At 49.1% G+C, this 70,928-nt stretch overlaps 3 protein-coding genes and 1 long non-coding RNA gene across 11 annotated transcripts; 1 reads left to right on the top strand and 3 right to left on the bottom strand.

Moving 5' to 3' along the window:
* Nucleotides 1-15,290: 15,290 nt before the first annotated feature.
* LOC109740112 (ethylene-responsive transcription factor ERF084-like) lies at nt 15,291-15,749 on the bottom strand. Its single transcript, XM_020299145.1, has 2 exons — nt 15,591-15,749; nt 15,291-15,506 (listed from the first exon to the last, which is right to left on the bottom strand). Exons 1-2 carry the CDS (start codon nt 15,747-15,749, stop codon nt 15,291-15,293), a joined length of 375 nt encoding a protein of 124 aa, XP_020154734.1.
* Nucleotides 15,750-18,766: 3,017 nt separating this feature from the next.
* Nucleotides 18,767-19,324, bottom strand: LOC141042879 (uncharacterized). Its single transcript, XM_073511786.1, has one exon. It carries the CDS (start codon nt 19,322-19,324, stop codon nt 18,767-18,769), a length of 558 nt encoding a protein of 185 aa, XP_073367887.1.
* A 6,434-nt stretch (nt 19,325-25,758) lies between these two features.
* LOC109740111 (uncharacterized) lies at nt 25,759-57,143 on the top strand. Of its 8 annotated transcripts, none has more exons than XM_073510371.1 (16): nt 25,759-25,985; nt 26,211-26,390; nt 27,392-27,805; nt 28,555-28,938; nt 30,201-30,386; nt 30,754-30,820; nt 31,087-31,178; nt 31,987-32,172; nt 39,489-39,743; nt 51,836-52,195; nt 53,327-53,749; nt 54,226-54,420; nt 54,558-54,806; nt 55,507-55,596; nt 55,757-55,801; nt 55,882-57,143. In XM_073510371.1, exons 2-16 carry the CDS (start codon nt 26,250-26,252, stop codon nt 56,821-56,823), a joined length of 4,029 nt encoding a protein of 1,342 aa, XP_073366472.1. In that variant the 5' UTR covers nt 25,759-25,985; nt 26,211-26,249; the 3' UTR covers nt 56,824-57,143. The 8 variants fall into 8 exon arrangements, with proteins under 8 accessions (XP_073366472.1, XP_045090716.1, XP_073366475.1 ...); XM_045234781.2 differs by having other exon boundaries at nt 54,498-54,806; XM_020299141.4 differs by having other exon boundaries at nt 25,776-25,985; nt 31,081-31,178.
* Nucleotides 57,144-57,155: 12 nt separating this feature from the next.
* On the bottom strand, nt 57,156-58,817 carry LOC141042364 (uncharacterized). The gene is made up of 2 exons (XR_012204850.1): nt 58,068-58,817; nt 57,156-57,993 (listed from the first exon to the last, which is right to left on the bottom strand). It is a non-coding gene; the product is annotated as an uncharacterized lncRNA (long non-coding RNA).
* Nucleotides 58,818-70,928: the final 12,111 nt, after the last annotated feature.

Raw genomic sequence — 70,928 nt, 5'->3', positions numbered from 1 at the left:
TTAAAAAGTATGAACCAATTGCTTGGCTAAAACCGGGGTTGTACATGATATGAATATTTTATGTGGGGAAGATGGAGCATAGCCAGACTATATGATTTTGTAGGGATAACTTGCTTTGGCTATGTTATTTTGATAAGACATAATTGCTTGGTTAGCATGCTTGAAGTATTATTGTTTTTATGTCAACATTAAACGTTTATCTTGAATCGTATTAAATCTGAACATTCGTGCCACAATAAGAAGAATTACATTGAAATTATTCTAACTAGCATTCCACATCAAAAATTCTGTTTTATCATTTACCTACTCGAGGACGAGCAGGAATTAAGCTTGGGGATGCTTGATACGTCTCCAACGTATCTATAATTTTTTATTGTTCCATGCTATATTATATTCTGTTTTGGACATTATTGGGCTTTATATACACTTTTATATTATTTTGGGACTAACCTATTAACCGGAGGCCCAGCCCAGAATTTCTATTTTTTGCCTATTTCAGAGTTTCGCAGAAAAAGAATATCAAACGGAGTCTAAATGGAATGAAACCTTCGGGAACGTGATTTTTGGAACGAACGTGATCCAGAGGACTTGGACCCTAGGTCAAGAAAGAAACCAGGAAGGCACGAGGTAGGGGGCGCGCCTACCCCCCCCCCCCCCCAGGCGTGCCCTCCACCCTCGTGGGGCCCATGTTGCTCCACCGACGTACTTCTTCCTCTTATATATACCTACGTACCCCCAAACTACCAGATACGGAGCCAAAAACCTAATTCCACCGCCGCAACCTTCTGTACCCGTGAGATCCCATCTTGGGGCCTTTTCCGAAGCTCCGCCGGAGGGGGCATCGATCACGGAGGGCTTCTACATCAACACCATAGCCTCTCCGATGATGTGTGAGTAGTTTACCTCAGACCTTCGGGTCCATAGTTATTAGCTAGATGGCTTCTTCTCTCTCTTTGGATCTCAATACAATGTTCTCCCCCTCTCTTGTGGAGATCTATTCGATGTAATCTTCTTTTGCGGTGTGTTTGTTGAGACCGATGAATTGTGAGTTTATGATCAAGTTTATCTATGAACAATATTTGAATCTTCTCTGAATTCTTTTATGTATGATTGGTTATCTTTGCAAGTCTCTTCGAATTATCAGTTTGGTTTGGCCTACTAGATTGATCTTTCTTGCAATGGGAGAAGTGCTTAGCTTTGGGTTCAATCTTGCGGTGTCCTTTCTCAGTGACAGTAGGGGCAGCAAGGCACGTATTGTATTGTTGCCATCGAGGATAACAAGATGGGGTTTATATCATATTGCATGAGTTTATCCCTCTACATCATGTCATCTTACTTAAAGCGTTACTCTGTTCTTTTGAACTTAATACTCTAGATGCATGCTGGATAGTGGTCGATGTGTGGAGTAATAGTAGTAGATGCAGGCAGGAGTCGGTCTACTTGTCGCGGACGTGATGCCTATATACATGATCATACCTAGATATTCTCATAACTATGCTCAGTTCTGTCAATTGATCAACAGTAATTTGTTTACCCACCGTAATACTTATGCTCTCGAGAGAAGCCACTAGTGAAACCTATGGCCCCGGGGTCTATTTTCCATCATATTAATCTTCCAACACTTAGTTATTATTATTGCCTTTTATTTTACTTTGCATCTTTATCATAAAAATACCAAAAATATTATCTTATCATATCTATCAGATCTCACTTTCGTAAGTGACCGTGAAGGGATTGACAACCCCTTTATTGCGTTGGTTGCGAGGATTTTATTTGTTTATGTAGGTGCGAGGGACTCGTGCGTGGCCTCCTACTGGATTGATACCTTGGTTCTCAAAAACTGAGGGAAATACTTACGCTGCTTTACTGCATCACCCTTTCCTCTTCAAGGGAAAACCAACGCAGTGCTCAAGAGGTAGCAGTGCCACGCGGAAGGCCATCGAGCAAAGGTCGGTGAGGAGGGTGTTGATGGCATCCTGATCCTGGGGGCGGCTAAGCGGTCGCCAGAGCTCCAAGTAACCACACATTTTGAAGATTGCGTTAGTCGCACGTCGAAGAGGCACTTTCTGAATAACAAGCTTGTTGTGAATGGTCCAAAGCGTCCAGGCGAGGACCCCGATGTACAGCCATCTAATATGGTAGTGGCGAGGGGCGGAGGCGTGGATCTCCACAAATAGGTCAGGGAAGTTGGTGTTGCACCACTGTCCATTGACCGTCTCACGGAAGCAGGACCACAGGAACTGGGCTGTGGTGCAAGAGAAGAAGATGTGATTAGCATCCTCCACCGTGCCACACAAGGGACATATCCCGTCGCCTGGTCCATTGCGCTTGAGGACCTCTACCCTACAGGGAAGGCGTCCCCGGATCCACTGCCACAGGAAGATCCTGATCTTCAAAGGCAGGCGAATTTCCCATATAAGGCTAAAGGGCTCAGAAGCCGACGAGGGGGCGATGGTCGGGTATAGGGTAGTGGAGTAGCGGCCGGAGGACTCCAGTCGCCAAGAGATGGAGTCAGGGGCGCCCTCGACATCCATCGGAAGAAGGGCGATGTCCTGGAGGAGGGAGTCCCAAGCGGCCACCTCAAGGGGGCCGAAGGGGCGCTGGAAAGCGAGACGCCCTAAGTCAATAAGGGTCGTTGTCGGTGTCAAAACCGGCAGATCTCGGGTAGGGGGTCCCGAACTGTGCGTCTAAGGTCGATGGTAACAGGAGACAGGGGACACAATGTTTTACCCAGGTTCGGGCCCTCTCTATGGAGGTAATACCCTACTACATGCTTGATTGATCTTGATGAATATGAGTATTACAAGAGTTGATCTACCACGAGATCGAGATGGCTAAACCCTAAAAGCCTAGCCTGTATGACTATGGTAATGAGTATATCCTTTCCAGACTAAGTCCTCCGGTTTATATAGACACCGGGGAGATCTAGGGTTACACAAGGTCGGTTACAAAGAAAGGAATCTACATATTCGGTCGCCAAGCTTGCCTTCCACGCCAAGGAGAGTCCTATCCGGACACGGGTGCAGTCTTAGGTCTTCGCATCTTCACAGCCCATCAGTCCGGCCCATGGCTAACAGGCCGGACGCCCGAGGACCCCTTAGTCCAGGACTCCCTCAGTAGCCCCTGAACCTGGCTTCAATGACAAGGTATCTGGCGCGTAGGTTCGTCTTCGGCATTGCAAGGCGGGTTCCTCCTTCCGAACTCCAAAATAGTCTTCGGACGTCTCGTGTCCGGACATGTAACACACACCACACGCAACCGCAGAGAGAATATAATTTTACAAGAGTCCAATCTGCTGACAACTTTCTGTAGCATGACATCACATCTGTTCGGTCATAATTTCGAACCATTTTTCGTCTGCCGCTCCACGTTTCGACACGCGGTTACCATTGGCACGTCTTGTCAAAGCAGAGATCGTGTCCCCTTATTACGGGATTCTTATCAATACGGGCATGGGTAACCCAACCGTGCCGTTTACACAGCCCTTGGGAATAGGCGAGTTTTAAGGCGAGTGGGGAGGCATTTGACATTCGCAGCCTTTATAAGGGGATAAGGATTCGTCCTCATTCACCCACGCCTTCTCCTTCCTCTGCCCATCCATTCTTGAGCTCCAGCGCCCAAGCTCTAGCTTTCCCCGCCCGAGAAAGCACTCCAACCATGTCCGGATCCGGAGCTGGAGGCAAGTGGATGGCCTCCTCCGTTAAGAAGAAAGATATCAAGGAGCTCCGAGAGGCCGGATACCTGGCCAAGGAGATCGTTTACCGACTTCCGGCCAAGGGACAGATCGTCCCTACCCCCGAGCCCCATGAGAGGGTGGTGTTCCTCGCGCATTTCGTCCATGGGCTGGGATTCCCTCTCCACCCGTTTGTCCGCGGACTGATGTTTTACTATGGGCTGGACTTCCATGATCTAGCCCCCAACTTTATCCTCAACATCTCGGCATTTATAGTCGTGTGCAGGCCTTTCTTCGCATCCCACCTCACTTCGGCCTATGACTGAAGACCTTCAATGTGAAGCCGAAGGTGGTGAGCGGTCAACAAGCAGAGTGCGGAGGCGCCATGGTGGGCAAGATGCCCAATGTCACTTGGCCCGAAGGCTCCTTCATGGAGACGGTGAAGGGGTGGCAGTCAAGATGGTTTTACATCACCGAGCCGTGCGATACCAACTGGGCGGCGGCCCCCGAATTCTGATCCAGAGTTCCGATGCGGCTCACCTCCTGGCAAGAGAAGGGCCTAACCTGGGGTTCTTCGAACGAGCTGACTGGGCTCCAGACGTGTGTCCAGAACATGATAACCAAGAGAATCAAACTTGTCAACGTGATCCAGGTTATGCTCATTCACCGGATCCTTCCGTGCCAACGCCGGACTTGCTATTTGTGGGAGTTCGATCCGGCCAAGCACAAGACGCTGCTAGAGCTCTTCGGCATGATGCACGAAGACATCTGGAAAGTGCTCTTCAAGGCCAGCGAGACACCACCGCCTACAACGGAGGATCGCGGGCTTAGCTTAAAATGTCAGGCTAATTCGGTAAGTTCCTTCATGTTTTCAAGGTATATCCTTTACTGGCATATTTTGAGCAAGGAGTCTAAGCCTTCCTATCAATTTTTTAGTCCTGGATCGACATAGCGGGGCGGATTAATTGTCCAGCTCCGCTACCAGAAGAAGAAGAAACCCCACTTCTGACGAAGATGCTGTTTCCGGCACCTTATGATGTGCCGGAGAAGAAGGCTAAGAAAACGGCCAAAGGGACCAGGAGCGGTCTTCGCCGAAAAGGTGCCTCGGACATGTCGTCCGAAGACGAGACTCACTCTTCGGTCGCCGAAGACGATGAGGAGGAGGAGGAAGAAAGTGACTCCCCCCATGAGAGGGGAAGGAAGAAAAGGGGCCTCCTCAAACTGGAGGCGAAGGCGCCCAAGAAGGGGAAGGGCTCCCTTGCGCATAACTCCGCGTGGGATGTCGATAGCAGTCCGGAGCGAATCCCCCGGACCAAGCCTCAGGCCGCCTCGTAAGTACCAAAAACCTTATGCACGTCCAAATGCCTGGCCTTTCCACTTTGTAATATTAATATGTTTAAATTATGCCATTCCAGTCCGGCCCGCGACAGCTCCCCACGATCTTCGACAGAGGGTTCGCTAGATTCAAAGGAGATGGCTAGCATGTCATCGCCGCCCGCTCACTCTGTCTCGGCCAAGGGTGATGACGAGGTGGTGTCCCAAAGGACCTTCCCAGACTGGGGGGAGGTTCCGGAGATCGTCGGGGTGGCGCCCAAGGATGACTCCTCGGCCGCCAGACACATGGGGGAATAAGCCCCCATGGGGACTGGTGATGGGGGCCAAGTTCCATTCGGCCCCCAGCCGGATACCATTCCGGAGACCTACACGGCTCCGGAGTCCAGCGAACGGCCTTCCCTAAAAGGAGGAGGTGTGCCTGTTCCGCCGGTGACCTCTGTCCAACCAGAGGCATCGGATAATCTGCTAGAAGCGCTGCGAGGCGCTTCCATTGTGGATGAACACCGTGTCCTTATGGGTACGATGATCGAGAAGGTTCAGTCCGCCAAAAGCGGACTAACCGAAGCCTGCACTAGCCTTTTAACAGGCTTTGAGGTAAGTAATGTAATTGTAGAAAGAATATCGCAGTGTAGACAGTAGCCCCTGATGCTCTGTTCGGTTTTTCGGAAAGAAAAAGCCAAACAGAGGATCAAAATAATTTTCGCAGGAGTCTAACATAAGATGTCTATGTGAATAAACAGGCGTCGCTGCTGGCTGCTGCCGCTCATATTGCGGAGGTCTCCGGCCTGAAGCAGAGCCTGGAGCGGGCCGAAGAAGAGCTCGGCCTCATGAAGAAGCAGCTGGAGGACAGCCAAGGTATGCAGTAACCTGCGCGTATATTTAGGAAGGATGAATATTTCATGCTGACTAAAGTGTCATGAACTTTATTAGGGGCCATGACCAAGGTGGCGGCCCTCAAGAAGGCGTTAGCCGAGGCCGAGGACAAAGCAGCCAAGGAGCGCGCCGCGCGCGAGAAGCACGAGGCCCAGGTCAGCGAGGTCCAGCAAGAGCTCCAGGACGCCGTCAAGAATTACGAGTCCTTGGAGTGTGATTCTAAGACGCAAGTGTCCGAACTTGCGAAGGCCCTCCAGAGCGCACAAGAGGCTTGAGCCGAGGCCCAGAGCACCCTTCAAGAAATCCAGGCGGCCAAGAAGATCGCGGCGGGTAAGGCTTTCATTACGCAAAGCAAGTCTGTGAAGGAAACGTTCCTTTTACTTACCCGAATTTGGAGCTCTCTAGGGGAATTTACGGATTTGCCGCACAGCGTATCAGATGCTGCCGAGTTCTATCGAGCCGAAGAAGGGAGTTCTACGGAGAAGCTGTTCTGGTCTCAATATCTTGGACCAGAACATCCGGTGCCCTTCAGTGACCAGTTGAAATAGCTGGTCGAGCTGCACAAGGCGGCCGAGCTAGCCATGAAGGACCTGATAGTTTGACTATGGCCTGTCGCGCCGATACCCAGCAGCTACTTCGGACTTGTGAAGCGGCTTGTTAGTGCCTGCCCACGGCTTGAGGTCATAAAGCGGTCGGTCTGTATTGAAGGTGCATGGATGGCCTTTGCCCGCGTCAAGATGCATTGGGCGAAGATGGATGCCAAGAAGCTGATGACCGAGGGGCCGCCTGAGGGCAAGGAGCACCGTCGTCCCAAGCTATATTTTGATGGTGTCCTGGAGGGATCCCGCCTTGTGGCGGAGCAATGTGCGAAGGATGTTATATTCCCATGAAAACATTCATATTATCCTGTCCTGTAATATGAAACAATGATGTTATGTAATATAATGCTTGTGACTTTAAAATTTTACCTCCTGTGCGGCCATTTATGAAATCTGAGGGTTTGTCAGTCGTCGGCTTCTGCCCCCACGTAGATAGTACGGGGGTATTCGGGATAAATCTAAACACTCTTTACTCCACCTTCTGGTCCTTAAAGGAGGTGTTTAGCGCAACGAACGAGGCAATCAGACTATACGGCCTTTATCGCCCTCACTTAGCCATAGGAGTTTCACAATGAGAATTTTGGCAAAGCCCCTGGTATTCAGAAGGCCGAACTTGGGGCGTTATACGCACCTGATCGGATAAAAACTGATTCCTCGCATAAAGTGGAAAAAATCTCTAAGGATTTGAAACCTCTCGAACAGCTGACCAGCTCTCGCTGCATCATGACAGTCAGTTTTCGGCTTTCTCTACTGAGGTGCTCGTCCGGAAGAACCGGGACACAATCGCAGTAGTTCTCCCTTTACTACCCTAGCGGATATAGTGGAACGTAAGGTAGTAAGCACAAGAGCCGGGCAACCCAACTATTGACCAAAGACATGATTCGGAGCCGATGCATATAATGTTATAAGTTCGGGGTGCCGAACTGTACTGAAAAAGGTGTTCGGACTTTATTGCTGTACTGCGAGGCGTGAAAGCCCCTGGTGAAATAAAACATACCAAAGTGTACGGGTGCAATGAGTAATAAATACAAAGGTAAGGAAAAGAAAAATCAAGTAATAAGCTGACGCTACCATTTATTTTCCATTGTAATTTGACTAATATGTCGAGGCGTACTTGTACAAGTAATGCGATAAGCAAGTAAGGCTATTTAACATGCCATGACCAAGAGCGAGCTGTGTGCGGCTATGTAAAACAGGTATAGCAAACGTTAGTAGAGACCACCTGGGTATTCCCTTGTACGTCAAAGCTCCTTGCCTCCTTGGTGTGTCCGTGCCGTGATCGGTCCGATGATCAGGTTATCAGAAAGAGCCTCGAGAAGAGAAAAACCCGAAATGAAGAGGAAAAGTCAAGGTGTGTGAATCCAAGGTCGGTCGAGCCGCACTGTGGATCACAAGCTAGCTATGCCTCCGTCGATGCCCATGGGATTTTGAGTGCGTAGTTATGTACGCGCGGTACGAATGCCGCTGTTTGATCGGGACTGGGACGGAGGCCGAATTGCTAATTAAGCTCTTGACGAGCCGTGCTGTCTTGCTGTAGAATAGTCCGTACTCTTTTAATGGTGTCCGGAGGCTTGGTCGCCGAATTAAGGTTCTGCTGGAAAAGGCCGCGCTATATTTCTGCTGCTAAGGCCGTGGTATGCTCCTCGGTACGGAGGGAGCGTTTCGTATTTCCATTGATTGTTATGACGCCACGTGGTCCGGGCATCTTGAGCTTGAGATAAGCGTAGTGAGGTACCGCATTGAATCAAGCAAATGTGGTTTGTCCGAGCAGTGCGTGATAGCCGCTACGAAAGGGGACGATATCGAAGATTAACTCCTCGCTTCGGAAGTTCTCCGGAGATCCGAAGACGACCTCTAGTGGGATTGAGCCCGTACAGCGGGCCTCTACGCCTGGTATGACTCCTTTAAAGGTAGTCCTTGTGGGTTTAATCCGTGATGGGTTGATGCCCATTTTGCGTACTGTGTCCTGATAGAGCAGATTGAGGCTGCTGCCACCGTCCATGAGGACTCGCGTCAGGTGGAATCCATCAATGATTGGGTCTAGGACTAGTGCGGCTGATCCGCCATGCCGGATACTGGTCGGATGATCCCGGCGGTCGAAAGTGATCGGGCACGATGACCATGGATTGAATTTTGGGGCGACTGGCTCTATCGCATAGACGTCCCTGAGTGTGCGCTTGCGCTCCCTCTTGGGGATGTGTGTACCATATATCATGTTCACCGTTTTGACCTGGGGGGGGATTTCTTCTGTCCCCCTGTAGTTGGCTGCAGGGGCTCCTCATTGTCGTCCTCGCTTTGTGATCCCTTTTCCTTGTTCTCGGCATTTAACTTGTCGGCTTGCTTAAAAACCCAGCAATCTCTGTTGGTGTGGTTGGCTGGTTTGTGTGGGGTGCCATGGATTTGACACAGACGGTCGAGTATGCGGTCCATGCTAGATGGTCCCTGATTGTTTCTTTGATACGACTTTTTCCGCAGACCGGGCTTGGAGCCGCTGAATCCGTCATTTACAGCAGTGTCATCGGCATTATCGCCATTGCTTCGGCATTTGTGTCTGCTGCATCGGATCTTGTTGTTGATGTTTTAGGCCTCGGAGGGGCCTGCCTCGCTGGCCGTATTTTTACTACGAGCTAGCCAGCTGTCCTCACCCGCACAAAAGCGGGTCATGAGTGCCGTGAGGGCTGCCATAGATTTCGGCTTTTCTTGGCCGAGGTGGCGAGCGAGCCATTCGTCGCGGATGCTATGTTTAAAGGCCGCTAGGGCTTCGGCATCCGGACAGTCGACGATCTGGTTCTTTTTGGTTAGGAACCTAGTCCAAAATTTCCTGGCTGACTCTCCAGGTTGTTGGACTATGTGGCTTAAGTCATCGGCGTCTGGTGGCCGGTCATATGTACCTTGGAACTTGTTGAGGAAGGCTTCTTCCAAGTCCTCCCAGCTGCCGATAAAGTTTTCAGGCAGGCTGTTTAACCAATGCCGAGCTGGCCCTTTGAGTTTTAGTGGGAGGTATGTGATGGCGTGAAGATCATCCCCGCGGGCCATGTGTAGTGGAGAATGAAATCCTAGATCCATACCGCGGGATCGTTGTTCCCTCGTATGATTCAATGTTAACAGGTTTGAACCCTTCGGGGAATTCGTGATCCATTACTTCATCGATGAAGCAAAGAGGATGTGCGGCGCCTCTATATCGGGCCGCGTCGCGACGTAGCTCCGACGGAGTCCGTCTGCAGTTGTCGGCTCGGGCGTGACTAGGTTTGTCACGTCCGAATAGGTAGCCATCATCACGTGTCGAGGAACGTCCTTACGATCCGTAGATCGATCGGGTATATCCTGCTCTACTATCCAGGGTTTGCCGAAGGTCGTATGTATGACCCCGAACTATTTTGTCTCTGTTTTTTCGTGGCGTCGGGGCGGGCTGCTGTTCGGTTTGAGTTGCCGCTCTATCCCGAGCACGCGGTGGTCGGTTCGCCGCACTGTCCCGACCGCGTAGTGTTCGGTCGGCCGCATTACGCGAGGGAAGTATGGGCTCCGGTGCCTCTTCATCGAACTGAGGTAGCAACCTTCGCTTCGGGTAACTCTTGGCTGGGCGTCTGAGGCTGTATTCTTCGGCTGCCAGGACGTCAGTCCATCTGTTGACGAGCAGATCTTGGTCAGCTTGAAGCTGTTGTTGTTTCTTTTTCAGGCTCCTTGAAGTGGCTATTAGCTGGCGCTTGACGCGCTCCTGCTCGAGAGGTTCCTCAGGTACGATGAAATCTTCATTGCCGAGGCTTTCCACATCCTCGGAGAGCGGACGGTAACTACCGTCCTCCGAGTCGTTGGGCCTGGCCTGTTCGTCGGGGCTAGCTTGCCCATTTTCTTGCTCCTCCTGTTCGGATTTTACCTCAGCAAGGTCTTCGTTGTTTTCGGCATCGTCCGGAGTATTATTTTCACCGGTGCCAGCATTGCTGTCTTTTGAGCGACGTGACTTAGAGCGGCACCGAGGACGCCGGTGTTTTTGCTGTGTCTTAGGAGGTTTATTCTCGACTGGATTTTCTTTGTCATCGTCATTGGTTTGTTCGGGGGTATCCACCATTTACACATGATACGTCCATTTTGCATCATGCTTTTATATCGATATTTATTGCATTATGGGATGTTATTACACATTATGTCACAATACTTATGCATATTCTCTCTTAATTTACAAGGTTTACATAAAGAGGGAGAATGCCGGCAGCTGGAATTCTAGGCTGGAAAAGGAGCAAATATTATAGACCTATTCTGCACAACTCCAAAAGTACTGAAACTCCATGGAAGTTATTTTTGGAAATAATAAAAAATACTGAGCGAAGAAAATACCATAGGGGACCCACACCTTGGGACGAGGGTGGGGGCGCGCCCTACCCCCCTGAGCGCGCCCCCTGCCTCGTGGGCCCCCTGGTGGCCCTCCGGTGCCCATCTTCTGCTATATGAAGTCTTTCGTCCGAGAAAAAATCATAAGCAAGCTTTCGGGACGAGACTCCGCCGCCACGAGGTGGAACCTTGGCCGAACCAATCTAGGGCTCTGGCGGAGCTATTCTGCTGGGGACACTTCCCTCCGGGAGGGAGAAATCATCGCCATCGTCATCACCAACGCTCCTCTCATCGGGAGGGGGCCAATCTCCATCAACATCTTCACCAGCACCATCTCCTCTCAAACCCTAGTTCATCTCTTGTATCCAATTCTTGTCTCTAAGTCTGAGATTGGTACTTGTAGGCTGCTAGTAGTGTTGATTACTCCTTGTAGTTGATGCTAGTTGGTTTATTTGGTGGAAGATCATATGTTCAGATCCATTATGCATATTAATACCCCTCTGATTATGAACATGAATATGCTTTGTGAGTAGTTACGTTTGTTCCTGAGGACATGGGAGAAGTCTTGCTATAAGTAGTCATGTGAATTTGGTATTCGTTCGATATTTTGATGAGATGTATGTTGTCTCTCCTCTAGTGGTGTTATGTGAACGTCGACTACATGACACTTCACCATTGTTTGGGCCTAGAGGAAGGCATTGGGAAGTAATAAGTAGATGATGGGTTGCTAGAGTGACAGAAGCTTAAACCCTAGTTTATGCGTTGCTTCGTAAGGGGCTCATTTTGATCCATATGTTCCATGCTATGGTTAGGTTTACCTTAATACTTCTTTTGTAGTTGCGGATGCTTGCAATAGGAGTTAATCATAAGTGGGATGCTTGTCCAAGTAAGGACAGCACCCAAGCACCGTTCCACCCACATATCAAATTATCAAAGTACCGAACGCGAATCATATGAACGTGATGAAAACTAGCTTGACGATAATTCCCATGTGTCCTCGGGAGCGCTTTTCTCTATATAAGAGTTTGTCCAGGCTTGTCCTTTGCTACAAAAAGGATTGGGCCACCTTGCTGCACTTTATTTACTTTTGTTACTTGTTGCTCGTTACAAATGATCTTATCACAAAACTATCTGTTACCTATAATTTCAGTGCTTGCAGAGAATACCTTGCTGAAAACCGCTTATCATTTCCTTCTGCTCCTTGTTGGGTTCGACACTCTTACTTATCGAAAGGACTATGATAGATCCCCTATACTTGTGGGTCATCAACACATCGTACGAAGATGTGGCCGTCCAGCGTCCAGTATATGGCGGATTTTGGTCTTGCTCTTCCTCAGCATCGTCGTCCATACCGTCGATGTCTTCGGAGCCGTAATCGAGCGTGTCGGTTAAATACTCAACCGTGGCTATGAAGTGGGTGGCGGGTGGGAAGCAAAATTCTCCATTGTCAGCCTCTAGTTCGTACGAACATAGTTCGGCTATGAGTCCCCCTCCAAGGACAAGTTCTTTAATGAATTCAGCACATCGCCCAAGGGCGAGTGCTGGAAGATGTCTGCGGTGCTAAACTCGAGGATCGTTAAGCGATCAAGTTCGACATCCGCGGGCTCACATGGTTCGGAACTTATACCCGGAGAAGAGTTCGGAGTCCCGGAAACACAAATATTGTGTGAGGTTAAGTCCATGTGCGGCTCCAACGCCGGGGAATCTGTGGCCTCCGCGGTGGGGTTGAGCCTCCAATCCTTGGACAGCGCTGTATGCTCCGGATCTAAGGCCAGAGCTCTTACAGGAGCTATCTCCTGGATATGGTTTGATGACAGATTTAAGTCATGTTCATCAAGGTGACCAGGAGTGGTTGCCGCGGTCTCGAATCCGGTGAAGATCAAATCTCCACGGACGTCCGCGACGTAGTTCAAGCTCCCAAATCTGACCTGATGGCCAGGGGCGTAGCTATCGATCTGCTCTAGATGGCCAAACGAGTTGGCCCGCAATACGAAGCCGCTGAGTACGAAGATCTATCCGGGGAGAAAGGTTTCTCCTTGGACAGCGTCATTGTTGACAATTGAAGGGGCCATCGAAACCTTTTGGGGACAGCACAGTGGAACTCTCAATGAAAGCACCAATGTCGGTGTCAAAACCAGCAGATCTCGGGTAGGGGGTCCCGAACTGTGCGTCTAAGGTCGATGGTAACAGGAGACAGGGGACACAATGTTTTACCCAGGTTCAGGCCCTCTTTATGGAGGTAATACCCTACTTCCTGCTTGATTTATCTTGATGAATATGAGTATTACAAGAGTTGATCTACCACAAGATCGAGATGGCTAAACCCTAAAAGCCTAGCCTGTATGACTATGGTAATGAGTATATCCTTTCCGGACTAAGTCCTCCGGTTTATATAGACACCGGGGAGATCTAGGGTTACACAAGGTTGGTTACAAAGAAAGGAATCTACATATTCGGTCGCCAAGCTTGCCTTCCATGCCAAGGAGAGTCCTATCCGGACACGGGTGCAGTCTTCGGTCTTTGCATCTTCACAGGCCATCAGTCCAGCCCATGGCTAACAGGCCGGACACCCGAGGACCCCTTAGTCCAGGACTCCCTCAGCCATCTCGACAGAGACCCGAGGGTCGACCGCAATGGCAAATAGATCCAGGAATCGAGCGGCCAGGGGGGGTCCCCTACCCAACGATCGAACCAGAACAGGGCCGAGGACCCGGAGCCAACCGAGATGGACGTGCCGATGCGTAGCACGGGTAGGAGCTGAATCACGGCCTACCAGAACTGGGAGCCACCAGATCGCTGACAGAAAGATAGAGGTTGGCCCCAAAGGTACTTATTGTGGATTATGGTAAGCCAGAGTCCTCCCTTCCCATTGGCGATTCGCCAGAGCCATCGGGTCAGGAGAGCAATGTTCATGCACCGAGAAGACAAGATCCCAAGACCACCCTCATCCTTGGGTTTGCAAATGTCGGGCCAGCTCACCATATAGCATTTCTGCTTATCACCCTCGCCTTCTACAGCCTTCATGAAACGCTCCATCAGGAGATCGTTGTCACAATAGACACCAGTGGCTTTGTTAACGGGATGCCAAAGCTCTTGGAGCCAACTCTTGGCTAGCTAGGGCGATATCGAGGGAAATGTCATCCGCTTCCTGGTGGACTTCCATTGCAGTAGGGGACTGTCTGGACTCACAAGGGTCAACATCATCTTCATGAGCTTCATTTCTTGGGTTTGGTTCAGTCGGCCCAGTTAGAACAACTTCTTTAGCCGCAATGGGATTTCTTTCTCCTCTGTTGCGAACACAGTGGTTTTTGTGCAATAGCATTGGATTTCATTTCTAGAGGAGGAAGCGGCATGCATCTGGTTGACATCACATCTGACTCAAGTGCCTTTTGAGGTTTCTCTTTCACACACCATGTTGAGTGGCTGGCGTAGCTAAAGCCGAGGCAACTCTGTGGAGTCAAGAAAGGGAAGTTAGAAATTTACTCAACACAGAAATTAAAATACCCAATGAATTTCACTTACTACGGGCAACATGCATGGGTTTCTTCAAGCGAGGTATTACGGTGGGTTTCTTTGGCTTGGTAGGGGGTCCTGGGCAGGGGCCTTTTCCTTTGGAGGAGCTGGATCGATTTGGGCTCTCTTGGAAGCTCGACTCACACGCTCTTCGTCAGCCGGATTGTGTCGCGTCTTGCGTCGATTTTTCGGGTCAAGTTTAGCTGACAGTGAGGGAGTTTACTAAGCTTCATCGTTTTCGAAGTCCGGTTCTCCTTCTTCGCATTGGTTTCGAGACCCTTACCCAGTACCACTTTTGGATGCAAATTGTGGAGAAGAAATATGTCGTGCGATTGTTGTTGGAGCAGTGATGCTTTATTTTAGGGCTGTTGTTGGAGCAGCGGTGCTCAATTTTAGGGTTGTCGTTGGAGATGAATATTTTTTATGTCAAAAAAATGAATGTTTATGTCATAAATTATATTTCAAGCATATTTTGTGTGTGTGTTCTATTATAGGGTTGTAAGAACATCTCCAATAAAAGATGCAAATTTGGAGATATAAAGTAGGAGATGTAAAAAATTACATCTTCAAAAAGTATTTTTTACATCTCCAAAAAAGAGGCAACTCCATCAGACAATGTGTATTGAAGATGTAAAACAACGACTCCAATAGAAGATGCAAATGGGGATGTAAAACTATACTTTAACTAGTAATTCATTTGAAATATATAAATTCAAACATAGCAAATTCAACTACTACTTCATTTCAATCATAATAATTAAACATAGTTCTAGTTAAAAACATAAATTAAGCGACCACTTCAACTAATTCGAGCTACTACATTCAGCAAGTTACTACAACTACTAGTTTGAACTACTACTTGAACTACATCGAAGATAAAGCTACTCCTCGTCATCGGAGCTCTTGAACCGCTCCTAGAACTAATCCTTGTCTGGGTCGTCGCACCCCTCGTCCTCCTCCCCCGAGTCACCCTAGTCCTCCTCTGAAGACTCGACAGGGACCACCATTGAGGGGGCGGCCTCCTCCTCCTCCTCCTTTTGCTCGGCATCGTGCTTCCAGAAGTACTCCTGCTCGGCCTGAACATACTCCAAATTTGCCATCGCTGCCTCGTCACTATCGCGAGGACCAATAACAATGGCCGGCCTCTTGTTCGCCTTCTTCTTCGGTATCTCCTCCATCCGAATGCCCTACGGCACAAACATCTTCGTATTCGTCCGGGTCTTGATCTCCGAGAAGTTGAGGTCTGTCTTGGGCCTTCTGGCACGCCGTACTGCCACGTCGTAGGCACGCGCGGCCTCGTGGGCGGTGGGGTAGCTGCCAAGCCAGAAGCGGTGGCCGACGTCAGTAAACTTCATGCTGAAGTGGCCGGATGGCTTCGCTCGCACGCCGAAGAACCCCGTCTTGCCCTTCATGAGCTTCTTCGGCGGCATGGCGTGCGGCGACGGGGTGGACGACGCGGGAACGACGAGGTCTGGCGGCAGCAGTGTCGGAGGGGTCGAATCGACGGCGTGTGGAGGTGGGCGGAGGAGCGGCAGCGTCGGGCGGCGGGATGGAGGGGGCGGGGTGACTCGGGCGGCGACGACAAGCGGAGACACGACGGCCGGGGGCTGGCGGAGGGATGGCGACAGCCAGGGGCCGGCCGACAGAGGAGCGGTGGTGGGGCCCAATTGGGCGGCGATGGGTGGCGGAAATTAGCGGCGTCAGGCGGCGACCGACGGCGGAGGTACGTCGGAGCCGACAGCGGGGGCGGCGATGGTGCCGAATCTGGGCGACTGAAGCGGGGGCGTGGCGGGCGGCTGCAGCAGCGGTGCGGCAGGAGGTGGGAGGAAGAAGGGAAGGAAGGAAAAGAAACGACAGTTGGCGCGCGACTGCGTTTTTACACCTCCAGTGGGTGGAGATGCAAATTTGCATGGCAAGGTGTTGGAGATATAATTTTTTTCATCTATGTCATATGTTAGAGAAGGGGTTTTGGGCCTCGAAAATGTGAAAATATATTATTTTTGCATCTACACCATCTATTGAAATGCTCTAATTGCAGATGGTTTTTTTTCGAGGGTACGCCAAAGGCGTACCATAGCTTTATAGAAGAGAGAAAGTTATGTACAAGAGATTAGACGGTAGGTAGATGGCCCTCAAATGACGCCTCCACCGTACCCTCCACTCATCCAAACTCTACCTTACTACTCACACCACATAGTTACTCCGGTGGCTCCTGCTCTAGACCACATTTCTAATTCTTGCCATATCAGGTCCACGGTTCCTCCTACATTCCTTAAGTCATTCCTCCCAAAGACCCTCCCATTGCGTTGCTTCCAAATGTTCTAGCAGATCGACGTGACCACCGAGTCAAAACCCTTCCGCTGCCTCTTCGGTATATGCTTCCTCGTAGCATTCCCCCAGTCACCAATTGTGGAATGGTGTGTCAGGCAAAGATCTGGGTTAATGTTCATTATACAAAAGCAAAGGTACCACACCTGCCTTGCAAACACACACTGCATAGTAATGTGGTCAACAGTGTCCTCCTCCTGCTCGCAAAGATAGCATGGCGACCTTTGGTCCTGTACACCATGTTGAAATCGTCTGTCCGTCGTCCAGAGTCTGTATTGCACCGCCAGCCACATGAATAGCTTGCACATGAGTGGTGCCCAACACTTCCATATGGCAGCATAAGCCCGAAACCGGATCCCTCCCATGCAAAGCATCTTGTAAGCCGAAGACGCTGTGTACACTCCTTTGCGGTTCCAAGTCCAGATTGGTTTGTCTTTGGTCCCAGGCTCCAGCTGTAGATCAATCAGTATCTCCCACAAGCGAATGAATTGAGCCAGCCCTTCCGTGCATAGCTGACCTACAATGTCATCCGTCCAGCCATGCATCCACAGTGCATCCTTCACACGCCTTCTATTAACAATTTATGTTCTGACTCGTTTATATACCAGCGGTGCTAGCTCGCCGATCGTAGCCCCGCTGATCCATCTATCCTTCCAGAACAGAACTTTCGTTCCCTCGCCTACCTGTCACTTCACAAGACTAGCAGATGCTGCACTTGCTTGTTTGTCCGGGTCCAGTTCAAACCTTGCCATGATCTCGTGTCATCTGTCCTTGGTAGCCACTCCCACCTCATCCTAAGTGCGATCCCTTGCTTGCACAGGTCGATCACTCCCAACCCTCCAAGCTCTTTTGGTCGACATACACGCTTCCAAGACACCAAGCACCGACCGACATGGATTTCCTCTGATCCAACCCAGAAGAAGGCTCTACAGCCCTTGTCCACCCGCTCCAAAGCCCATTTTGGAGCCTCAGCAACAAGCAGATGGTGGGTCGGTCGTGCCCTCATAACCTGATTAACCAAAATCAATCTTCCTGGCCTAGTCACAAACCCTCTTTGCCATCCCGGGACAATACGAAGTGCAGCATCCACCACCAGCTGCCACTCCGATCTCTTTAGCTACTTGATGCTAAGCTGTAAACCCAGGTATTTGCACGGGAAAGTCTCCATCTTCCATGGCAAAGCCTCCTTCACAAGCTGTTCATCGGCGGCCTCCGCTCTGATCATAATAGTCACAGATTTGTTGTAATTGATTCTCAGCCCCGAAGCTTCTCCAAAAATCCCAAGCACTTCCTTAACAAAGAACAGATCTGACACGGTAGGCTTGATGAAGAACACAACATCGTCTGCGTAAAGAGATAGACGCTGCATTGGGTTACAACCATTCATGCTGCTCAGCACCTCCGATTCATGTGCTTTCATCACAATTTCTGTTAACACATCCATGGCAATGACGAATAGGAGGGGCGATATAGAATCTCCTTGCCTCAGCCCTTTGCATGCATGAATTTTGGCCCGGCTCATCCATTCACCACCACTCTTGAACTTGCTGAGGTAAGTAAAGTACCGATCCACGCTATCCAGCGCTTCGTGAACCCTTTTGCTCTTAGAATCTCAAAAAGGAAAGGCCAAGATAGCGAATCAAAAGCCCTAGAGATATCTAGCTTTAGTAGTACACCTTTGGCCTTCCTTTTGTGCAATCTTCGGGCCATTTGCCGGACCAACAGAAAGTTGTCATGTATGTTTCGGCCCTTTATGAACGCAGATTGATTTATACGCACCAGCTCCCCCATTCTCGGCCTTAATCTTGTTGCTAGCAGCTTGGATGCGTGTTTTGGCATGCTATGAACTGGGCTGATTGGCCTGAAGTCGTTGATGCCGCAAGCTTAAGGTGATTTAGGGATGAGTGTTATGATAGCCTGGTTTAGCCGCCCAAAACCAATACCGTTGCCCAGAAAAAACTTGTGCAAAGCTGCAATCAAATCTCTTTTAATGATCTCCCAAGCCTTTTGGAAAAACAGGCCAATAAAGCCATCTGGGCCCGGGGCTTTGTCCGACGGCATCTCCTTCACCACATCCCAAATTTCCTCTTCCGAGAATATGTACTCCTGATCAGCAAGATTAACAGCCTAAATGCCGGGCCTCATCTCTCCCCAGCAAATCTCTATAGGCGTCGAAGAAAGCCTCCTCTTTGCCCTGCTGATCTGCGATGATCTGTCCTCCCTCTTGAAGAGCTGGTATGAAGTTCTTCATCCTCCTACCGTTGGCTACCAAATGGAAAAGCTGTGAATTTGCGTCCCCTTCCTGCAGACAGGTAATCCTTGACCTTTGACGCGCAATCGTTCTCTCCATAGAAGCAAGGCCCAACACCACGTGCTTAAGTTTGCTCCTCAGTCCACGCTCCTCCTCTGACAACAGCCGGCTCTCTTGCACGCAATCAAACTGCATGATGACAAGGTTTGCAACTGCAATCTGGAGCTTGATGTTTCCCACTTTTTTCTGTCCCCATGCATCAAGTGCTCTCGCAATGTTCCTCAGCAACACATCAAGCCTGTGAAAAGGGTCCGTGATGTCGCTATCACAAACCCAAGCCTCCTTCACAACATCCAAAAAACCGTCGAGCTTCGTCCAGAACTTCTCAAACCTGAACCTTCTCTTGTAATGCAAGCGTCCTTCCATCGCCAGATACAGGGGGCAGTGGTCAGAAATCGAGGTATAGAGGGCTTGCAGTAGGCACTCCGGATGGTCCAACTCCCAGTCAATGGAAACAAAGGCTCTGTCAATTTTGCACTACTAGGGAAAACCCTAGTAGTAGCACTTGTTTTTAAGCTAGCAGTAGCGCTTGTACAAGCGCTACCACTAAGGCGCTACAGCTAACTAGTAGTAGTAGCACTGGAAAGGGAGCGCTACTGCTATACCTAGTTAGAAGTAGCGCTTTTGTTGGGTAAGCGCTACTGATAGTACTAAGTAGCAGTAGTGCTTCTTCTGAAAAGCGCTGCTGCTAACTTTTCCTGTATTTTTAAAAATACAGCTTATTTTCGTTGTGGTTTTATATATAGTACTTTCATCATATGATTTTATAACCATGATTAGTTATTATATATAATAGTGGGTGAAATGAACGTGGAGTAGATTCAAGTGGAGGCAACATGTGGTGCATGTCGAAAGTACTACTAATCCAAACTTGATCTAGTTTGGATTAGTATTACTTTCGATGTGCACCACATGTTGCCTCCACTTGAATCTAATCCATGTTCATTTCACCTACTGATATATATAATAACTCATCATGCTCATATAACAACTTAGCATCATGCATCATCAATCATAATAATAAATAACTCATCATTGGTATCCTAATAACAAGCATACTCATCATCATCGATCATACAACTTCTACTCGATACCACATCATCATCATAGTCATCTAAACAATCCTACTTAGTTGTTCTTAGCACATGATCATGAGTATCAGCTAGGACCTACTACCTTCTCCTAGGTAAAATAGCATAAAACAAGATAGCCCCTGACTCTCCATTATGAAGAATGGAGATTATCCTGTCTCCAATTCTTGCCTTTCGCATAATCTTGCTTCCAAGAACCTCCCTACGACTGACCATACATTTTTTCCATTCTTTGATTATCATGTCTTCACTGGTTTTAGAAATCCGATATGGACATGTCTGACTCGTAGGATGACCTGGCTGTATGTTCAAAACATCAAGGCGACCATTCTGATACATCAGATGAGGCACACAATCCTTCAGGATTTTCTGTTGAAAAACATAGTAATAACTTCGTAGTTAGCAATGTACTTAAGTTTTAAAAGAATTTATGCAAAAGATGCACGGATGTCGTAATAGTAAAAAATCTTACCATGGCATCTCCATGGATGTTACCGTGGTTCAGCACGTGCACTAGTGGCACGTATTCACCATAATGTGGAGGAGTTTGATAATAGATATTGTAATTCTCAAGATCAGTACAAAATGCGATCAAATGATTTTTCTCCTGATAAGTTAACTCAGAGCCATCGGTATAGTAGGTTCTGTCTACCATCTTCCGCACATTGTATGAAGAATGAAAATAAGCTGTCAATGGAAATAAGCTATCAACTATTTTGAAATAAACAATATAAATTAGTTAATAACTATGTTTGAGAAACTCACATAGCGGTAGAATTGGAAGCGTATCAACAAGGACCCAAATGTCCATATTGTCTTGGTCGATGTCAGGATCACCAAGATCCATGGTGACAAGCATACCCTCATAAAAACCATACATCGTGCAAAGTGCTTCCCAATTTGTGCAACCAAAATGGGTTACGCTCTCAGAATTGTACAAATTTACTTCAAAATCCATACCATGATGGGTCCTTAGGTGAATTTTCTTTGTTTCGAAATTTTCATGGTCTTCAAAATCCATCCTCTCCAAGACATAGCGTCTTGCATGGCATGGGATAAGCTACTCGAATTGTAAAAGATGAAAATTACACGTTGAAATAGTTGAAGTCATGCTTAATTATGAAAAAACACTTGTCGTTGTTGCGTACCGTTTCAACATCGAAGGTCTCCTGGAGCTTAATGCTGAAGCGCCGACCTTCGTCCAGGTGAGGCCTGTCGCACTGACCCCGGTCGTCACCGCACTAGTCTCACTCCCCCGGAAGACTTTCGTCATCCCACGACGACATTTCCTATGTTCATAATTCAAAAGATTAAACTTGTACAATTCAATATATGTACTAAAAACTAAATTAGATCATTATTATTCATCACGGGTTGACTATCGGTTTGCCGAGTCTTTTTCTTGAAAACTCGCCGCCCGCATGGTGTATACATTTGACCGCTGGTGATGATCGCTCCTCCTTTCATCCCCGAGTGCATTACACCAAAATGTCTAGCACACGGGAACGAAGGAGAAGCGACCCCCACGACAACAGTCGGGATTTTTCATCCTCTCATATGTGGTGGAGACTCTCACTCACTGATTCCTCTCTGTCATTTGCGACCGTCGGTGATGGTCGTTACTCCTCCTTCCCCTAGTGCATAACAAAGGTCTAGCACCCGGAGAAGAAGGAGAAACGACCCCCACGACAACAGTCGGGCTTCTTCGTCCTCTCTCATATATGGTGGATACACTCCCTCACTGATTTTTCGACCTTCAGTGATGGAGCCTCGACAGACTTAAAGTCAACCCAAAATGTTGTTTAACTATTTTTCTAGAAAATCTAGGCCACTCGATATTTCCTACATATTCTAGCACAAGTCATGCCAGAATTCACGGAAAAATCCGGCAAGACCTTTGCTAAAAAAGGACATATCGAGCGCCTGAAATTTGCCGGAACGGAAATTAATCAACACTCCGGCAAAACATAGGCCACTATAGGAGGTGTAACCTCCAAACATGGCCGGCCACTTGGGCAAGCACATATCCTATTTGAGCAACACAAGATATACATGTTTATATCTACATCATATGAGCATTCAAACTTGATGGAGTAGTTTTCCAATTTGAGCATTAAATAAGCAAAACCAAATCGTAAAATAAATTAGTATTCAAATTAGCATTCATTCAATAAGCAAAACTAAATCATCTCTTTCGTCCATACATCGTCGAATAACATCACTAATACAGCTAAAACCCTAGCGAACGATGGGTATCGGCACGGGCGGTAGACACCCGAAGAGAAGGAACCATCACAGGATCATAGCTCCAGTGAGATCCCTGAAGAATCTGCCAGGTATTGGAGAACCTGCCCTCCAATGCAACCATGTAGCGACGGACATGCTCGTCCTCCTCGCTGACACGGTGACGTACCACCTCCGCGGGGTCCTCAAGCCTCCGCACCGTCACTGGCCCACACGACCGCCACCAAAGAAGGTTCGGGTCAACGACGGGCTGGCTCCTCACCAAGCTGCGCCCTCCTGAAGGTAGCCCCTCTCAATACCAGCCCGGCGAAGCCCAGTCCCGGACATGGCCCCTCTGATCAAGCAGGCTCCTCCGCCGAGTCGACGACGAGGATGCGGGATAGGCATCGTCGACATCGATGCGAGAATAATTGCTTTAACTAAAAAAATAACAACAAATGTGACACCTAAAACACCTAAATTCTATTAACTACACCTAATTAAAAACCAACATTTTGAACATGATTCGATCATAACTAGGGTTCATACTACATTATTCTAAGATTAAACACCTAAAATACCTAAATTAAATTAACAACATGGGGTGGCTGGTCTCACCTCGATCGAGGTCGGAGGGGGTCGGTGACGGGGACGACGGCGGGATGATGCAGGGGCTCCTTGATTTCCGCAAAAACAAAATATAAACAAAAACATTATTATCGTCATCTTAGGACTTAGTGAAACTCCATAAGCTACATTTAATTATTCTATTCAAATTTACTTATAATTTCCTATTCTTTTCAAATTTACTTATTCAAATTTTCTAAAAATTTCCTATTCTATTCAAAAGACCTACATTTACTTATTTTTTTCAATTTCATATTTTATTCTATTCAAATTTACTTATTCAAAATTTCTAAAAATTTCCTATTCTATTCAAAATACCTACATTTACTTATTCTTTTCAAATTACTTATTCAAGTTATCTAAAAACAAAATATACTAAAAACCTACATTTACTAAAAACAAAAACCTACATTTAACAAAAACTAAAACCTATTTACAGAAAGGGGGAGGAGGAGGTGGGAGGAGGAGGAGGGAGGAGGAGGGGAAGGAGGAGGGAGGAGGAGAAGAGAGCAGGAGAGGGAGGAGGAGGAGGGGGCCGCCGGAGAGGGAGGAGGAGGATCGGAGGGGCCGCCGGCGGAGAGGGAGGAGAGAGGAGGGCCGTGGGAAGAGGGAGAAAGGAGGGCGGCGAGAGGAGGAGGAGGGAGGGAGGGAAGGGCGGCGAGAGGAGGAGGGAGATACCTTGGGGGAGTCGGCGGCCACGGCGGGCGACGGCGATGACGACGTGCGGCGAGTGAGTGTGTGAGGGAGAGTGAGGGACGCGCGCAGGGCGCCAGGTGTGGATAAGGTAAGCATAGTCGTAGCGATTTTTAGAAGTAAGCGCTACTGCTCCTCGTCAGAAGACAACGCTATTGCTATGTACAATAGCAGTAGCGCTTTTTAAATACCAGCGCTACTAGTATACCTACACTGCCATGCAACCGTTGGCAACTATAGTAGTAGCGTTCTTTATAACACAAGCGCTACTGCTAAATGAATAGTAGCAGCGCTCTTTAGTGACAAGCGCTACCATTATATTAGCAGCAGTGCTTCCTTATAAAAAAGCGCTACTACTAAGCTCCTGTGTATAAGCATTTCCCTAGTAGTGTTGGTTAGAGTAGGTACCTCCCGTTCGCTGCTCCAAGTGAATCTGCGGCCATGGAGAAAATGCTCTTTGAGTGCATTATCGTCCACGAAGCGCTTGAACCTGCTCATCATCCTTCGGTCTAGTAGTGCGTTGCTCTTGTCCTGTGCGTATAGAATCATGTTGAAGTCTCCAATGACAAGCCAAGGTCCCGTACAGAGCTGTCGTCTAGCCGTAAGTTCCTCCAAAAAGATAATTTTCTCCGCGTCCTCCTGAGGTCCATACACCACTATTAGCCACCGAGCCGACCCTTCTAAGGGGGTGACGTAACCCGTGGTAAAGTTTGTGTCATTGACAAAATTTGTCAACTGCACTTTAGTGGAGTCCTAAGCAACAAAAATTCCTCCATGGGTGTTTGAGGCAGGAAGGTAAAAGAAACCATCATACGCCGCCCCAAGATACTGCATTATCATATATTGATCGACCACCTCTAGCTTAGTCTCTACATGATGGCAGTATGAATCGAGTCTACAAACTCCCTAAGCGCTTTCCTTTTAGCAGGGCTATTTAGACGCGACGAGCAAAGGGAAGGGGAGGCCGCCGCAGCAGTAAGAGCAACTCTAGCAGACCCCGCATCCGGCGCAAACCCGCATAATTCCGGCGATTATACGGGCTCGGCCCATTTTTCTGGCCAGACCAGAGTCTGCATCGGTGTCCGGCCCGTAAATATTTTTGCCGCAGCCCGCAAACGCTACCCCCGAGCTAGTATAACTACGGGTTTGCGGGGCAGATGCGGGTCGAAACCCTATCCCCCCGCAGCCGCGTTTGCCCTCAGTTCCCCACCGCGCCGCTCGATTTGTCGCCGCCGGCGAGCCCTGGACCGCCATGGACGACTCGGGGGATGAGGCGGAGCGCCGCTGCCGCGCCAGATCTGACGGCGCGCGCAAGCGGGGGGTGCGTCGGTGACTCAACTGCGGTACCCGGCTGCCGCCGGCCTTCAACCGTCGCGAGCTCGAGGACTTCGATCTCGAGCTCGCCCGTCGCCGCCACACCTCCTCCGGCAACTGGTCCGCGGGGAGCTCATCCGGCCACTGGTCCGCGGGGTGCTCATCCGCGGGCGCATCGAGCTCGCGGCTCGTTCCGGTGAAGAGGGAGCCGGAGGAGGTGGTGAAGAGGGAGCCAGAGGAGGCCGTGCCCGATGCACCGCTGCGCCGAGGCGTCATCGGGCCCGAGGACTACCCGCCCCCGGGGCAGGAGGAGCTCCTCGAGCGCATCGTCCTCGAGCGGTCGGTGAGGGAGCAGGAGGAGATGGAAGAGCGCATCCGGGCGAGCTCGAGTACGAGCGGCTCTTCCTCGAGACGGGCGTCACGTCATCGCAGGCGCACACATCGAAGGAGGCTGACCTGCGCGTGATGAAGGCGGAGCACGCGAAGCTCTACATCAAGGTCGACTCCGACTCCAACTGATCGCCGCCGGTGGGCAGCTACCGCAGGAGCTCCAGTGAGCTCAATTTTGTTGTAGTGGTGCGGTAGTGTAGGCCCTGTCTAGCATCTCTGACCTTTAATATGTATGTATGTGGAGTGTACGAACTTATTATGCGATGAAGAACCATCTATGCGAGCGAGCTCCGGCGAGCTGCTGCTTAAATTTCTAGCGCGAAACAACTTTAAAAAAAATATATATTACGGGTTTGTTTGCTGTTTCTATTCTGCCGCCGCAGTTTTCAGCCTGCATAAGCGCCCCCGTACGACCTGCAAACACAGTTTATAGTTCGGCAAACTGCGGGCTCCGCTAAAGTTGGTCTAAACACTCCCACCAACAAGTGGTGCCGGATTTTTGTCAGTCTCCTCTCTTCCTCACGCTTGTCTATACCCAACATTATACAGGCACAGCCTTCCTCCTCTCGTCTCTTCGCCTCGCTTGTAGCACCAGCAGTTTGTGTTTCGCATCCCCCTCTACCTCCGACCCCTCCTGAATTCCGACCTGAATCCAGCTCCCCCCACGGCGTCGGCGTCGCCTTCTTCAGGTACTGCTCGGGAATCGGAGCCATGTTTCTCCGCGGCTTTGACCGCGTTATTTCCCCCAAAATTTGAACTTTCTTGGTGCTTGCTTTTTTTTTCCTTCTTTTTTTGGGAATCGGAGCTCGAATCTTTCTGATCGGTCTGTTGGATTGGGAACTAATTGCAAGTGCAGCTTCTTTTCTCAGTAATTTTTTTTTCTGTTCTGAGGATGTTGGTTGGCATGGATGCAGGAATATTTGGTTTCTTGACCGAAACCCTGGCGGTGGAAGATGGATGCCAACAAGGACAAAGGGAATGACAAGATGCATTTGAGGGATTGGTCGTCCCAGGAGGCTCTGCGCACATACAAGAGACGCCGTCAGCCAGAGCCTGAGCCTGAGCCCAAGCCCGTGGATGTGCCGGAGCAGCAGGTGTAATCTTCAACTGAAATCTGTGTATTACATGGTGCTGAGTTAGAAAGAGACTTCAGTTGTAATGTGGCATAGTTAGGGCTTTACGCTAGCCAAAGATTTTATTTTGGCCTGTTAGAATGGATTAGTGGCATCAACTTGGTAGTTGCATGACTGCGAGAGGGCATCAGTGATAGGGTGCATATTACCAAAGCCTTATGAATTTTCCAGGATTACCACTTGACCTCGGTAATCAAATGGGTGAAGAATTGATGAGTAAGTATAAGAGCTTGTTTATCAGTGGTCTATTATATGCTTTTGGTCTCCATGACTGCAAATTTCTGGTTACAGAGTATCTTATGCTCGCCAAGCAATTTGCTGGGGGCAACATTTAGCTTTTGCCTTTTGCAATCTGGAAATTACTTTGCTAATGGTAAAAGAGTGTCACATTTGATTTTGCCGTGTCAAAAGCTTGAGTGGTTGTTTCTCGGAAAAAAGAAAAGAAAAACATTGAGTAGTATCTTTGCCAATCTGTTTTGTCGGTCAAACAGAGTAGCATGGAGGAACTTTTCCTTTCTCCAGCTAGTATTGAAACCTGTGAAAATGAAATAACAGAACATGCAAAACCTGGCGTATCTTGTCGGATACCCTATGTTATATGGTTACATGCTGGATACATGTCCACCAAGTATCGGGAGAGTTAATATTAAACTAATACAAATCACCAGCGTCAAGCCACCACTGTGTATTAGCATTTATAAAAATGTAAGTACCCCCCTGTCCAATTCGTCACATATCCGTGTTGGTGTTGCATAGATTAAAACTATACCTTTTACTTTGCCAGCTTTTAATTTTGTTTCTATCTTTTTCTTCAGTAAGTGACATTCTTGCTGACCTATTAAACTCTATTTCAGGGCCTTCATTTATTCTGACTTGAATGAGCTACTTATATTTGCATATATAATGCAAAGTTGATCTTACTACTTCTGTATCATTGTTCAAGAGATCATAACTTTTTGCAGGTTAATGATACTTTCTGGAAAAGTAGGGATATTGGATGGAAGCACGGGATAATGATTGATGAAAACAGACAACACTGGAAGTGTATGTATTGTCACCTGACTAGGTATGGTGGTGGTGTGTCTAGACTCAAACGGCATCTTGCTGGTGATTTGGATGTCAAAATGTGCCCAAAGGTTCCAGCAGATGTTGCTGAAAATATTAGGGAGCATTTGCAGAAGAAAAGAGAGAGACGAAAGACGCGAGCTGCACAGAATGGTGTCAACAGTGTGACCAGGAGCTCTGCTGATGATACCAAGGCTGAGAAGGATCCTTTACCTGTTGACTTAGAGGTGCCAACTCGAATAGACACTTACATTCTTGAAGAAGGCACTAACCTGACAAATGCGGATCATCAGGAGCCTACCATTTTTAGGGTATGCAAAGGGATAAGTGTACTTTCCCCTTAATTTATTTTCTGTTCAGAGTGACACCTACTATTTGTTTAGCTAATTTAGCATAAAGGAGTAATAGAATGGTTCTGTTTATGATGAACACATGTTTCATCTGGAGTTATAAAGAATCACATTATTGGATAGTTGATTCGCTGGGATGCTTACTTTAGGTTCATGCACCTGTGGACCTGGAATGGGTATGTTATAACACCTAACTGATTTCAGCTCAAATCCGCAGTGGTACCTCAGAAAATCTAGAATTAACCAAAGGCAATTAAACTTAACAAGACACCATAAAGCCATCCGTAAAAATAAAAATGTCAAACTACCACTGTGAGATTGTGAAATTTCTGGATTTAGTACCCTTGAAGACTAGCGCTCACTGCTGAGTGTGATTTGAAATAAAAAATCACCCATGCACTGTCAAAACAGACAAGTTTGTGAAAATATGTTCGGCGAGAACATTCTTCCTCTTTCATCTTTTAAGAACAGTGCACAAACTGTCATATGTTTGTACATTGTTTTGCTTGTGCACATGCTATAGCATCTCTTTACATCTATGATATTCCCAAGCTCATTTGAAATGCACAAATCAAAATAAGTACAAACCCAACCATGAGCACAAAATCCTTGTCCTGATTATTTGTATTTACATCTCATCAATTTTTGTGTGCATCTGCTGAGCGCTACCAGTAACCTTGTACTGATCCATGTTTTACATTGTTTTGCAGCCTCCCTTGTTGCTACGAGGGGTAAGGGATATTGGGTGGGAGCATGCGGTGGATCTTGATGGAAATAAAAAACGGTGGCAGTGCAAGTGGTGTGATTTATGTCGAAGTGGTGGGGTAACTACATTGAAGGCTCATCTTACTGACAGCAGCTGCCCAAAAATTCCAATGGAAATGTCAAAGCAAGTGTTGCACTTCGTTGAAGAGAAAAGAGCAGCACGACAACTTTTTAATAGGGACCCATGGCCCCCTTACAAGAAAATTGATGGGGTTAGTCTTTTTTGCTCAGAAGGGAAAGAGGAGGGGACTGTATCATATAAGAATGGTCAGCAACCTTCAAATAATGGTATGCATATGCAAACATCAGGGAATTGCACTATTGACGAGGTATACGAACCCAATAATTTAATTCCTGCTGATTCATTTAATTTATGTTACACCTTGCTCCCTCCGTTCTCAAATCGTTATGACTTTGAATGTCGGGTGTACCTTTTAAACTTTGGTCATCAACAAGTCTTCTCACCTTGAATGCTATCATCATATTTGTTAGAAATTACATCCATAATTATGTGTTTATAATTTTGCTAATATATATTTAGAAAAACTAGTGGACAAAGTTGTGTATTGGAGAATGTAGACTGTCTTTGTGTGTGAACTCGGAAACAAGTAAAGAGGATGGAGACAGTAAAAGCTTATCAAGTTATGCAACTGGTACTTTGCACAGTGACCTTTTCATGAAAAGGAAATAAAAGAAAAGGGAACATAACAAGACACGGTCTAGAAATTGATTCATTTTAATAAATGACATTAAGTAGTAAGATTCCTTTGCAAATCAATGTCATTTCATGTTTACCCTAGTAGCGGGTTGTCCTGAGTCAAGGTCCAAGATCCATGAGTGTGAATTACTTCTGAGGGCATTGATGGTGTTATATAGCCCAGGGCCATCATCCCGGGCCGTGGGCCCTTTAGAAGGAAGGACCCTGAGTACTTGGAGCGCAAGACAAGGAAGCCGGGTCCTAGGAGGATTCCTCCACCTCCTTAGATCGGCTAGGATTCTTGTAACCCTAGGCCCCAGGCATCCTGTATAAGTCGGGGCTGGGCTAGTTGATAGGGCATCCAATCTCATACCTACCATCACCCCTTGATTCACCATTGTACCCTGTACACCCATGTATACCAATCTAACATGAGCAGGAGTAGGGGCTTTACCTCCACTGTGAGGGTCTGAACCTAGGTAATCCGGTCTCCTGTTTCCCCTCTGCTCTTTCTGGCTAGTTACAACACTCCATCGAAGGGTCTGCTGGGTTCTACTCCGTCAGGCACCTATAAGTTAGCATGTTGCAATTTAAAATTTGGCATGTGGACTATCTAACCGCTCACTATGTCTTTCAGTGTTAACTTTCGACTCGTGTGAACTTTACATCTGAAAGTTGTAAAATTGACAAGCAGAAAAAGGAGTGCCAAAACAATGAAATCTACTTTCAGAAAACATGCACACAAAGTTCACATGGGTTCGGTTTAAAATAGAAAAGGGGGTTTACACCAGATACGCCATCTTTTTGTTTTTTTATAACTTATCTTAGTTCTTTTGAGAAACTATCATAGCATTTGAACTTACTGACCTATTTTGGTTTGTTTTCTTTGAGAAGTTGGCAGCTCGAAGCAACCAGTGTGGTACAGAACATAGTGGCCAACCAGTTGAGGATTATGAACAGTCAAAGAAAGGCAGTGATTGCGCAGAGGAGCAGTTGCCAATCGAGAATGGCAAGCACCATGTACTAAATAATGAGCACCACATTGTTGACAAGAACAATGGGAATCCACAAAACAGAGAGGTAGTTCTCCTTAAAAAAACCGACACAATAATAGGGATTTTGAAGTTTGTCGGAATTTGTGTCGAATGGTGTATAGGGCTACATTTGGACTGGTATTAGTGGAGGGTTTTGTGTTGGAGTCGAACACTTATAACCTGTGCCTAATATATAAAGGCACCGGGTAGCCTATGTCGATTTAGTACACATGGAGGAGAACCTGAGTAAGGGCTGCCAGAGTGTAGGCACCACCGAACCCCATTATTAAACATCACCTCGCCATACTTTCTGCAATGATTCAATCGCTAAAATCCTAACAGACTTTTGGTGATACTACTTATAGATTTCTTATAATGAGTAAGACGTTAATAGACTTCTAAATTTCTTGCAGAAGTTGAACTTAGAGTGTGATAACTCAATACAAGGTGCCGTAACTACATTGAAGGCTCATCTTACTGGTAAGAGCTGCCTGAAAACCTGGGATGTTCACTAATGTGCCTGTACTTGCCTTGTAACCAGCCTCCTAGGAGGATTGTACCAAACTCCTTTTCAATACAATGAAACTCAAAGCTTTTGCGTTTTCTCGAAAAAAAAGAGCTGCCTGAAAATTCCAATTGCAATGTCAAAGAAAGTATTGAACTTCGTTGAAGAGAAAAGAGCAGCACTTCATCTTTTGAATAGCGAAAAAATTGATTGTGTTAAGTGTTTTTTTGCTTAGGATCAGAAGAGGAAGGGACTGTACCATGTAAGGATGATCAGCAACCTTCAAATAATGGTATGCATATGCAAACATCGGAGAAGTGCGCTATTGATCAGGTATACAAAGTTAACCTAATATCATTTACCATGTAAGAATGATCAGCAACCTTCAAATAATGGTATTTGGAAGTTAAACAGCGTTGCTGATCCATTTACTTTTTGTTATTCCTTCCTCGTTTTCAAATAATGGTATTTGGAAGTTAAACATTGTTGCTGATCCGTTTACTTTTTGTACTCCTTACTTCCTCGTTTTCAAATATCATTTCTACTGTCTGAAGCCATTGTTATTGAAATTTTGGTCACGGATAAGATTTCTCACTCAGGAATGGCATCATTAGATTTGTTATCAAAGTTATTTCCATCATATATGTTTATATTTTTAACGTATAATAGAAAACACTAGCGGACAAAGTTGTGTATTGGAGAATGGGGACTGCCTTGATGTAAAATAGGATGGAGACAGTACAAACTTGCGTATCATGCCATTCGTACTTTGTGCAGTTTCATGAAAAGAAAAGAAGAGGAAACAAAAAGACACGGTACAGAAATTGATTTATTCTTTAAAGAACATTAAGTGGTAAGATTTTAAGCATGATTCCTGTGTAAATCAATGCTATCCAAGATCACTGATTATCACATGCTTACTCAAATAGTCAAGTATCTTGATGATCTGCAAATTAAATAGTGCCAAAGCAGTGAAACCTGCTATTACATGATATTAATTTTTCCTGGGTTTTTCTTAAACCTGGACAAGAAACTTACATCAGATACATCATCTTTTTTTGTCTTCGTAACCCATCTTAGCTCTTCCAAGTAGCTATTATAGCATCTGAACTTACCCACCTATTTTTTTCTCTCTTATAAGTTGGCAGCTCGAAGCAACCAATGCGGTAAACATCATTGTGGACAACCAGTTGAGAATTATGAACAGTCAAAGATATGCAGTGATTGGCCCGAGGAGCAGTTACCAATGGAGCATGAAAAGCATCATGTACTAAATAATGAGCACCAGATTGTGGACAAGAACACTGAGAATTCACAAAACAAACAGGTAATTCTCCTTCCAAACCTGGTGTAAGAAATAATATTTAGTGTTCAGTCTGTCCTGGAGAAAAGGGTTGGTTGTGTTTGTGCCATTGATTTATTGGTTGGTTTTGAGCTTTGACCTCACTAGTTTTAATGTTTGTTGGAGTTTGTGTCGAATATTTCTGTAGTGCTACAGTTGGGTTGGTATTTGTGGAGAGTTTGGTTTTGGATTCAAACACTTCAACGTGGACCTAATATATAAAGGCTGTGGCAACCAAATTACACTAGGCAGAGGCATAGACACAGGATCACGAGAAGGACGGTCTAGAGACCATTGGTACTGATGTCTAGGTATCTAGAATGGCTGTGGTGGGTGGTCAGAGATGTTATCAAAGACTCGTTGGTTTCTCGCCGGTTGTATTATGTCTATATAGTACACTGTGAGGAGCACCCGAGCAAGGGTTCCTGGTGGTAGGCATCGCAGAACTTCATCATTGAACATCATCTCCGCATCTACTTTCGGCAATGGTTCTATCGCTAAAATCCCAGCAGCCTGTCAAGTGCTATGATTGGTACAGGTCCTAAGACTCGTATATGCGACAATGTTTGGGGCACAGCTCCGAGGATTGTCCCTCCATGGTGCCGGGGATGAAAGGGGGAGAAGTTGAGGATGTTAGAGTTATAATATAAGTCATGTACCCCTTTGTATTTATCCTGTTGTATAAGGGGTTTCCTGCATATGTTCCACACCTGTACATGTATATATATCGGCCTATGGCCTCATGGGAATACAAGTTGCATATTTTCCTAACATGGTATTAGAGCTAGGTCAATTTTTTGCACGCTGCAACTCGTGCTGATTGATCCGCCTCGCGACGCCATTGTCCTCTGTGGCCGCCGCTCTGTTTCCCCGTCGCCGCCGTGTGGATCGCGCGACCCGACTGGGCCGCTGCCTCCCCTCCCGCTCGTGCGATCCCTCTCCTCCCGATCGAGTCGACGCCGTGCTCCCCGATCCCGTTGTCACCTGCCGCCGTCGTCGCCGCCGTGTGGATCGCCAGGCTGGGCCGCTGCCTCCCCTCCCGCTCGTGCGGTCCCTCTCCTCCCGATCGTGTCCAGGCCGTGCTCCCCGATCCCGTCGTCACCTGCCGCCGTCTGAGGTCCGCCGCACCGGATCCCGCCCCCAGCTGCCATTCTCGCTGGGTTTCGCCGGATTCCCGTGCCGGATCCCGCCCCCAGCCGCCGTCCTCGTCCGGATTCTGCTGATTTCGGATCTCTGCAAAAAAAAAATGTCTACTGCATCGGGCTATGTTGCTGTCCCTCGCTGTCCGGTGATCTTCGATGGTACTAACTACACCGAGTTCGCTGGCTTCATGCGCATTCACATGCGTGGCATTCGTCTCTGGGGTGTTCTTTCTGCCGAGGTCTGCTGTCCGCCACGTCCGGTCCCTCCGGTGGCCCCTACTCCGCCGACTCCACTGGTTCTTCCTACGGACGCTAATCAGGCCGCCAAGGATGCGGCTAAGCTTGCTGATGAGACTGCTGATCGTGCTTATGATGAGAGGGTTTTGGCTTATGAGGAGGCTCTTCAGACGTATCATGGTGCTTTGTCTGTTTACACCCAGTGGCTTGATGATGATGCTCGTGCTGTAGCTGTTCTCACTGCTAGTGTTCTGCCTCAGTTTGCTTCTGAGTTTCTGGGTCTTCCTACTGTCTTTCAGATGTGGACCTGTCTTCGTCAGCGCTATGAGCCCTCTGGTGATGCCTTATACCTTTCTGTGGTTCGTCAGGAGTATGCTCTTCAGCAGGGTGACTCTACTGTTGATGACTTTTATGCACAGAGTTCTGCTATCTGGCGCCAGCTTGATTCTCTCCGCAGTGCTGGTTGTCGTACTTGCCCCTGCTGCTAGGCTGTCCAGGCCAATTTGGAGTTTCATCGCGTCTACGAGTTCCTGTCTCGGCTCCGTAAGGAGTTTGAGCCCCGGCGTGCTCAGTTGTTTGCTCGTGGCCGTATTTCTCTCATGGAGGCGCTTTCAGAGATTCGTGCTGAGGAGACTCGCTTACGTGGTGCTGGTTTGCTGGAGGTTCCCTCTGTGCTCGCTACTCGGGCTTCTTCCACTCCACCTGCTGCACCGACCCATTCTCGCTCGAGTGCTCCGCCGCTCTTGCCCACTCCTTCTGGAGGCTCAGGTCGCCCCCGTCCACATTGTGACTACTGCAACAATGATGGTCATATTGAGTCCCAGTGCTACACAAAGCGGAAACACCTGCGCAAGGCGCGATCATCATCCTCAGGGACTTCGTCATCTCCCTCGACAGCTTCAGCCATTGCTTTGACTGAGCAGGATATTCTGAGACTTAAGCGTCTGCTCGCGGCTTCAGGTTCTTCCTCGACGGGTACTGCTGGTTCTGTGACTGATGCTTCCCGCATTGAGCAACCGCCCTCTACACAGTCAGGTACATCCCCATGGGTTCTGGACTCTGGAGCTTCTTTTCATATGTCTTCTCATTCTTCCGCTTTGTCCTCTCTTCGATCGCTGGATTCTCCTGTTCATGTCTTCACTGCTGATGGTACTCCACTTTCTGTTGCTAGTAGAGGCAATCTTTCCACTCCTTATTCTGTTCCTGATGTTGCTCATGTTCCTCGACTTACCATGAATCTGTTTTCTGCTGGTCAACTTACTGATTCTGGTTGTCGTGTCATCCTTGACGTTGACTCTTGTTCTGTCCAGGACCGTCGCACGCACACTCTGGTTGGGGCTGGCCCTCGCCGCCGTGATTCTCAGGGTCTTTGGGAGTTGGACTAGCTTCATGTTCCTTCCGCTGCCACCACCATCGCCAGTTCCTCTGCTTCTGTCGCCTCTGCTACTGGTTCCTTCAAGCAGTGGCATCATCGACTTGGTCATCTGTGTGGTTCTCGGTTGTCGTCTTTAGTTCGTCGAGGTCTTCTGGGGTCTGTCTCAGGAGATGTCTCTTTAGAGTGTCAGGGTTGTCGTCTTGGCAAGCAGATTCAGTTACCATATTCACATAGTGAGTCAGTGTCTAAGCGTCCTTTCGATTTAGTCCATTCTGATGTATGGGGTCTATTTTTATAGATGATTTCTCTCGTTACACATGGCTTTATTTCATGACTTCTCGTAGTGAGGTGTTGTCTATTTATAAGCGTTTTGCTGCCATGGTTCATACTCAGTTCTCTTCACCCATTCGTATTTTTCGTGCTGACTCCGCTGGCGAGTATATCTCTAAGATGTTGCGTGGTGTCCTTGCTGAGCAGGGTACTCTTGCCCAGTTCTCTTGTCCTGGTGCTCATGCTCAGAATGGTGTGTCTGAGCGCAAGCATCGTCACCTTCTTGAGACGGCTCGTGCGATGATGATCGCCGCCTCTCTTCCGCCTCATTTTTGGGCTGAGGCTATCTCCACTTCCGCCTATCTCATCAACCTTCAGCCGTCCGCTGCTTTGCAGGGTGGTGTTCCTTTTGAGCGTCTTTTTGATCGTTCTCCCGATTATTCGATGCTTCGCTTGTTTGGTTGTGTTTGCTATGTTCTTCTTGCCCCCCGCGAACGCACCAAACTGACCGCTCAGTCTGTTGAGTGTGTCTTCTTAGGCTACAGTGATGAGCATAAGGGCTATCGTTGTTGGGATTCTATCGGTCGTCGGATGCGTATCTCTCGAGACGTGACTTTTGATGAGTCTCGTCCCTTCTACCCACGCCCATCTTCCTCGATTTTTTTAGTGGAGGATATCTCTTTCCTCACTTTTCCTGACTCACCTATCACCCCCGTCGCGCCTGTGCCTATTCGTTCCACTTCCTCTGCTTCTCCACCTCTAGTCGATTTGCAGCCACCATCTTCTCCGGTCTCCTCGCCTAGCATGTCACCGGATTCTACACCTTCATCTCCGGTGACTTCTTCGTCACCACCCCCCGATTCTACCTTGGCGATTCCTCCTTCTATTGTTCCATCTTTTCCTCAGCATTACACTCGTCGTTCACGACCTGTGGATGCCTCATTAGATGAGTCGTCCTCTTCCTCTCAGCCTACTTATGGCTTGCGTTCTCGTCCTCGTCTGCTTGTTGATTGCTTTGGTTTTCCCACCGCTGGTGCTGCTGTTCTTGAGCCGACTTCTTATCGTCAGGCTGTTGTTCATCCTGAATGGCAGTTTGCGATGGCAGAGGAGATTGCTGCTCTTGAACGCACTGGTACCTGGGATCTTGTTTCTCTTCCTCCTGGAGTCCGTCCCATCACTTGTAAGTGGGTCTACAAGGTTAAGACTCGCTCCGACGGTTCTCTTGAGCGTCACAAAGCTCGTCTTGTGGCTCGTGGTTTTCAACAGGAGCATGGTCGTGATTATGACGAGACTTTTGCTCCTGTGGCCCATATGATCACTGTTCGTACACTTCTTGCCGTTGCCTCTGCACGCCACTGGTCTATATCTCAGCTTGATGTTAAGAATGCCTTTCTTAATGGTGAGCTGCGTGAGGAGGTGTACATGCAGCCACCCCCTGGGTATTCTGTTCCTGATGGCATGGTATGTCGTCTTCGTCGCTCTCTCTATGGCCTTAAGCAAGCCCCTCGCGCCTGGTTTGAGCGTTTTGCCTCTGTGGTCACTACTGCTGGTTTTTCAGCAAGTGCTCATGATCCAGCCTTGTTTATTCACCTTTCTCCTCGTGGTCGGACTCTTCTTCTTCTCTATGTTGATGACATGGTCATCACTGGGGATGACCCCGAGTATATTGCCTTTGTAAAGGCCCGTCTTAATGAGCAGTTTCTTATGTCTGATCTTGGACCTCTTCGCTACTTTCTTGGGATTGAAGTCTCTTCTACCTCTGATGGCTTTTTTATATCCCAGGAAAAGTATATCCAGGATCTTCTTGCTCGTGCTGCTCTTACTGACGAGCGCATTGTTGAGACTCCTATGGAGCTCAATGTTCACCTCCGTGCTACTGATGGTGATCCTCTCCCTGACCCGACGCGTTATTGTCATCTTGTTGGCAGTCTTGTCTATCTAGCTGTCACTCGTCCGGACATCTCTTATCCGGTTCATATTTTGAGTCAGTTTGTCTCTGCTCCCACATCGGTTCACTATAGTCATCTCCTTCGTGTTCTCCGATATCTCCGGGGCACGATCTCTCACGTCTATTCTTTCCTAGCTCCAGTTCTTTACAGCTTCAGGCCTATTCGGATGCTACGTGGGCTAGTGATCCTTCTGATCGCCGTTCACTTTCTGCTTACTGTGTTTTTCTTGGTGGTTCTCTCATTGCCTGGAAGACGAAGAAACAGATTGCAGTTTCCCGTTCGAGTGCTGAGGCTGAGTTGCGAGCCATGGCTCTTTTGACGGCAGAGGTGACTTGGTTACGGTGGTTACTTCAGGATTTTGGTGTTTCTGTCACTACACCGACTCTGCTCTTATCTGACAGTACAGGTGCTATTAGCATTGCGCGCGATCCTGTGAAGCATGAGCTCACCAAGCATATTGGTGTTGATGCTTTCTATGTGCGCGCTGGTGTGCAGGATCAGGTTATTGCTCTTCAGTATGTGCCTTCCGAGTTACAGTTGGCGGATTTCCTGACGAAGGCCCAGACTAGAGCACAACATGGCTTTTATCTCTCCAAACTCAGTGTTGTTCATCCACCATGAGTTTGAGGGGGGTGTTAGAGTTATAATATAAGTCATGTACCCCTTTGTATTTATCCCGTTGTATAAGGGGTTTCCTGCATATGTTCCACACCTGTACATGTATATATATCGGCCTATGGCCTCATGGGAATACAAGTTGCATATTTTCCTAACAGAGGACAGGGATTATATCTTTCCTAATTTATTCTCATTCATTAGATAGTCCATACAGGTACATGGCGTCCCTTTTGTACGGAAGACTCAACTTGATACCCAAGAATAGAATCTCGACCTTCCTTAAAAACCATATACTTTATCTTGCTAACTAAACTGATCTCTTTCCTAACTAAATAGATATCATTACTAAGTGACGTATTATAATTATATCTTTTTTTAGAAAAGGAGGATTACCCCCGGCCTCTGCATCTGGGCGATGCATGCAGCCATTTTATTAATTATTCACATAGACCTTACAAAGTAGTACATCAGGTAATCTGAAGCCACCATCTTAGCAACAACTGTCGCTACTCCTATCCACCTGATGAAGGGATGCCGATAGTCCGAGCCTAATACCAAACAGACATCGCACAAATGCCTAACATCTAAAGCTGGAGGCCCCAACCAAGCCACATACTAGGTTTGGGGCACAAGCTGGTCCGACGCCTCTCTGTGTTGTCGCCGCCATCTTCCATCCGTCTTCAGAGCAGAAACTAATGCATCGACTTTGCCAGGCCTCTCTGCCATCGACGCCAGACAACACCCTCCTCCTACGCGAGTCCGTCTCCGCGCATCGGACGCCGAGTCTCCAAAGCACCATGCCACCGAGATCCGCTGCACCATCAATGTGTGAGATGAAGCACCGCTCCACCAAAGAAGCCGTCCACTGGTCCCTCGATCCCGTGTGTACCTCCAAGAACGACGCCCCCAAGGGGGGAACGACACCAGAGCGCCGCCGTCATCCGATCATCTGATCTAGGGTTTCTCCCGGAGGTAGCAGAGAGTGGCCTTGAACTTCTCCAGGGCGATGCCTTCAAGAAGGGAACGACGCATATAGCGCCGCCACTGCCAGCCTTGGCAGTAGCCGAAAGCAAGTTTTCACCCAGATCTGTTCGAAGAAATCCAACTCTCATGCACGGGCCGCTGCCATCATCAGCACCACCAGGCCCAGCACACGCCGCCGCGCCACCTCTGACACCTCCACGGTGCCCAGAGGCCGCGAGACTCGCCGCCACCACGCTTGACAGGCAGCCACAGCCGGGCCCGAGCAGCACCCAGATCCAATCTGTGGTCAAGAGCCTCAGGCCACAGCCGCTGTGTAGGCAGCACCACCGGACGGGGACAGACCCTCCACCCCGCCACAGAACGAGCCGCCGCCGGAACTTCGAAGCACCGCGCCACCAAGCCCACCGGGAGTGACTGCGCCGCCGCGAGGAAGATGGGAGAGCCGTGTGGGAGAGCCGTGCCAGGGGAGAGGCCGCGCCGCCGCCGGCACTGCCCGGGCTTTGCCCTGCAGTGGCCCTCGGCGGCGGCAAGGGGGAGGGGAGGGTGGAGGAGGGCCGGCGGCGGGGGTGGCTAGGGTTCCCCCATGTCGCCTCCGAGAGGGACGTGGGGGACAGGGGTCTGTCACTTTAGTGATAGTCCTAATATATTTCTTATAATGAGTAAGACTTTCATAGACTTCTGAATTTGTTGCGGAAGTTGAAATTAGAGTGTAATAACTCAATACAGGGTGGGGCAACTACAGCGAAGGATCATCTTACTGATAGCAGCTGCCCAAAAATTCCAGCGGAAATGCCAAAGAAAGTATTGAACATCGTTGAGGAGAGAAGAGCATCACACCATCTTTTGAATAGTGAAAAAATTGATTGGTGTAGTGTTTCTCGCTTAGGATCAGAACAGGAAGGGACTGTACGATGTAATAATGATCAGGAACCTTCAAATGCCATGCATATGCGAACATCAGAGAAGTGTGCTGTTGATGAGGTATACAAACATAATAGCTTAATTCTCGCTGATCCATTTATTTCTCGTTACTCCTTACTCCCTCGTTTTCAAATATCATCTTGAATGCCTGCACTTATTGTTTTTCAAACTTCATGATGCCCCACTTGGAAATGACATCATTAGATTTGTTATCAAAATTATTTCCATAATACATCTTTATAATTTTGTAAAAATATGATTAGAAAATACTAGGGAACGAAGTTTTGTAATGGAGAATGGAGGCTACCTTGATGTAATATAGGATGGAGACAATACATGCATATTTAAGTTATCATGTCATCTGTACTTTTTGCATTAATTTTTTCACGAAAGAAAAAGAGAAGGAAAAATGACACGGCCGAGAAATCCATTTATTCAGTAAATAACATTAAGTGGTAAGATTTTGTAGCATGATTGCTGTGTAAATAAATGCTGTCCAAGATCAGTGATTATCACATGTCTACTCAAGTAGTCTAGTATCTTGGGTCAGTGAGGGTTGACCCGTTAACCTGTGTGAACTTTGAGTCTGAAAGTTGTGAAATTGACAGTCAGAAAAAGAATAGTGCCAAAACAGCGAGAACTACTGTTTGTTAGATGATACTTGTTTTTCATGGGGGTTTCTTAAACCTTAACATGAAGTTCATACGAAGTTTACACAGATGCATCATCTTTTCTGAAGAAAGAGCGCACATGATTTTGTACACATGATGAAACAATATGCTACATGAAGATTTGATGTGTTTCAAGATCAATTCGAAAACTAACAGTTACAAAAACTGAGAATAAGTAGTAGCAGTCCCTCTTTCCCAAAATATAAGGCGCGCTTGACTTTTTCTTGTCTTCATCGCACAATTTTGACTATGATTTTCACTTATTGTACATCTAGAAAATTAGTATAAAGACATGAAATAAAATTATTTTGCAAGACAAATACGACAACACCATTTATACATGTCCAATCCATGTACTTTGGTATATATTAATGGTTGTTATGGCGCTGCTAGAAGGAGGGCGCGAGAGGGCCGGCTGGGGGCCTATTTGCCCACGGCCGGGCAAGAGGGAAGGGATTTCCTTCTTAATTCTTGCTTGATTAGATTGATACATCTCCTCTCGTTATATAGAGAGATTTACTTGACTCCCAAGCAAGGCTTACTTGACCCCTAAGCAAGCGACCCTTATCTCTAATTAACCCTAAGACTAACGGGCTATACCGCCAGCCCAGGCCATTAGGCCCATTACGTACTCTAACACTACACCCCACCTGGACATGCAGCTTGTCCTCGAGCTGCAGCCTAACCAACTTATAACCATGACTCGACGCAACACAAACCTAACACATAAAAACAAGCCTTTTACATCTTGGCTTGTTTTATTACTCTCAACCTGAAATGGACTGGGACGATTTATTTTGGACCCCTTAACAAAAAGTGGACACCATCCGCACGTCGGACGTGCACGTGTACAGCCACCTGGATCCCATGGACACCATCTGGACAAAAGGAGTGCATGTGTATGGCCATCTGGAAGTGGTCGCAAGAGCGACCAGCAAAGACGCCCTCGTGGCGGCCGGCGGAATGCAGTGGTGCTACGCGGTGCGCTCCTGTTGGTGACACCCTGCCTTCTCTGCGCCGGATGGCTATTGGTCTGCATCGCACAGAGAAGAGTGGAGGGCTTGCCATGGAGAATGACGGGGAGGGGTGCCCCCCCCAACCGCCGATGTCGCAGACTTTGAGGTCGCTGCCCGCGGGGAAAACAACATGCCCAAGATCCCCGACACAGCGGACGAAATCGAGGTCCTTTGCGCAGCGAAGCGCAGCTGGGAGGAGCGGCAGCTGCAGACCACACATCTCCCGCACACGCCGACGCGCTATGAGGCCGCGCGTAGCAGCCTGCAGCCTCACCGCCGCCGACACGTGGCGGGTAGTGATCCAAGCCGGAAGCGGTGACGGCGACGGCGGGAACTTGATCTGCTGGATGGGGACGCCCTGGGGAAGCGGTAATGGCGACGGCGGGAACTTGATCTGGTGGATCGTGACTCCCGCCGGTGCAGTCGATGCTGCAGCGGAGCGCCGGGCGCGGCGGAGGCTGCCACTGTAGCCAGGGCGGGGCGGTGGTGGCGGTGGATGGCAGCTGCAGCGGCTCGGCGGGGACGCCCTGGGGCAGCGGCAACGGCTGCTGCGGCGGAGCGTCGGGCGCGGCGGAGGCCGCAAGGAGCGGCGGCTGCCACTGCAGCCAGGGCGGGGCGGTGGATGGCTGCTGCAGCGGCTGCCACGGCGGCGCGGTGGCGGCGATGGGCGGCGCAGCCGGGTGCGGCTTGTAGGACCCGGCCAAGAACAGGCGGATCTCCTGGACCGCCTGGGTTAGGTCCCGCAGCGCCCCGGACACCTCCTCCGGGGACGGCGGGGGCGGGCGCGACGGAGGATCCCGGCAGTAGAAGAGACGGGTTGGGCGGCGGTGAAGACATGATTGAACTGAAGCTAGCTGATACCAAACTGTTATGGCGCTGCTAGAAGGAGGGTGCGAGAAGGCCCCAGCCGGGCAAGAGGGAAGGGATTTCCTTCTTAATTCTTGCTTGATTAGATTGATACATCTCCTCTCTTTATATAGAGAGGTTTACTTGACTCCCAAGCAAGGCTTACTTGACCCATAAGCAAGCGACCCTTATATCTAATTAACCCTAAGACTAACGGGCTATACCGCCAGCCTAGGCCATTAGGCCCATTACGTACTCTAACACTAACTAGTAGGGGGACGTGGACGAACCCGCGGACTAGGCCGGAGGTTGTAGGGGAAGGAGGGTGCTGGACGTGGACGAACCCGCGGACGTCGACGGCTGGGCGCCGTCGTGTGTGAGGGAGGAGGCTGGCGCGAGGGCAGGAGGCGGCTAGGGTTAGGTCTCCCGGCTCCCTAAGGAAGCCGAGCAAATATGATTGCTTCTTGCTTAATCTCAAAACGGGTCCTTACATGAGCTTATATAATCCTCCTAATGATATAATTGGGCTGAGTCCCTAACACGATAAGATAACTGGGCCAGGCCCCTAGATGCCTGGGCTGTAATATATGCCGCTCATAACATTTCTCCCCGCCTGCACAAACAGCTCGTCCTCGAGCTGGAAGGCGGGGAAGCGCTTGCGGAACTCCTCGAGGTGATCAACCGTCGCCAAACACCTCCGCGGCAGCTTGGGCGGGCAGGTAGCCGAGGCCGGCAGCGGCGGCGTCGGCCTCAATGTAGTCCGCAGCCTCTAGGTAGAGGAGTCGCGGGCAGACGTGGCCAGACACGTAGGGCTCGTCGCAGTTGAAGCACAACCCTTGGCGGCGACGCTGGAGTTGCTCGGCCGAGGTGAGCCGGGGGAACGGGCGCGCCGCGGTCGCGGCGAGGGGTGCCGCGGAAACCTGAGCAGGCCAACCCTGCGCGGGAATGTCCGGCCCGGGTGGCGGCCCAGTGGCCCGGGATGGTGATGCCTGCTGGATGGCCATCGCGCGGCGCTCGAATGCGCGGGCGTAGTACATGGCCGTCTGGAGGTCCTGGGGTCCCCGCAGCTCCACGTCCACGCGGAGATGATCCGGCAGACCGCCGATGAAGAGCTCGGCCCGCTGGCGAGCCGTTATGCCGGGCGCGTGGCACGCCAGGGCTTGAAAGCGGTCGGTGAAGTCCTGCACCGTGGAGGTGAAGTGGAGACGGTCGAGTTTCGCCAGCCGGCTCCCGCGTATCGGCGGCCCGAAGCGAAGGAGGCATAGCTCGCGAAAGCGCTCCCATGGGGGCATGCCGCCCTCGTCTTGATCGAGGGCATAGTACCATGTCTGTGCGGCGCCCCGAAGGTGATATGTGGCGAGCCAGGTGCGTTCCGACGCGAGCGTGCGTTGCCCCCGGAAGAATTACTCACACTGGTTGAGCCAGTTGAGGGGGTCCTCGGCGCCATCATAGGTGGTGAAGTCGAGCTTGGCGAAGCGCGGCGGTGTCTGAGCATGACCGCCGTGAGCGTACGGCTCTTTGGTACGGAGCAGCGAAGAGGATGGCGTCGGTCCGGTGTGCACAGGTGGTCCTCGGGGAAGCGGTGGCCCGTCGAAGCCAGCGTGGAAACCCGCGGAGCCGCAGGGCCCGCCGTACGGCAAGGAGGGCGCCGGCTGATCCGCGGCCATGGTGTAGACTGGCGGCGGTGACGTCCCGGCCAACCAGACCGGAAGCTGTGATGGCGAGGGCGGGAACCGCACTTGCTGAATCGGCACGCCCGCCGGCGCGGTTGTAGTCAGCCTGGTGCTGGCCGGCGGAGGCCTGCTGCATGGAAACGGCGGAGGCGGCAGGCGCCGCGATGACCGTGGCCATCCATTGTGGCCAGAGCGGGGCGGTGGCGGGGGCTGGCTGCAGCTGCAGCGGCCCGACCAGCGCCGCGGTGGCCCCTGGGTGCGACGGCTGCCAAGGCTGCCAGGGCGGTGGCGGCGGAGGCCGCCGGGTGCGGCGGCTGCCACGGCGGCAGCATCGGCCCGGTGGCGATGGTTGGTGACGCGGCCGGCGGCAGCCCGTAGGGCCCGGCCAAGTAGTGGCAGATCCCCTGGACGGCTGTGACGAGATCGTTGAGGACCCCGGTGATCTCCTTCGGGGTGTAGGTGGCGGCCGGTGGTGCGGTGGAGGGCGCCGTCATCTGGGTGGCGGCGGCGCCGGAGGACGCGACCAGCGGCGCGGACGGGGAGGGCAGTGGCGCGGTGGACAATGCCAGCGGCGCGGTGGTGACGGTCGGCAGCGGAAGCGACGGGATGGGCAGCGGCGAAGACATGATCGGAACAGAGCTACCTGATACCAAACTGGTAGAAACTAGGGTTCTACCGGGTCTAGGCCGGAGGTTGTAGGGGAAGGAGGGTGTTGGACGTGGACGAACCCGCGGACGCCGGCGGCTGGGCGCCGTCGTGCACTAGGGAGCAGGTTGGCGCGAGGGTAGGAGGCGGTTAGGGTTAGGTCTCCCGGCTCCCTAAGGAAGCCGAGCAAATATGATTGCTTCTTGCTTAATCTCAAAACGGGTCCTTACATGAGCTTATATAATCCTCCTAATGATATAATTGGGCTAAGCCCCTAACACGATAAGATAACTGGGCCAGGCCCCTAGATGCCTGGGCTGTAATATATGCCGCTCATAACAATGGTCCAAGTGGTGCATCAAAGGCTATGCAAAGTCAAGCGCGCCTTACATTTTGGGAAGGAGGGAGTACACTAATCCAGTGGTGTTTGGTATCTCTGTTTAATTTTTTTCCTGAGTCTAGTAATCTTGTTGCACAACCCATTAAAAAATGGTTGTATGTCCAGCATGAAGTTCATTTATTTTCAAATAAAATGTAATTGGGTTTTTGGCCATTTACAACGCAGCAGTATGTTGTGCACCCTTGGTTCATGTGTAGCCAGGATAACTGTTCATACGCCTGTCAATACTTTAATTTATTGTAAACTATGCTCATATCTACATGCAAACTAATTATGATGTAACATTCCTGCCGTAGCTCCATGGAGCTATGAAACACCATCCATGGAAGAATCGGTCACTTCTGGATTTGTCATATTTGACTTCAAACTTAGGTAGTCCCTCCTAATAAATTTAGATCGAGGACTACTGTTTTAGATTGTAACTTTTAGATTAAAGGGCGCTTCCCTCAACGTGGCAGTTTCAAGTGGTTGGCTTGTCATCTGTTTCGACAATTGTTTTCATATCTTTTGTTAGCTACTAAGATATCTGCCCATATATTTGTTCGCACAACCTATTTGCAAGTCACCTGAATTTTGAATTCGCGTAAGTCGATTCTGGAGAGAAGACATGCACAGCCCTGAGGCTGAGTACGGCGCCGCGATGAGTCCGAGGATTGACTGGTTTGGGTGGGGAGGTGCGGGCTCACCGGAGAAATCTGACGCCGGGAGGTTTAGAGGTGTTGAACATATTATGTGCATGTATCTGTTAGGATAATCTCCTACCGGCCCCGCCTCTAGTTTCCTTCTATAGATGAGGCTGATGGCTGCCCTTGTACTTATATACGTGCACCGTGCACCCGATCAATACATCGAGAGTTGCATTGCCTTCAACATGGTATCAGTTTTCTTCCCGATCCAACCCTAGCTTCCGCTCCTCCCTAGCCGCCGCCGCCGCAGCACCACGCTGCCGCCGCCGCCGCCATCCACCCGCGCCGCCGCCGCACCTGAACCCCGCCGCCGCGTGCGCCTCCCCACCCCGATCTCCCTTTCCTTCCCGAGCCGCCCCCTCTCCCGAGCCGTCTCCCTCTCCCGAGCCGCCTCCCCACCCGATCTCCCTCCACACCCGATCGCCACCACCGCGCCGCCACCACCTCGGTCGCCGCGCCGCACCAATGGCCTCTTCCCACGCCGCTGCCTCCCTTCCCTCCAACCCCTTTGAAGGTCCGGCCCCTCCCCCGGTGGAGGTCGTTCGCGATCTCGACATCTTCGCCCGCGTGCCCGTCATCCTCGACTACGCCAACTCCACCTACTATGCTTGGAAGATTTATTTCTCCCTCGTCTTCCGCGAGTACCACCTCATCGATCACGTTGATGGCTTCGTCGACTCCGACCTCATGTTCGCGGATGACGACTGGCTGACCATCGACGCCACCATCACCCGCTGGCTGTACCAAACCATCTTCAAGGACATCTTCCACACCATCGTTTGCGACACCGATGACGCACAGACGGTGTGGGCGAAGCTGAACGGGCTCTTCCTCGACAACGCCCTCTAGCGCCGCGTGTTTCTTCAGCAAGAATTTTTTGGCTGCCACCAGCTTGACTCGTCGATCGACGATTATTGCATGCGCCTTAAGAAACTTGCCGACGAACTTCGCGACCTCGGGGAGCGGGTCTCCGACGACCTTCTCCTCAGCACGCTCACCGCCGGACTGAACGAGGAGTTCAGCAACGCGGCCTCCAACCTCACGTTCCTTCCGGACCCGACCTTTCCTCGGCGCTTCACTCCGCTCCTACACCCAACACATACACCGGAGGCGGCGACTGGTATATGGACACCGGGGCTACCGCCCACATGACTTCCAACCCTGGTAACCTCAACTCCGCATATCCAGTTTTTACCGCATGTGTCGTATCACTGTTGGGGACGATTCATCCCTTCCCATTACTCATGTCGGTCATGGTTCTTTTCCGTCTAACTCCATGCCTATACATATGTCTAATGTCTTAGTTTCACTTGAGTTAGTCACCAATCTTGTTTTAGTTCGTTCTCTTACACGTGAAAATCCTATAACTGTTGAATTTGACGAAGTGGGTTTTTCTGTCAAGGACGCCCGTACCCGGATGGTACTCCACCGATGTGATAGCCCGGACGGCCTCTACCCGGTGAACTCCACCAACACCTCCACATCCGCTCCGGTCGCTCTCTCCGCCATGGTGGACCTTTGGCATGCTCGGCTGGGACATCCGAACCCGGCCACCCTTCGTCATATTCTTAGGACTTCTTCATTCACGTGTAATAAAACTGATGATCATACTTGTCATTCTTGTCGTCTCGGCAAGCACGTCCGTCTTCCGTTTAGTGCGTCCTCATCGGTGGCGTCGTATCCATTTGAGTTGATTCATAGTGATTTATGGACATCTCCTGTTGCCAGTAATACGGGTTTTTTATACTATCTTGTCATACTTGATGATTTTTCGCATTATGTGTGGACCATCCCGTTGCGGAGAAAATCCGATGCACTCTCCGTTCTCACTACCTTTTACTCCTATGTCGCTACGCAGTTTGGGCGTCCCATTCATGCCTTGCAGACTGACAACGGGAAGGAGTTCGGCAACGTCGGGGTTCGTACCCTCCTTGCCACACATGGCACGATTCTTCGTCTCACTTGCCCGTATACCTCGCAACAAAATGGTCGCGCCGAACGGATCCTTCGCACTCTCAATGATTATGTGCGCACTCTTCTCTTCCACGCTAATGTCCCGCCCCAGTTTTGGCCGGACGCCCTCTCCACCGCCTCTCTCCTCATCAACATTCGTCCGAGTCGTGCTCATGGGAACTTTGCACCACATCATCTCCTCTTCGGTAGCCCTCCCTCCTACGACGACCTTCGTGTTTTTGGGTGTCTCTGTTATCCTAGCATCGTCTCCGCTACTCCTCATAAACTCGCACCTCGCTCCGTGGCATGCATCTTTCTCGGATACCCACCAAACACCAAAGGTTATGGTTGCTATGATCCGGTTTCCCACCGAGTTTTCACTTCACGGCACGTTTACTTTGACGAGAGGTTTTTTCCCTTTCACCAGGTACCACCGCCGGTCGACTCGCCATCGTCACCCGCGCCTCCTGGCGCCCTCGAGGCGGCCGCTCACTTGCGCTCGGCCCCCCTGCAGCGCGTGGGCCTCCCCTGGCTTCGGCGCTCCCGCCGCGCCTGGGCACCGGTCTGGGTCCGTGGCATCAGACCCGGCCCCATCACCCGCCGCCCCAGGCTCTCCCGCCGGCCCGGCTGCTTCCTCGCCGGCGGCCATGGCGCCCCCGACTCCCGTTGAGTCCTTAGCCCGGTCAGCGAGCGCATCTCATGCGCCTGACCCTGGCTCCTCGACGGCTTCCCCGGTGATCCCAATGGGCTCTTCGTCGACTGCCCTCGGTCGATCCCCCGTCGCCGGCCTCGCCGGCCTCATCGCCGGCCTCGTCAGCTGCGCCGCCGGCCCCGCCGACCCCGCCAGCCCCGCCGGCTTCTCCACCGGCCCCTCCGCCGGTCCCGCCGGCCGCCCCAGACACCCGCATGGTCACCCGTGCTCGCGCCGGTATTCACCGACCCAGCACGCGCTATTCCGCGGATGAGTACCTCCTCGCTGCCTCGACGTCTGCACCGTCACCTCTCCCGTCATCAGCTCGAGCCGCGCTTCGTGATCCGCATTGGGTTGCTGCGATGTAAGAGGAGTTCGACGCGCTGGTGCGCAACCGCACCTGGCAGCTTGTCCCGCGGCCCGCCCATGCCAACGTCATCACTGGCAAGTGGGTCTTCCGGCATAAGAATCGCCCTGACGGGTCTCTCGAGCGCTATAAGGCTCGGTGGGTGGTACGCGGGTTCCGGCAATGTGCTGGAGTCGACTTCACCGACACCTTCGCCCCGGTTGTAAAACCGGGCACGATTCGCGCGGTCCTTCAGCTCGCGGTCTCTCGCGCCTGGCCGGTGCATCAGATGGATGTGTCGAACGTGTTCTTGCATGGCCATCTCTCGGAGCAGGTCTTCTGTCAGCAGCCTACTGGCTTCGTCAACGCGGCTCGTCCTGACCACGTGTGCTTGCTCTCCCGCTCGTTATACGGGTTGAAGCAGGCCCCTCGAGCCTGGTACCAGCGGATCGCTGGCTTCCTGCAGCAGCTTGGGTTCTGAGCTACTCGCTCCGACGCCTCGCTGTTTGTCTACCACCAGGCTCCGGCGACTGCTTACCTGCTCCTCTACGTCGACGACATCATCCTGACGGCCTCCTCGCTAGAGCTCCTTCGCCAGCATACTGCTCGCCTCAGCCCCGAGTTCGCCATTAAGGACCTCGGCCCGTTGCACTACTTCCTTGGTATTGAGGTGGTACGCCGCGCCGACGGGTTCTTTCTCCACCAGCAGCAGTATGCGCAGGATCTTCTTGAGCGGGCCGGCATGCTTAACTGCAAGCCCGTCCCCACGCCTATCGACACGAAGGCCAAGGTTTCTGCGCTCGACGGCTCACCCGCGCCGGATGCGGCGTTCTACCGCTCCATCGTCGGCGCCCTTCAGTACTTGACACTCACTCGGCCGGACCTGCAGTACGCCGTCCAGCAGGTGTGTCTCCACATGCACGCCCCTCGCGACACTCACTGGAACCTGGTGAAGCGGATTCTTCGGTACATCTGCGGCACCACGGCTCTGGGTCTTACGTTGACGGCCTCGCCCTCGACCGACCTTGTTGCCTACAGTGACGCCGATTGGGCTGGCTGTCCGGACACCCGTCGCTCTACTTCCGGCTACTGCGTCTACCTGGGGCCCTCGCTCATATCGTGGTCGTCTAAACGACAACCCACGGTATCCCGCTCCAGTGCTGAGGCTGAGTATCGTGCTGTGGCCAATGCCGTCGCCGAGTGCTCGTGGCTCCGGCAGCTTCTCCAGGAGTTGCTTCTTGATGTTCCGAAGGCCACCATTGTCTACTGTGACAATGTCTCTGCAGTATACCTCTCCGCCAACCCCGTTCATCATCGTCGCACGAAGCATATTGAGCTCGACATTCACTTCGTGCGAGAGCAGGTGGCTCTTGGGCGCATCCGTGTCCTTCATGTTCCCACCGCTCAACAGTTTGCCGATGTTATGACCAAGGGGTTACCGACGCCTACATTTGAGGAGTTCCGGTCCAGTCTATGCGTCACTGGTGACGTATTGATTGCGAGGGAGGGGGGGGGGTGTTGAACATATTATGTGCATGTATCTGTTAGTATAATCTCCTACCGGCCCGCCTCTAGTTTCCTTGTATAGATGAGGCTGAGGGCTGCCCTTGTACTTATATACGTGCACCGTGCACCCGATCAATACATCGAGAGTTGCATTGAACAAGAGGGATGGCCTGGGGCAGCGGTAACATGACGGTGGGAAGGGAGGGGGGGGGGGGCAGGGGAGTGCGAGGCGTGCATGGGAGCGCCACGGGTGGCGGTGGCAGGCCGCCCGACTAGTGCTAGATCGGGTGGCCAGAGGAAGGAGCAGACGGGAGGTTGAAGAAAGAAGGCTGGACGTCCGATTTCGGTCCGATGGCCCAAAAAATTGACTTACTCAAATTTAGTTTTCAGGTGACTTAGAGCATCTTTAGCAGATCCTGTAAACTGCGGTACCGCAAATTTCATTTATGGGATACTGTAAACCGAATTTGTGGTACAACAGACGGCACGAAAGATCAGATCCTTCAACACATACCGCATAATTTAAAATGCTAGTTCCCGCCACATACTTCCCCAGATTTAAACATAGTTCATACGACAAACATGAAAACATACTAGATTAAAAACCTAACCTACTCATCATCATCCTTCTTGACATGGAGATGATACTCCATGGCGGAGCTGGAGAGGGCTTGTGCGGAGACGTACTCTTCCCTGACCACCTCGAGCTGCATGGCGGCCCCTTCTTCTCCGGTGGCGTCTGCCTCCTTCGCCTCGAAGAACTTGTGCTCCACCGCTCGGAGGCGCTTGTCGTCGGCCAAAGGAGCTCGTGCAGGCGGTTGAAGTTCCTTCACGTCCGTTCCCGCCGCTGCGGGAGAGGGCGTCACGCTCCTGCGCCCTCATGCGGCTCAATTCCTGCACCGGCGGCCGGATGGCGGAGCTCCCGGCCTCGTCGTCATGACGGCCCCGCTTCTGCAGCGGCGAGCCGCCTCGGCCCCCTAGACCACCACGCCCGCGTCCTCCGCTAGACATTGGTGCCGGTTTTTTGAGGCTGTGCGCGCGGCAAACAACGGCCGGAGGGATCTTGATTTGTCGCCAGAGGGTGCTAGATTACGGCGGAGGGGAAAAGGGATTTGCCGGATGCAAACCCTAAACCGGCTGGTTTCTGGTACATACAGCGGATTCGGCAGAGTTTTATAGGCTACTCGTAATTTTTTTATGGGCCGGGCCGTTTTTACAGTATCTGATCGGGCTGTTTTTTTCCGCATCCTGTATATCGGCCAGAATTTAATGGGGTGACGAGCTTTTAAGGGTTCTGCTAGAGATGCTCTTACAAATAGTCACTCCCATATTTGTTTTGCTTTTTCTATTCTTCTGATAGGCGTTGAGTGTAATAGGATACTTGTGGCCTTTGGCGTCTTCTACTTAGACCTCTGTATCTATGATTAATTTACTAAACTTTGATATGGGGTCCTTCCCTACTCTTCTCAGACGCAACAATGGTGTAATCATATGCTTTGTTTTGTAAGAGTTATCCAGAAATTAAAATTCAAAAAAGGTAGGCGAATGATAAACAAAACTAACAGGAAAAATAAGGGCTATTCTACTTTTGTTTTCCTACTGTATTTCGACACTTACTTATTTTTCAAATTTCTACTAAATAAAATCGGTATTTAATATATGTTTCTATGTTGCTATTTTTTTTAATGTTTTCTTCTCTGATTCTACACTTATTTGTAGATATTGAAACATCCTCGGAAGACCAGGTTTAACTTACGGAAACATATTGTTATCATTGATGAAATTGCAAGGCATTGGAGGTGTAGGTACTGTGGTATGGATGGACATGGCAAAACATCTAGGCTCCATTATCATCTTGCTGGCGTCTTTCGTCATCCTAAGTGCACAAGTGTCCCTAAAGAAGTTTTTGCAAAGGCAAAACACCATATTCTAATAAAGAGAAGGCCCGGGATGAAAAAGACTGGGCAGCAAGCTCCTCCAGAGCCACAAATTCTTGCGCAATCCAGTGTAATACTGGAGAACAATGATCCAGCATTTAGCAATCTTCCACAATTGCCAATAAATGATTTGTCGAGCGAGGTGAACTTTATAACTGTATTCTCATTTATATTATTCCCTGTGGCTATATTAATCGGTCCATTAATTTAAGACATGCTATTTTATATGTCAGTTTGGTTATGATTTATAGTTTCTGCTAGCTCTGTCAGTTTTGTGCCAGTTGTGGTTATTTATATAATCCATTAAGTATATTGGTAATTACTAATAATACAATCATGACTCATTACATGGGACAATCAAAGTATGACATGCGAGATTTTTGGAAAATGCATATTTATTGGCTTCTCTTAGCAGGAACCATGTAATCTTAATCTCTCTTTATGCCACACTTTTTTTGTACAACCTCAAAACTGAAAAGATCTTGCTCTGGTATTTTGTTAAGAAATGGCATGCAGTGTTGATGTTGAACATCTGATACTTTAACAGTTAATGACGCTCCCTCAGGTTGCTGGTCTTCTCTCCAGAATAGACACAGTTCTACTGAACAGACTTCACCAACCCTGCCATTTGCTAAACATCTATCATGACATTAGGGAAAAGTGTAAACTTCAATATCAATTAAGACCCAAGATGCTAATTGCTATTGTCATGTATTTATATCACAACTCAAATTGGGACACACCTTTCTGTCTCAGTGAGCATACTGTTGGAAACTTTATATTTGCTTTTGGTGCTTGCACATCCTCTTTTGGATTGAATGAATATATTCTATTGCTGTATCTCGCAGAGCTGGAAAATATAAGTTTGAAGTAATCAGTTGCAGTTTAACTCTGATCCTTTTTCCTTTAGGGCAGTATGCTCAATTGCTCATCCATTTTAACATATACCCCTGTTCCACAAAGAAGCGTCCTTGTTCCTTGATTCCTTGCAAATTTAACTTTGTTAAGAACCACTCCAAAGTCAAACCTAGTTTATTTTAAGTGTTCCGTGTCCAACTTCCTCAGTTTCATTTATATTCTTTGTTGATGTGCTATCTTGTTGTACTGTTGAATTGTCAGTTTTTGCACAGCTCATTCATCATAGCACTATATGAGTGGTGTGTTCTGTTTGCAGTTCTCATATCATATGTTGTTAGGCAAGGCATGATTTCACTATGCACATGCATGTCATGATTTATTTTGTATTTACGAGATGCCCCGTGTGAATTTGTAGGTGCATTCCAGTTACCCGACAAGGTTAAGGGACAATGCATGGGAACATTCACTGGTTTTTGACAGAGAAAAAGGACACTGGAAGTGCAAGTGGTGCAGCTTAGAGGGTTATCATGGTGTAACTAGATTAAAGTGGCATCTTGTTGGCTGGCAAAATCATCCTCGATGCTGTAAAATTCCGGAAGATGCCGCTAAGAGGGTTAGAGACCAAATGATATCAAGGGAAAAGAAGAAAGTGAGAAGATCAGGTCCACATGCCGGTATTGACAGTGGTGACATTCTTTGCTCTTCTATGAGTTCACAATTTGATGAAGATCATTTCACTATAGCTGTGCTGAATAGTAGTTCTTCCCAAGCTTTTGATGAAGCTAACAGAACATCAAATACATGCAACACGTTATCAAATACTATATCCGGTTCTCAGGTGAGTCCTTGTTTGCTTCTATTCTTTTCCTGCACTGTGTTGGAATCGGGATATCAATTATGAGAATCGATTAGTAGACTACATTCAGTGTTTTAATGACATGTATGTCTTTGGGTGGAGGCAATGCATTTTGACCCCTCTACAAGAAGTCTAGGGCTAGAATAAATGTACAATCTCTTCACAAGTAACAAATTGTAGCAGCTTCATGGGTGTAGCAGGGACTCACTGTCCTGGAACTTATTATCAATTTTAGCTGGGCCATTTTCTTATAGAGCATTAGGGTAGAAATTTGGATACTAATGGAGAGTCAATAGTCAAGATTGCTTAACCTAGTGATTTATTACTGACAGACTTGTCATTATCTTTTAATTGACAGGCTTATTTCCATTGTAGGAGTAACATTACAGTTATCTCTTGTATCATTATTTTCTCTGGCTTAATCTCTTAAGTACTAATTTGAACGGTTTATCATGCAGCCACTCATGGAGGGGCCTCACGGAATATTATATAGTAACAAAAACAAATCTGAGATGCTATCTAGAAGAAGTGACTGTTGGAGTCACTGGAGATATGTTTTGAATGGACTGATGCATTTGCATGGTGTACAGGAGGGTGCTGGCATCCAGAGTTGCATCCGTGATGTCCTCCACAGTTGCTCTGAATTTGAATCTGTAAGTGATAAGACTAATTATTACTAGAAAATTGCAGTTGTATTTTGTTGTTATACACTTATTACACTTTTATTTAGGGACCAGTTGTATTGCATTGTCTTATCAAATGCCGACAATATTTTTCTCTACTATATCAGCTCAGGGACAAAGTGGAAATGGATTCTGACAGAACAGTGTCAACGAATACGGGTATTGCTGAGTGCAAGAACGTTCTTGTGGACATTTTGAGATCAGAGGATTTTGCCTTGTTATGCAATGTTCTTCGCAAAACTGTGCATCAAGATGAGGAAAGGACTAAGTATTTCGATTTTGGTGTGATTGACTCTAGAATGAAAAATGGAGAGTATGGGTGTGCACCTGAAATATTCAAAGATGATTTAAAACTGGTAATAAACTTGCAACTTTTCAGCTTTCAATATTTCTTTTAGTATTGTGTTTCACAGCTAACTTTGACAATGTGCAAATATGTAAAATCCCGTTAGCATATATTATGAGGTTCTAGAGAGATATTCTAGTTTGTTCTGATCCCCTGTTATGAATAGCACTTGTATGCATTATGGTATATATGCAGGAAAACTATATACAATGGAATAGTTATAGATCTAATATATACTCCATATATGGAGGGAGTACATGTCTACCATTGTTCACTGTATTCTCTGTGTGCACCACCATGGAATAACAAAATGTATAATGTTTGTTTTCCATGGTCATCACTCAAAATTATAACAATTAGATGATCATGAGAGTAATGCAAATTTGCAAATCATAAGTTGTATATCCCTCAAAGGAAATAACGTAATGGCTGTGCCACCGGCGCTCTATCCAGTTCGGTGTTCGCACTGACTTGAACACTAGACCAGCTACCATACTACCTGCCATTTTTGGGTTCTTACGAGTTCGATACCCAGTTCTTTCTCTAAATCCAAGCTCTTCAGGCTATGCCGTTAGTTCCTTTCGGTCTCCCTAAGCTCTATCTGCTACTCACTGCTTTCTAAACTGACTATAAATTTATTTTGTATGGCATGTATTTAAAATAAAAATTGGGGTGGTGAATGGTAATTAACAGTTGAAATATTTGTGTAGTTATGGGAAAATCTTAAAATGGCTGGCCAAGATATCATTGACCTAGCAAATAATCTTTCAAGCCTCACAGAAGCCTCCTACACAAATCAGGCAAGTTTTTGGTCGCTGGGTTTTAATTATATTCTCTTAGTTTTAATATTTTGAATGCTTTATACTTCTCTATGTTTCAGTTAGAAAGGAATATCTTTTCATACATTTACTTGATACTGATAAGCACCTTTGCATTGGAATTTGGTATTGCATTCTTTAGGTTGGAAGACAAAGAGGATCACGTGATTGTGAGGAGGAACTCAAGGTGACTATTCTGTTGCTAGCTTTGATGTTTCCATGATGGATTTATTCGCTTTGCTCAACAGTATGCTACCACTATTACAGGGAGCTGTGTTGGGCAGCTCTGAACCCAAGAAATTGGTCGAATCAGCTACATCAGTACCCTCCACCTCACAGGGATGCCAACCATTGGACTATCCAGACCGAACAAATGTTTCTGATGTTCAAAAGGGCAGTGCCTGTGACCAATGTGGCAAGGAGACAAGAGGTGTCAGCACCGTCATATGTAATGTCTGCAAGTTAGTGTGTCACATGTCATGCATTGATCCTCCGATACGATCCACGTCGACGGGAAGCTGGTATTGCAAAGGCTGCCGCAGTACCACCTGCAACGAATCAGCTCAAGGAGGTTATGAACCGAATTGCGTGCATGGAAATTGTGTCCTATGCAAAAGACTTGAGGTGTGCAGCCACCCAGAATGCAAAGAACAGACACCTGTTGGTAAGTCAAGAGCAACTGTGCTTTCCAGTACTGAGGGTCGGGAACTGTCGAACATTGACCCCGGTGGTTCATGCAAGATATGTGGAACTCCTGAAGAGGATGCCAAGAGATTCCTCATATGTGGTCACAGCCACTGTCCATACAAGTACTACCACATTTGCTGTCTGAAGTCTAAACAGATTGCTAGCGATATGCAGCGGGACAAACCGTGCTGGTACTGTCCATCATGCCTTTGTCGGGTTTGTCTATCTGACAGAGATGACGACCTGACCATTCTGTGCGACGGCTGCGACGAGGCTTATCATCTGTACTGCATAACACCTCGGCGTACTTGGATACCCAAGGGGAAGTGGTATTGCTCGCGTTGTAGCGTGGAGAGGGCAAAGGCGGGGATGAGACGGTATGAGAAGAAGATGCTGAAGCAGCATCGCAAGGATGATGATGCGAGGCTGGAAAGTAGGAATTTTGCAGCGGTGGATTTGCTGCTTTCTGCTGCAGAGAAGCTGAGGGAGGATGAGCAAGTGGTGGCTTGTGCAGATTACTAGAGAAGGTAGATGCTAGTAGTATATCATGGTGTGGCCTCGTTCTTCTTTCAGTTGTGTAACTGGACACACCCGAAAGTCTTGGTGTTTTCTTGTCGTCAGAATCCCCACCATCGGTTTTGGATCAAGTTGCTTAGAACCAGAATGGCATGTGATGCTTGACCAGCAGAGGACATGCATCCTGTAGGAAGTTGGTTAGTTGGGTTCATGACTTATTTTGAGCTACACTACTTTCTCAGCAACAAAACTTGAAGAGAACTTGGGTATTCCTGTACAATGTTAGTGTTGTTGAATGGAGTTTTTTCAAGGATGATCATAGATAAGCAATCCCTCGCAAAAAAGAGAAGAAGATCATAGATAAGCAACGCCTAGATGGCTCCAGAAAGGTTTTACATTACACCCACGGCTCCTAGAGCCCACGTCTTCACACGCTGACAACTCGCTGTCAGACAACCCTTGTACCCTAGAATGCAACACGCTGCCCTCCAGTTTTGTCCCTCTAGTTGTACCTGCTGAGCACACAACACTAGCCGAAGGTGAAGCATCGTTGAACACCACCCTGTTCCGATGTTTCCAAAGTTTCCAAGCCACCGGTGTCACACCTGTCCAAAGTGTCTCAAAATTCTCGGCCTACCACTTGACAAGCTCGGAGTCATGGTTGGGTAGCCAGTGGGGTCTTCCCCAATGCTGCTGCCGGAGCGGGGAAAGGGACCCACTCTTGTTGTAGATAAGCTCTGCCGAAACTCCGTTAACAAGAAGAGCAACGCTAGGCGCTGGCACGCCGGCCCAAATTTGGGCCGGTCGCGCCCTAGCCACCGGATGCCACTAGCCCTGACCGTTGGATATAGCAAAAAAAAAGGGTTCGCCCTAGACATCTTCCTCCTCGCGCTCGTGCAGCTCTCCGCATCTCGCCGTCTCGCGCAGCTTTACTTCGGCGCCGCGCTTGTCTTCTACTTGCGCCGCCAGCGCTCATCCTCGGACTTGGGCTCGCAGGCAATCCGCGCTCGCCGCCGCATCCTTGGCCGCCCCACGTTCGTCCTCGGGCTCGTGCTCGCCGGCAACCCACGGGCCGCCGCATCCTTGGCCGCGCGCGCATATCGGCCATGGCAACCCCTGTGGAGATGGCCACATCACCCCGTCGTCGAGCTCGCGCCGTACCTCGCACTCAATTTGCTGGTCACAACAACAAAAATCACGGGTCGTGGCAAAATATCATGTCGGTTCCAGCAAAAATCACTTCACCTCACCGGCGCGGCCCATCCCCCTCCCTCGCCCTCCTGCAGAAACAATGGCGACGACTCCATGGTCTCGCAGCAAACGGCAGTGGTAGCAAATATTGGCCATGGTTCCAGCAAATCAAATAATGGTGGTAGCAAAAAAACGGAAATCAGACGCCATTCCAACAAACCAAAATTTGGTGGTAGCAAAAATTGAAGCTTATTCTAGCATTCCAAAACGCCGGTGGTAGCAAAGATGCAAAGTTGAGGGCTGGTTCCAGCATTTCAAAAATCCGGTGGTAGCAAAAATTGACGCTGGTTCCAGCAAAATACAAAACAGTGGTAGCAAAAAATACAAAAAATGACATTAGTTTCAGCAAAACCAAAACTTCGATGGAAGAAAAAAATTGTGCTGATTCCAGCATCTGGCCGCCGTGGTGGTAGCAAAGATGCATAGTCGAGGGGCTGGTTCCAGCAAATCAAAAATCTGGTGGTAGCGAAAAATGATGCTGGTTCCAGAAAAAAACAAAACGGTGGTAGCAAAACATTAAAAAACGGCGCTAGTTTCAGCAAAAAACAAAACGCCAATAGAAGCAAAAATTTGTATGGGTTCCAGCATCTAGCCGCCATGGTTGTAACTCTCGCCAGCATCCATGGGTGCGTCCCCCCGCACCACCATCAGGCCCGTCGGCGCCCACCTGGTGTTGCAGCATCGCCACCCCACACAACCCAGCGATGCGGCCAAGAACTCGCAAAACTGACCTTGCTTGCAGTCGCCATGCTTGAATTGGATTGAGAGAGACATAGAGATAGAGCGGCGGTGGAGAACGAATGGTTGAGGAGTCTCGTGAGGAAGAGATAAGGCTGGGTGAGCGTGAGGAAGAGATAAGGTTGGGTGAGCAGATGGGCCAGCAGCCGCACGAGGCCCACGCGCTAGTGTGTTGGCGTGAAGAAGAATATGGAACATACGATTGCTTGTATCGTACGCGCCGCGCACGACCGGCCGAAGTTTCAGCCAGACCGCTGGCCACAAACGTTTCCCTAACAAGAACCCTCGTGGATGAAAGATGCATGCAAGCAATCCAGCCACCCACGCAATCTACTTGAGCCCAAATCCTAGCTTTTGGAGGACTTCCATCAGGAAGGCCCAATCCACCTTTTTTTTTCTTTTTTCTTTTTGAGTCGGAATGCCCTTCATTCCATTAACCAGAACGACCAGCCATGTCGCTTGTAATCAAAGCGTGTACAAAATCCGGCGCCCCATCCGGCCAAAAAGGCTGAGGATGCATGGCCCATACTCGCTTCGTGAGCAGCTAGAGAGTCAGCTACCTTATTACAGCCTCTTGGGCAAAAAGCAATATCAAACCGAGAAAAATTTAAACGAGCAAATTTTTTAATCTCTCTGAAGATGACTCCAATGGCCGAGTGATCTTGGTCTTTTCCTCTGATGGCAGCATTATCATCACTAGTACAAATGCCCGTGCGTTGCACCGGGCAAAGAAAAGGAACAACCAGCTTCATATTCCATTGTGCACCATTTTATATATCCAATTTTATTAAACATCGATAATAATAAGGTAAAACTGATTATTACTTTTTGTAGAATCAAGTCTTCATCAGATGGAAGAGCAGTTTTACATGGAATAGTTTGTCAATCATTTTTTGGCTTTTCTGGAAAACATGAAAATTTCCTTATTTTTAATAGAAGTCTACACGGACTGGGTCCGTAACTTGAGGATTATCCTCATTGCTGCACAGAAAAATTATGTCCTTGATGCACCGCTAGGTGCAAGGCCTGCTGTAGGAGCAACTCCGGACGTTATGAACGTCTGGCAAGCTAAATCTGATGACTACCCGATAGTTCACTGTGCCATGCTTTACGGCTTAGAATCGGGACTTCAAAGACGTTTTGAACGTCATGGAGAATATGAGATGTTCCAGGAGTTGAAGTTAATATTTCAAGCAAATGCCCAAGTTGAGAGATATGAAGTCTCCAACAAGTTCTATAGCTGCAAGATGGAGAAGAACAGTTCTGTCAGTGAACACATACTCAGAATGTCTGGGTACCATAACCACTTGACTCAGTTGGGAGTTAATCTTCCGGATGATAGTGTCATTGACAGAGTTCTTCAATCACTGCCACCAAGGTATAAAGGCTTCGTGATGAACTATAATATGCAAGGGATGGAAAAGACAATTCCCGAGCTCTTCGCAATGCTTAAGGCTGCGGAGGTAGAAATCAAGAAGGAGCATCAAGTGTTGATGGTTAACAAGACCACTAGTTTCAAGAAAAAGGGCAAAGGTAAGAAGGGGAACTTCAAGAAGAATAGCAAGCAAGTTGCTGCTCCCGGGAAGAAGCCCAAGTCTGGATCTAAGCCTGAAACTGAGTGCTTCTACTCCAAAGGGACTGGTCACTGGAAGCGGAACTGCCCCAAGTATTTGGCGGATAAGAAGGATGGCAAAGTGAAAGGTATATTTGATATACATGTTATTAATGTGTACCTTACTGAGGCTCGTAGTAGAGCCTGGGTATTTGATACTGGTTATGTTGCTCATATTTGCAACTCGAAACAGGGGCTACGGATTAAACGAAGATTGGCTAAGGACGAGGTGACGATGCGCGTCGGAAATGGTTCCAAGGTCGATGCTACCTCTACATCTACTTTTGGGATTAGTTTTAGACCTGAATAATTGTTATTGGTGCCAGCGTTGAGCATGAACATTATATCTGGATCTTGTTTGATGCGAGACGGTTATTCATTTAAATAAGAGAATAATGGTTTTTCTATTTTTTTGAGTAATATCTTTTATGGTCATGCACCCTTGATGAGTGGTCTATTTTTGTTGAATCTCGATCGTGGTGATATACATATTCATAATATTAATGCCAAAAGATGCAAAGTTAATAATGATAGTGCAACATATTTGTGACACTGCCGTTTAGGTCATATTGGTGTAAAGCGCATGAAGAAACTCCATGCGGATGGGCTTTTGGAATCACTTGATTATGAATCACTTGATGCTTGCGAACCATGCCTCATGGGCAAGATGACTAAGACTCCGTTCTCCGGAACAATGGAACGAGCCACTGACTTATTGGAAATAATACATACTGATGTATGCGGTCCGATGAGTGTTGAGGCTCGCGGCGGGTATCGTTATTTTCTGACCTTCACAGATGATTTGAGCAGATATGGGTATATCTACTTAATGAAACACAGTCTGAAACATTTGAAAAGTTCAAAGAATTTCAGAGTGAAGTGGAAAATCATCGTAACAAGAAAATTAAGTTTCTATGATCTCATCGCAGAGGCGAATATTTGAGTGACGAGTTTGGTCTTCATTTAAAACAATGTGGAATAGTTTCGCAACTCACGCCGCCTAGAACACGACAGCGTAATGGTGTGTCCGAACGTCGTAACCGTACTTTATTAGATATGGTCGATCTATGATGTCTCTTACCGATTTACCACTATCGTTTTGGGGTTATGCATTAGAGACAGCTGCATTCACGTTAAATAGGGCACCATCTAAATCCGTTGAGACGACACCATATGAACTATGCTGTCGTTTCTTAAAGTTTGGGGTTGCGATACTTATGTGAAAAAGCTTCAGCCTGATAAGCTCGAACCCAAATCAAAGAAATGCGTCTTCATAGGATACCCAAAAGAAACTGTTGGGTACACCTTCTATCACAGATCCGAAGGCAAGATATTTGTTGCTAAGAATGGATCCTTTTTAGAGAAGGAGTTTCTCTCGAAAGAAGTGAGTGGGAGGAAAGTAGAACTTGATGAGGTAGTTGTATCTTCTCTCGAATCGGAAAGAAGTTCATCACAGGAATCAGTTCCAGTGATGCCTACACCAATTATTAAGGAAGTTAATGATGATGATCATGAAACTTCAGATCAAGTTACCACCGAACCTCATAGGTCAATCAGAGTACGTTCTACACCAGAGTGGTATGAGAATCCTGTTCTAGAAGTCATGTTACTAGACCATGACGAACCTACGAACTATGATGAAGCGATGATGAGCCCAGATTCCGTGAAATGGCTTGAGGCCATGAAATCTAAGATGGGATCCATGTATGAGAACAAAGTATGAACTTTGGTTGACTTGCCCAATGATCGGCAAGCCATAGAAAATAAATGGATATTCAAGAAGAAGACTGACGCTGACGGTAATGTTACTGTCTACAAAGCTCGACTTGTTGCAAAAGGTTTTCGACAAGTTCAAGGAGTTGACTATGATGAGACCTTCTCACCCGTAGTGATGCTTAAGTCTGTCCGAATCATGTTAGCAATTGCCACATTTTATGATTATGAAATTTGGCAAATGGATGTCAAAACTGCATTCCTTAATGGATTTCTTAAAGAAGAGTTGTATATGACGAAACCAGAAGGTTTTGTCGATCCTAAAGGTGCTAACAAAGTGTGCAAGCTCCAGCGATCCATTTATGGACTAGTGCAAGTCTCTCGGAGTTGGAATATACACTTTGATAGTGTGATCAAAGCATATGGTTTTATACAGACTTTTGGAGAAGCCTGTATTTACAAGAAAGTGAGTGGGAGCTCTGTAGCATTTCTAATATTATATGTGGATGACATATTGTTGATTGGAAATGATATAGAATTTCTGGATATCATAAAAGGATACTTGAATAAGAATTTTTCAATGAAATACCTCGGTGAAGCTGCTTATATATTGGGCATCAAGATGTATAGAGATAGATCAAGACACTTAATTGGACTCTCAAAAAGCACATACCTTGATAAAGTTTTGAAGAAGTTCAAAATGGATCAGTCAAAGAAAGGGTTCTTGCCTGTGTAACAATGTGTGAAGTTTAGTCAGACTCAATGCCCGACCACTGCAGAAGATAGAGAGAAAATGAAAGTCATTCCCTATGCCTCAGCCATAGGTTCTATCATGTATGCAATGCTGTGTACCAGACCTGATGTGTGCCTCGCTATAAGTTTAGCAGGGAGGTACCAAAGTAATCCAGGAGTGGATCACTGGACAGCGGTCAAGAAGATCCTGAAATACCTGAAAAGAACTAAGGATATGTTTCTCATTTATGGAGGTGACAAAGAGCTTACCGTAAATGGTTACGTCGATGCTAGCTTTGACACTGATCCGGATGACTCAAAGTCGCAAACCAGATACGTATTTATATTGAATGGTGGAGCTGTCAGTTGATGCAGTTCGAAGCAGAGCGTCATGGCGGGATCTACGTGTGAAGCGGAGTACGTAGCTGCTTCGGAAGCAGCAAATGAAGGAGTTCATATCCGATCTAGGTGTAATACCTAGTGCATCAGGTCCAATGAAAATCTTTTGTGACAATACTGGAGCAATTGCCTTAGCGAAGGAATCCAGATTTCACAAGAGAACCAAACACATCAAGAGACGCTTCAACTCCATCCGTGATCAAGTCAAGGAGGGAGACATAGAGATTTGCAAAATACATACGGATCTGAATGTTATAGACCCGTTGACTAAGCCTCTTCCACAAGCAAAACATGATCAACACCAAGACTCCATGGGTGTTAGAATCATTACAATGTAATCTAGATTATTGATTCTAGTGCAAGTGGGAGACTGAAGGAAATATGCCCTAGAGGCAATAATAAAGTTGTTATTTATATTTCCTTATATCATGATAAATGTTTGTTATTTATGCTAGAATTGTATTAACCGGAAACTTGATACATGAGTGAATACATAGACAAAACAAAGTGTCCCTAGTATGCCTCTACTTGACTAGCTCGTTAATCAAAGATGGTTAAGTTTCCTAACCATAGACATGTGTTGTCATTTGATGAACGGGATCACATCATTAGGAGAATGATGTGATGGACAAGACCCATCCGTTAGCTTAGCATAATGATTGTTAAGTTTTATTGCTATTGCTTTCTTCATGACTTATACATATTCCTTTGACTATGAGATTATGCAACTCCCGAATACCGGAGGAATACCTTGTGTGCTATCAAACGTCACAACGTAACTGGGTGATTATAAAGATGCTCTACAGGTGTCTCCGAAGGTGTTTGTTGGGTTGGCATAGATCGAAATTAGGATTTATCACTTCGAGTATCGGAGAGGTATCTCTATGCCCTCTCGGTAATGCACATCATGATAATCCTTGCAAGCAATGTGACTAATGAGTTAGTTACGGGATGATGCATTACGGAATGAGTAAAGAGACTTACCGGTAACGATATTGAACTAGGTATGAAGATACCGATGATCGAATCTCGGGCGAGTAACATACCGATGACAAAGGGAATAATGTATGTTGTCATTGCGGTTTGACCGATAAAGATCTTCGTAGAATATGTCGGAACCAATATGAGCATCTAGGTTCCACTGTTAGTTATTGACCGGAGATGTGTCTCGGTCATGTCTACATAGTTCTCGAACCTGTAGGGTTCGCACGCTTAACGTTCGATGATGATTTGTATTATGAATTATGTGTTTTGGTGACCGAAGATTGTTTGGAGTCCCGAATGAGATCACGGGCATGACGAGGAGTCTCGAAATGGTCGAGAGGTAAATATTGATATATTGGACGATAGTATCCGGACACCAGAATGGTTTCGGAGCGTTTCAGATATTTATCGGAGTACTGAGGGGTTACCGGAACCCTCCGGGGAAAGTATTGGGCCTCATGGGCCATAGGGGAGAGAGAGGGCAGCACACAAGGGGGTGGCGCACGCCCCCCCCCAAGGGGAGTCCGCATATGACAAGGGGAGGGGGCGTGGCCCCCCTTTCCTTCTCCCTCTCCTCTCCTTCCCCCTTTCCCCCTCCGAAAGAAGGAGGGGGGCGCGACTAGGACTAGGAGTCCAAGTCGGTTTCCCCGCCACTTGGCACGCCCCTAGAGCCGGCCTCCTCCCTCTCCTCCTTTATATATGGGGCATGGGGCACCCCAAAGCACATCAATTGTTTTTAGCCATGTGCGGTGCCCCCTCCACCGTTTACTCCTTCGGTCATATTGTCGTAGTGCTTAGGCGAAGCCCTGCGCAGATCACATCACCATCACCGTCACCACGCCGTCGTGCTGACGAAACTCTCCCTCCACACTTTGCTGGATCAAGAGTTCGAGGGACGTCATCGAGCTGAACGTGTGCTGAACTCGGAGGTGCCGCACGTTCGGTACTTGATCGGTTGGATCGCGAAGTGTTGGAAATATGCCCTAGAGGCAATAATAAAGTGGTTATTATTATATTTCCTTGTTCATGATAATTGTCTATTGTTCATGCTATAATTGTGTTATCCGGAAATCGTAATACATGTGTGAATACATAGACCACAACATGTCCCTAGTGAGCCTCTAGTTGACTAGCTCGTTGATCAATAGATGGTTACGGTTTCCTGACCATGGACATTGGATGTCGTTGATAACGGGATCACATCATTAGGAGAATGATGTGATGGACAAGACCCAATCCTAAGCATAGCACAAGATCGTGTAGTTCGTCTGCTAAAGCTTTTCTAATGTCAAGTATCTTTTCCTTAGACCATGAGATTGTGCAACTCCCGGATACTGTAGGAATGCTTTGGGTGTGCCAAACGTCACAACGTAACTGGATGGCTATAAAGGTGCACTACGGGTATCTCCGAAAGTGTCTGTTGGGTTGGCGCGAATCGAGACTGGGATTTGTCACTCCGTGTGACGGAGAGGTATCTCTGGGCCCACTCAGTAGGACATCATCATAATGAGCTCAATGTGACCAAGGAGTTGATCACGGGATGATGTGTTACGAATGAGTAAAGAGACTTGCCGGTAACGAGATTGAACAAGGTATAGGGATACCGACGATCGAATCTTGGGCAAGTATCATACCGGTAGACAAAGGGAATTGTGTACATGATTAATTGAATCCCCGACATCGTGGTTCATCCGATGAGATCATCGTGGAACATGTGGGAGCCAACATGGATATCCAGATCCTGCTGTTGTTTATTGGCCGGAGAGATGTCTCGGTCATGTCTACATGATTCCCGAACCCGCAGGGTCTACACACTTAAGGTTCGGTGACGCTAGAGTTGTTATGGGAATTAGTATGTGGTTACCGAATGTTGTTCGGAGTCCCGGATGAGATCCTGGACATCACGAGGAGTTCCGGAATGGTCCGGACGTGAAGATTTATATATGGGAAGTCATCATACGGCCACCGAAAGTATTCGGGGGTTTGCCGGTATTGTACCGGGACCACCGGGAGGGTGCACCTGCCCCGGAGGGCCCTATGGGCTGTATGTGGAAGGGAACCAGCCCCTAAGTGGGCTGGGCGCCATCCCCCCTAGGGCCCATGCACCTAGGGTTGGGGGGGAACCCTAAGGGGGGCGCCCCCCTTGGCTTAGGGGGCAAGCCCCCTCCCCTTGGCTGCCGCCCCCCCTCTAGACACTACAAAAAAAAGACACATCCGTGACATTTTGGGCCGAATGAATTTTTTTTCTGTCATACATATGACACTTCTATGACGATAATTGTTACAAAACCCGGTATCATCATAGATGTGGTGGGCTCCTACTTCTATGACAAAAAAACATGACAGAAAATGGGCTTTTCGTCCTGGGCGGGCTGGAGACGCAGCTGCATGACATTCTTTGGGCCGTCCATGACGGAAAAAACCGTGGTAGAAGCGAGGACGAGGAAAATTTCGGGGAGTTCCCAGTTACGATGGGAGGTTGGGGGGCGAGCGATGCATGTTTCTCTCGTACACGACGCGCGTGTGTGCGAGGCGTTGGCTCTAACTGAACCCGAGCGAGGCGTTGGGCTCTAACTGAACCCGAGCGATTGCACTGCAGGCTACGCGTTACTGAACCCGAGCGATCGATCGATGGCTGTTAACTGAACCCGATCGAGCGATTCCTTCGCTACTGCTGCTAACTGAAGCCGATCGATTGGATGAACAGTGAGCATTGCAGGGGGTGGATGAACAGTGAGCGGTGGTGTTGCCTCTAGATGAACAGGACCCCGTGGTGTGGAGGGCTGGATGAACAGTAGACGGTGGAGGGGTGCCCGTGGAGGGGTGGTTGAACAGGACCCCGTGGTGTGGAGGGCTGGATGAACAGTAGACGGTGGAGGGGTGGTTGAATAGTAGCCGGTGGAGTAGCGTGCGGTGGAGGCTGGATGAACATGAGCCCGTGGAGGCTCGGGGAGGTCGACGGTAGCACGTGGAGGCTGGAGGAGGTCGACGGTGGAGATGAATAGTATCCCGTGGAGTCCCGTTTTGTGGTACGCCACACCCCTCCCGATGAACAGGACCCCCGTTTCAACCTAGGAGGTCCGTTTCGTCCGTTTTGCGGTACGCCACACCCCTCCCGATCAACAGGACCCTCGTTTCGACCGTAGGAGGTCCGTTTCGTCCGTTTTGCGGTACGCCACACCCCTCCCGATCAACAGGACCCCCGTTTTGATCGTAGGAGGTCCATTTCCTCCGTTTTGCGGTACGCCAGACCCCTCCCGATCAACAGGACCCCGTTCCGAACGTAGGAGGTCCGTTTCCTCCGTTGTGCGGTACGCCAGGCCTCGTTTCCATCGCTTGTTCCATCCAAGCCCTCCCGATGAACACGATCACGCATTCCGTTCCGACCCAGTCGGTTGGCTCCCACGCGTTCCGTTGCCTCCCGATGAACACGACGCATTCCGTTGCCTCCCCATGAACACGACGCATTCCGTTGCCTCCCCATGAACACGACGACGAAGCTGTTTCTCCGTTTCGACCTAGCCATGTACACGAGCCCTGGCCGTATGTATGCGCGAGTAGGCGTTCGAGACCCCGCCCGTATGTACACATACGTGGCCGTATTTTCTTTCTTGCACCCTGGCCGCTGTACGTACGTGTACATGCTACGTGTGCGCCTCTACTATGACACGTACGCGCCTCTACTACGACACGTGTGCGCCTCTACATCCACCAGTATATATGTACGTACACGTTCGCGACCAGAATGACAACACTACATACGCTTCGACCAGGTGGGTCCCGACTGTCAGGCACTTCCTTGCGTGCGAAGATGTAGCTGGTGGGTCCCAGCAGTCAGGGGGGCGAATCGTTTTGTTTTTTTGCCCAGACGCACTTCCTTGCGTGCGAAGGTGTAGCTGGTGGGTCCCAGCAGTCAGGGGGGAAACGTTTTTTTCGTGAAATACGGTGGCCCGTCCGGTGGGTCCCCGCTGTCAGGTGGAGGAATAATTATTTTGCACGTAATAAGGAGGCACTTCCTTGCTGCGGCCGTGGATCCAGCTGTCAGCCTCTCCACGTACAGTCCACGTCCGATGGAAGCCGTTCCTTGACCATGTCGACCACGCCGCGCCGAGAGCACCAGGACGGTGGACGACGGCGAGGCCTAGGAAGGGGACGACGCGGTGCCTGGGAAGACGCGGCAGTGGATGCCCACGCATAGTGGAGTACGAGGGTTCACTGGTTCGCTGCGGTGTGAGGCTGCCGTCGCCGCAGAATAACAGGGGGTGTGGGTGAGTAGAGGGATGGCCTGGCCAGCGGTGGGAGTAGTAGGGGGCGGTGAGGCCTCCGTCGCATCGCAGCCGGCCACGGGAGGCAGGAGCACGAGGCACGACCGGCGCTGGTTTGGGCGGCTGGAGCAAGAAGACCAGAGGTTGAAGAAGCACTATGGCCGTTGGATGGACATCGTATGGTCACTGGAGCTAGAATCGTGCATATTGACTAATTTGACAAAGCCCTTCGTCCCCGTCAACTTAGCAGGCCCACAAGTCAGCCTGCCACTATACTGGGTCCCAGCTAACAGGGGGAGTATTCATTTTTTTGTGCGTAATAAGGAGGCACTTCCTTGCGTGCGAAGATATAGCTGGTGGGTCCGAGCTGTCAGCGGCGGTAACGTTTTTTTCACGAAATACAGAGGCCCTTTCGGTGGGTCCCTGATGTCAGGTGGAGGAATCATTATTTTGCGCGTAATAAGGAGGCATTTCCTTGCGAGCGGCCGTGGACCCAGCTGTCGGCCTCTCCACGTACAGTCCACTTCAGATGCATGTCGGTCATTGACCACGTTGACCAGGCCGCGCCGAGAGCACCAGGGCGGTGGACGACGGCGAGGCCTAGGAAGGGAATGACACGGAGGCAGGGAAGACTCGGCAGTTGTTTCCCACGCGGAGGGGAGTACGACTGCACGAGGGTTTACTGGTTCGTCTGCCGTCGCCGGAGAATAACAATAGGTGTGGGTGAGTAGAAGGATGGCTAGGCCAGCGATGGGAGTACGGTGGGGCGGTGAGGCCTGCGCGGCAGCAGAGCTGGCCGCGAGGAGGAGGGAGCAGGCAGTCCCGCCGGCGCTTGTTTGAGCGGCTGGAGTAGCAGAGATTGAAGAAGCACGACGGCCGTTGGATGGACATCGTACGGTCACTAGAGCTAGAATCGTTCATATTGACTAAGTTGACAAAGCCCACCGTCCCCGTCAACTTAGTAGGCCCACAAGTCAGCCTCCCACCATGGTGGGTCCCAGCTAGCAGGGGAGTATTCATTTTTCTATGCGTAATAAGGAGGCACTTCCGGTGGGTCCGAGCTGACAACGGGGGGAACGTTTTTTTCGCGAAATACGGTGGTCCATCCGGTGGGTCCCAGCAGTCAGGGGCAAACGTTTTTTTTGCGGAATACGGTGGCCCATCCGGTGGGTCCCAGCAGTCAGGGGGAAACGTTTTTTCCGCGAAATACTGGTGGCCCTTCCGGTGGGTCCCTGCTGTCAGGTGGAGGTATAATTATTTTGCGCGTAATAAGGAGGCACTTCCTTGCGGCTGCCGTGGACCCAACTGTCAGCCTCTCCACGTACAGTACTCTTCCGATGGAAGTCAGTCGTTGACCACATTGACCACGCCGTGCCGAGAGCACCACGGCGGTGGACGACGGCGAGACCTAGGAAGGGGATGACGCGGAGCCGGGGAAGACGCGGCAGTGGATGCCCACGCGGAGAGGAGTACGAGGGTTCACTGGTTCGGCTGCGGTGTGAGGCTGCCGTCGCCGCATAATAACAGGGGGAGTGGGTGAGTGGAGGGATGGCCTGGCCAGCGGTGGGAGTAGTATGGGGACGGTGAGGCCTCCGCGGCAGCACAGCCGGCCATGGGAGGCAGGAGCATGCGGCACGACCGGCGCTGCTTTGGGCGGTTGGGGCAAGAAGACCAGAGGTTGAAGAAGCACTACGGCCGTTGGATGGACATCGTTGACCACGCCGCGCCGAGAGCACCAGGGCGGTGGACGACGGCGAGGCCTACGAAGGGAACGACACGGAGCCGGGGAAGACACGGCAGTGGCTGCCCACGCGGTGGAGAGTACGAGGGTTGACTGGTTCGGCTGCCGTCGCCGGAAAATAACAGGAGGTGTGGGTGAGTAGAGGGATAGACAGGCCAGGGATGCGAGTATGATGGGGCCGTGAGGCCTGCCCGGCAGCACTGCTGGCCACGGGAGGTGGGAGCAGGCGGTTCCGACGGTGCTGGTTTGGGCGGCTGGGGCAGGAAGATCAGAGACTGAAGAAGCACGATTGCCGTTAGATTGACATCTAACGGTCTGACGCTGGTAAAGTCGATTGTTGACTAAGTTTCTTTTTTGAGAAACCTTGTGTACACATGAACTTAGTAGGCCCACAAGTCAGCCTCCAAATCTGTGGCAGACAACATACAACCCATTTGCTACTTTTTATAATTTGCAGCCCATTTGCTAATTCCTAAGTAATTTATTACAGCCTATTTTCTGCCCAGGACCACGGTCAAAAAGTTCAACCTTATTTTGCATATTTCGGTGGAGTCCGAACTATTGTAATCCCGAAATGATAAACATTTTTTAAGAACTTATTGATTTGCCAAAAAATTGTTTTGTTTTTGTAAGCAAATAAGACGTGGGACAATTGAGTTGGTTTAAGGGAAAACCA

This window comes from Aegilops tauschii, chromosome 3 (assembly GCF_002575655.3).
Source record: "Aegilops tauschii subsp. strangulata cultivar AL8/78 chromosome 3, Aet v6.0, whole genome shotgun sequence".
Taxonomy (NCBI): domain Eukaryota; kingdom Viridiplantae; phylum Streptophyta; class Magnoliopsida; order Poales; family Poaceae; genus Aegilops; species Aegilops tauschii.
The sequence above is the reverse complement of the archived record's forward strand: the minus strand, read 5'-3'. Positions and strand labels throughout refer to the sequence as shown.

What these genes read in the sequence shown, in the direction of transcription:
- LOC109740112 (XM_020299145.1), bottom strand. Translation starts at nt 15,749, where the DNA reads ATGCCGCCGAAGAAGCTCATGAAGGGCAAGACGGGGTTCTTCGGCGTG. An exon ending in CGCGTGCCTACGACGTGGCA is followed by an intron (nt 15,507 to 15,590) that starts GTACGGCGTGCC and finishes TTTGTGCCGTAG; the next exon opens with GGCATTCGGATGGAGGAGAT.
- LOC141042879 (XM_073511786.1), bottom strand. Translation starts at nt 19,324, where the DNA reads ATGGAAGGACGCTTGCATTACAAGAGAAGGTTCAGGTTTGAGAAGTTC.
- LOC109740111 (XM_045234780.2), top strand. Translation starts at nt 26,250, where the DNA reads ATGGATGCCAACAAGGACAAAGGGAATGACAAGATGCATTTGAGGGAT. An exon ending in AGGAGCCTACCATTTTTAGG is followed by an intron (nt 27,806 to 28,554) that starts GTATGCAAAGGG and finishes ATTGTTTTGCAG; the next exon opens with CCTCCCTTGTTGCTACGAGG. An exon ending in AGAATTCACAAAACAAACAG is followed by an intron (nt 32,173 to 39,488) that starts GTAATTCTCCTT and finishes AACTCAATACAG; the next exon opens with GGTGGGGCAACTACAGCGAA.